The following is a 72089-nucleotide window of genomic DNA, read 5'->3' as shown; positions in this document are numbered from 1 at the left end:
TCTCTGTCAAGTTCACCTCAGCACTGCTCTATTCCTGTTCTGCTCTCAGGTTTGGAATGCTTGGCCAGTAGTGGTTCTCCACATGGTTCTCAACTGCCAGTGCTTTCCTGATCCACTGCCTGCCAGAAATGCAATTGTAGCAGAGGAGGCTGGATAGGGGCCAGAAGACAGAGATGGTAACAGGCCACTGCCTGGCAGGAGAAGAGGGCAGTGGGCTCTCAATCCTAGCTCACATGCCAAGTGCCATTCCCATCCCAGCACCCAGTGGTGTCCCCCATAATGTGCACTGCCGGGCCAGACGTAAATGGAGAGCTCAACTAAGGCATAAAGTTGAAAAGGGGCTTTCCAGATTCCCAAGTGTGCTGGACATCTCACTAGCCATGGAAAGAGTGTTTGTCCTTGTGGCCACGGATAGAAAATAATGGGAGCCTGCCCACATTTCAGGGCCTTCTGGAGTCTTCACTTGAGAGTTCAGCTGTAGCAACAGAGGACACTTCTGGTGTCCAGAGATTCTCAGTGCCTGGCGGATGTAAAACCGATTGATGGCATCTGCTGGTTTCTGGGAGCACTGCTTGGCCATCCTTATCTGTGGGCCCCAGCCAAGGCACTGCAGAAAGGTTGGTCTCTGGCTAGCATTCTGGACTGCGAGACAGCGTGGCTGCAGCTAGCACTGTATGGATAGTGTACAGTGTGTTGAAGTGGGGCTAGTGGGCATTCTGCCACATGGCCTAGAGTTTCTCGTGATTCTGGGCTGCCCAGGTGCGGTGAACAGAATGGAATCAGGGAGTGGAGACCATTTCTAGGCCACAGCTCAGGGATGGAGAACCCAGGCTGAGCCTGGTGATTGTCCTGAGTTGAGCAGATGAAGCTAGAGTCTGGGGAGACCAAAGAAGCTCAGATAAACTCTGCACAGCAGAGTATTCAGGGCATGAAAAGGACAAAGCCACAAAACAAAAATTCTCCAGTCTTCAGTTAAATACTGATCAGCATATGTATGTGTGTAAACTACAAGTCTGGGGGAAAAAATACCTGAAGGAAACACAAAGAACAATGCTTGAACCTCCCACAGAACCAGGCATATTTGGTGTTCCCACCAGCAACAGTGGACAAATCTTATACTTTCCAGACAATTGGATGGAACACTCAGAAAAGAATTGCCTCAGCAGTGTGGAAGATTAGATCTAGGCCGAGGCTGCTAAGGACCTAATTAACAAGACCTCAAAGAAAACCCTCAAAGAACCAAAATCTTTCCAGATAATTTAACTGCATCCTAGAACATAGCTTAATAATATTATAGGAACCCAACAATATCCAACAAACAGTAAGATATATTTCATGTTGTCTGCCATCCAGCTGAAAATTACCAGGCATGTGAAGAAAAAGGAATGTCTCAATAATGAGAAGAAAACTTGATCAATAGATGCAGAAATGGCAAATAACATGGAATTAGTAAGCAATGATATTAAAACAGTTATTGTAATGATAACATTCCACAAGAAGAAAGTAAAGGGAAGCTAGAACATGGAAGTAGAGACATGGAAGACCCAGCTTGAACTTTTAGAGATGAAAAATACAATGTCTGAGATGAAAAATATATAAATGACATTTAAAATAGAATAGATGTTATACAAAAGAGGATTAGTCAACTGGAAGATGTAGCACTAGAAACTATCAAAAATGGAACATGGAGAAAATAATGGAAAAAATTGAACAGAAAATCAGCACCAACAGGACTAATATATGTGTAATTGGAGTTCCTGAAGAAGGTGGGGAGGAGTAGAAGAAAAAGTATTTCAAAAAACTGTGGCTGAAAAAATTTAAATTTGAGAAAAACTGTAATCCCAGAGATCTAAAAACCAAGGAACCCTTAGCACAAGAGTCATAAGGATGACACACTGAAGCACATCATAATCCAATTGCCCAAACCAGTGACAAAGAGAAAATCTGAAAAGTTACCAAAGGGAAAAGGACATTATACAGAGAGGAACAAAGATGAAAATGGGCTGAGCGTGGTGGCTCACACCTGTAATCCCAGCACTTTGGGAGGCTGAGGCAGGATGATCACTTGAGCCCAGGAGTTCAAGACCAGCATGGGCAACATGGCAAAACCCCGTCTCTACTAAAAACACAAAAATTAGCAGGGCATGGTGACACGCATCTGTAACCCCAGCTACTCAGGAGGCTGAGGCAGGGAGAATCGCTTGACCCCGGGAGGCGGAGGTTGCAGTGAGCTGAGATGGTGCCATTGCACTCTAGCCTGGGCAACAGACCAAGATTCTGTCTCAAAAATAAAGATGGCAGACATCTGGTTAGAAACAACACAAGGGCGGATGTGATGGCACATGCCTGTTATCCCAGCACTTTGGGAGGCTAAGGCAGGATGATCAATTGAGCCCAGGAGTTCTAGACCAGCCTGGGCAATATGGCAAAACCTGGCCTCTACATAAAATGCAAAAATTAGCTGGGTGTGGTGGCACATGCCTGTAGTCCCAGCTACTTGGGAGGCTGGAGCGAGAGGATTTCTTGAACCCAGCAAGTAAAGGTTTCAGTGAGCTGAAATCATGCCACTGCACTGCAGCCTGGGTGACAGAGCAAGACCCTGTCTAAAAAAAAAAAAAAAAAAAAAAAAAAAAAAAAAACAAAACAGAAACAATGCAAACCAGAGGATAGTAAGAGTGACTTCTATAAAATACTTAAGGATGAAAGGATTGTCAGTCTAGAATTCTACACCCAGCAAAAATATCTTTCAAAGATGATAGTGCAGTAAAGACTTTCAGACATTGAAAACTTGAGGAATACATTACCAGCAAGTCCTCACTACAAGGAATATTAAAGGAAATCCTTCAGGCAGAGGGAAAGTGAAACCAGATGGAAGTCCAGATGTACACAAAAGAATGTAGAGCACCAGAGGTGGCAAAAGTGTGAGCAAAAATACAACATTAAAAAGAATTTTTAAAAGATATTTGATGGTCTAAGGCAAAAGATGATAACAAATTAATGTGAGTTTACAGCACTTATAGAAATAAAAGGCATGAAAACAATAACACAAAACCCAAAAGGAGGGAAATGAACGGACACTGTTTTAAGGTTCTTATCCTCTATGTGAAGTGGTATAATGTTGATGACAGCCAATGCTAAGTTAAATACATATACTGTATTAGTCTGTTCTTGCACTGTTATAAAGAAATGTCTGACACTTCTCAAAATAAGACATTTATGCAGCCAAAAAACACATGAAAAAATGCTCATCATCACTGGCCATCAGAGAAATGTGAATCAAAACGACAATATCATCACTGGCCATCAGAGAAATGCAAATCAAAACCACAATGAGATACCATCTCACACCAGTTAGAATGGTGATCATTAAAAAGTCAGGAAACAACAGGTGCTGGAGAGGATGCAGAGAAATAGGAACACTTTTACACTGTTGGTGGGACTGTAAACTAGCTCAACCATTGTGGAAGTCAGTGTGGTGATTCTTCTAGAAATACCATTTGACCCAGCCATCCCATTACTGGGTATATACCCAAAGGATTATAAATCATGCTGCTATAAAGACACATGCACACATATGTTTATTGCGGCACTATTCACAATAGCAAAGACTTAGAGTGAACACAACTGTCCAACAATGATAGAGTGGATTAAGAAAATGTGGCACATATACACCATGCAATAGTATGCAACCATAAAAAATGATCAGTTCATGTCCTTTGTAGAGACATGGATGAAGCTGGAAACCATCATTCTCAGCAAACTACCACAACGACAAAAAACGAAACTCCTCCTGTTCTCACTCATAGGTGGGAATTGAACAATGAGAACACATGGACACAGGAAGGGGGACATCACACACCAGGGACTGTTGTGGGTTGGGGGGAGGGGGTAGTGATAGTATTAGGAGACATGCCTAATGCTAAATGACGAGTTAATGGGTGCAGCACAGCAACATGACACATGTATTCATATTTAACAAACTTGCGCGTTGTGCACATGTATCCTAAAACTTAAAGTATAATAATAATTTAAAAATAATAATAAATAAATTAAAAAAAAGAAATGTCTGAGACTGGGGCTGGGCATGGTGGCTTACGCCTGTAACCCCAGGACTTTGGGAGGCTGTAGCGGGTGTATTATGAGTTCAAGAGATTGAGACCATCCTGGCCAATATGGTGAAACACTGTCTCTACTAAAAATAAAAAAAAAAAATTAGGCGGGCTTGGTGGCATATGCCTGTAGTCCCAGCTAAGCTACTTGGGAGGCTGAGGCAGCAGAATCACTTGAACCAGGGAGGCGGAGGTTGCAGTGAGCCGAGATCGCACCACTGCCCTGCAGCCTGGGAGACAGAGTGAGACTACGTCTCAAAAAAAAAAAAGTCTGAGACTGGGGAATTTATGATGAAAAGAGGTTTAATTGGCTCACAGATCTGCAGGCTGCACAGGAAACGTGATTCTGTCATCTGCTCGGCTTCTGGGGAGGCCTCAGGGAGCTTACAATCATAACAGAAGGCAAAGGGGAAGCAGGGGCATCTTATGTGACTGGAGCAGGAGGAAGAGAGAGAGGGGGTGTTGCCACACACTATTAAACAACCAGATCTTGTGAGAACTCACTGGCTATGTGGTACCAAGGGGGGATGGTGTTAAACCATGAGAAACTGGCTCCATGATCCAATCACATCCCTCCAGGCCCCACGTTTGGCATTGGGGATTACACTTCCACATGAGATTTGGGTAGGGACACAGATCCAAACCATATGATATACCATAAACCATAGAGCAATGATTAAAACTGAAAACCAAATGAAGCAAAAATAGTTAGATGTAAAAGGCCGAAAAAGAAGATTAAATGAAATAAAAATACTCAACAAATTCAAAAGAAGTCACAGAAAGAAGAAAAGGAGAAGAAACTACAGATGGGACAAATAGAAAGCAAACAGGAAGATGACCAATTAAAACCAAACTCTCCGGCATTCCACCAGTTGTGTGTGATTATTTAGCAACTCTCTGCCTCTGACAACAATACCTGTCACACAGGTTTGTCATCAGAGCTTGTCACATGTGATATGGAAAGCCTGCTGTTTGCAGACCTGCAATCATTATACATTAGCTTGTATTGTTGATAGCAGAGACCCAGGTCTCTGTGTTGGTCATGCTGAGAGCTCCCTTCTCATTGCTCTGTTTTCCTCCTTCTTTGATCCCTTTCTGTACTTCCACGCACCAGACCATCTGGTTGGAGAAGATTCTCAGCCTCTCGGTCTGCAATTGTTCAAAGTCCGTGTATCAAATAGCCAACAAATGTATTTCAGTACGTTTATCTGCTACCCAGGGATCCAGGAGAAATGCTTTCCTTTCTGCAAGAAGTCCGTGGCTGCTGATGCCAACAATGTGTTCTGTCTGTCCTCTTCTCTTTTCTGATCTGCATGTTTTCAACAGCCCTGCACTTCTGGGAAGACTTTACACAGGGACAACTATGAGTTTTTGTAAGAAGATGAGAAGTCACCACTTTGGTAACCATCCATTAGACGTTCCAATATTGCTGCAGACATGGACTCTAGCATGTTCTCTTCTTCTCTGACACCCACCCCTTCCCCCATTGGCCACAGCAACTTGGGTTTGCTCTTCAGCTACTGCAGGGCCTACCTCTGGGGAACTGTGACTTGCTTTATACCCTATCCAATAACACAGTGTGTCCTTATACACAGTAGGTGTTCAATATACATCTGTTGAAGGGATTTCATCACAATTAAATCTGTGGAGAGTTCAGCAGATAAGTGAGTTGCTCAAGATGGTCAGAGTCTGTCTTATTCCATTTGGGCTACCGTAACAAAATACCTTAGCCTAGGGGGCTTATAAGCAGCAGAAATTTATGTCTCATAGGTCTGGATGCTGGCAAGTGGAAGGTCAAGGTAGTGTCTGTTGAGGGCCTGATCCTTATAGAAGGCACCTCCTAGCTGTGTCCTCACATGGTGGAAGGAGAGAACAACCTCCCTTGGCTCCCTTTTACAAAGCCACTTATCCCATTCATGGGGTCTTTGCTTTCATGATGAAATCACTTCCTAAAGTCTTTGCCTCCTAATTCAAACCTAACCTATCGGGGTTAGCTTTCAACACACGGATTTTAGGGGCACAAAAACATTGACTATAGCAGAGACATAGCTGTACCTGGGTCTGGGAGCTTCTGGGTCCAGCTCCATTATGACAACCACACTGCCCATGGTCTCCCACATGATGTAATTCTGTTCTGTGATATTGTGCCCACGAGGCAGGGATGCAGTAGAGGGCTCTGCAGACATGGCTTGTCCTTGGGACGTCCACATGGTTTTGTGATGCAGGCCTGGAAGAATCCACCAGCTGCCCACTCTCATGCCTGACTCAGGTTCGTGGGTCCCTCCAGGCACATGTCAGCCCCTCAAAGTTTTCCTTGCCTCACCTCCCTGGGTTCCCTTCTGAACTCAGGGAACATGGAGGGAGCCGGGAGTCTCTGTTTTTAGTTCATGCTCTTGTCTCCTATTTGGGAACAATGCCAAGGCCAGGGAATCTCTTTCCTACTGTTTTCTAAGAACATCAGGGACTTCCTTCAAACTCTTCACCTACTCCCTCCACTAATCCCTTCTCCCTCAGGGACACAGGGCACAAGCCCACTTCCTGTGTGAAGATCCTGCCACAGTGTGGCTCTTTGGGTTTCTGCAGGTATCCAGAAAAGAAGCTAAAGGTGAATGCACTCCGGAATCCAGAAGCACTGGCGATTTTCTCACCTTAGCTCAGAGAGCATCCCCACAGATACCCCTCGCCCCACCCCGGGCCCCCTGAATCCATACCATAAAATGTATGTGAGTTTGTTCAACTAGGGACCCTGCTGAGTATTTAATTCCTATTTAAAGATGATGTTTATTTTATTTTTGAGTTTAAATTAGTCAGCCTCAGGATACAGAATTAGATAAGGCCGGGATTTAGCTCCCCTGGAATGATTCATTTCACATCAAGCCTTCTTAACTCTTTGGCTGCAGAGGGGAAGTGCCTGTGTCTTTCTCTGCAGAGTTGCCTAGGGCTGGCCAGTGAATACACATGCTCCCTCTTTCCCGTCCTGCCAGCCAGGGCACGGTTTATGCTTAAGATGCATGGAGTTAGAATACTAGCCTTTTCAACACAACATTCTTAAATCCTCACACAGGGAAATAGAGATAATATACAAGCAGGAAAAAAAGAAAAAGAAGCAGTCTTGAATTCTGCTACCTAAAGATAACCATTGTTACCATGTAGGCAAGCTTCCTTTCATGCTGTGTCAAGTGTTTAAAAAGTATGGCTCAATATTACAAACACACAGGACTATGTAGGGGATAATGACATCAAACTTTCATGTACCTCCCAGTTAAAATTCAAACGTGGTAGCTTTTGGATGCATTTGCTCCAGAGTTTAAGGGAAGAAAACTACGGATTCAGCCATAATGCTCACGCTGACACTCGAGTTGAGTTATATATCCCTTTTCTAGTCCAGCTACCGCCTCCCTCCCCACCATTCTGAAGTCAATATGTGTCTTCCCATCCATGATTAATACCTAGTGTGCCTGTCCATGAAGAATGGATAGTGCTCTTTGGTCTGTTTTTGCAATTTTATACAAATATCAGTCTGTACATACTCTCCTGAAAGTTGCTTTTTCCTTCAACAATATCTTCCAGATGAATCTAGAATCCTGCATTTCTGGTGATCAGAGGATTCGCAACGCCCCCTTCAACCCCCACCCCAAGGTGATGCTGATGTTCTGGTCCAAGGCCTGCACATAGCCTGGCGAGGCTTGAGGTCTTGGGACAGGTCTGTTTTCAGCCCTTCCTTCCTAGAAAGCGCAGCCAGATGACCTTGGGGCTGGAGACTTCACTATGCCCCTCGCCAGCAGTGACCACATCTGTCTTCACTCATCTTCAACAATATTTGTTATCGCACTTTCTGATATTGTTACTAGATTTTGCTGTGCAGCTGAATGTGTGCCTTGTGTTTTCCAGCCCTTCGGGTCTCCTCCTCTGTGAATAGCTCCTGGCCCATATGTCTGTTGGGTCTTTGGTTTCTCCTTGCTGACTTGTAAGTGTTTTTTTTTTTTTTTTAGATGGAGTTTTGCACTTGATGCCTACGTGGGAGTGCAATGGCATGATCGCGGCTCACCACAACTTCTGGCTCCCGGGTTCAAGTGATTCTCCTGCCTCAGCCTCCTGAGTAGATGGGATTACAGGTAAGTGCCACGACGTCCGGCTAATTTTATATTTTTAGTAGAGACAGGGTTTCTCCATGTTGGTCAGACTGGTCTCGAACTCCCGACCTCAGGTGATCCACCCATCTCAGCTTCCCAAAGTGCTGGGATTACAGGCATGAGCCACCACGTCCGGCCAATTTTGATTTTAATGATCTGGATATCAATGCTTTTTTGGCCAAATACCTTACAAATATGTTTTCCCTATTGGTGCACTGTATTAGTCCATTTTCACACTGCCAATAAAGACATACCCCAGACTGGGAAGAAAAAGAGGTTTAATTGGACTTGCAGTTCCACATGACTGAAGATGCCTCAGAATCATAGAGGGAGGTGAAAGGCACTTCTTACATGGCAGTAGCCAGAGAAAAATGAGGATGATGCAAAAGTGGAACCCCCTGATAAAACCGTCAGATCTCGTGAGACTTATTCACTACCAGGAGAACAGTATGGGGGAACTGCACCCATGATTTCAATTATCTCCCACCAGGTCCCTCTCACGACACAGGAGAATTCTAGATGAGATTTGGGTGGGGACACACAGCCAAACAATATCATGCACTGTCTTTGTCTTTTAACTTTATTCCTTGCCTTTTTCGTCAGATCAAAGCTTCTGCATTTAATACAATTGAATTTATCAGTAATTTCTTTTATGGTGTCTGTGTTTTGTGTCATATTAAAAAAAGTTTTTCTTTGCTTAGTGTCATAAAATCTGTCCTCTGTTTTCTTCTAAAAATTGGTAATCTGTCTCTCACATTCTGTTTTATTTCCTTTGTTCTTTGATTCGTAGGGATGTGAGGTAGAAATCTCTCAGTTAACTCTTGCTTGGTAACAAGTAACCCCACACCTCAGAGGCCTACGACCATAGGCCACCATTTCTAACTCCTGAGCATGGGTTGCTTGGGAGGTTTCAGCTCGAACTGTGGTGGCTGAGCTGGATCTACTCCAAGTGTCTCTGATCCTCCTGGGTTTGGGGCCTGCCAGGGTGCCTTCTTCTCAAGGCAATGGCAGGAGTGCAAAGAACAAACGGAAATGTGAAGGTCTCTTATCTCACCACCCAGGCTGGGAATGGGCAGACTACCACTTTACCACAGCCACTGGCCAAAGTGAGTCACGTGGCCAAACCAGAAGTCAAGGGCAGGAAGTTTAAGTATGAATCCCATCTCCACGTGCTATGATTTCCTGGGCTTTCAACTTCTTAAGGCTGAATTGTTTTATTCTCACCTCCCCAGACTGCAGAAAACACATTTTCTCCAGGACTCGTTGAGCCATAGGGAAGAATGATTGTAGTTGACAAGGACTAGACGGAACTCAAGTCTCCAGCCTCCGTGCAGTGGACAGGTGCCATTTGGTCACTGAGGCCACTTCCTTCCCCTTGTCCCCATATACGGCCTCTTTTCTGCTCCAATCTCCCTGTCATTCTGCCCAGGCCTTCCAGGCATCAGCCTCTTAATAGTTCCTGGCTTCGTTCCCTCTCTTCACTTCTATTATGTGAGGGTTTCCATCATTATTTGGTGTAGGAGGACTGGACAGTCAACTCAGCCTGTCACATCCCCACTCTCAGCACCTGGGTACCCCTGAGTGCTCAGCATGAGTGAGATCCCCCAGTGTCTCCCTCCATGGCACGTTCTGAAGGCATAGGAGCTGGACTGACATTCGGGACACCTAAACCTTTGTTCCACTTCTGCCAGGACAACTTCCTTGGTCCAGGCAAATCATGGCAGCTCTTCATGCCTCATTTTTTATTCCTCAAACAATGGAATAACATAACCCTCACTACTTACCTAAGGGAGGAGAAATGATTCCCCTGCCTTCTCCCCATTTCTGCATTTGCCGGAGCATCAGAATTTTATGTCTGGCCAAGAATATAGGGAAGGAAGAGCAGGTAAGCTTCGGGCCCAAAGAGGGCGTTTAGGGTTTTCACTTAAGGAAAGAAAGCCATGGGGCAGAGAGAGGTGGTGGAGCATGATCTTGGGCCAATGGTGAGGAACTAATGAAGTGCAATGTGCATGGGTTAAGTTGCGTAGCAGCCTGGGTCCCATCAAGAGATAGAAACCACATAGTGGGTCTAACGGGGAAGTGTAGTATAAAGGATTGCAACTATGATAAAAGAGTCACTGTAAGACATAAAGCAATTCTGCCTGGTGCCCTAGTGCAGAGGGAGGTACCCAAGGAAGTACAGATTTGAAAGGTGTTCGGATGTCATAAAATGTGGTTCAGCCACCACATAAGATACGTTTGTGGATTTGAGCAGGCTGGAGCTCGTCAGCAGCTTTTACACAAGCACTAGGCCACCCACTGGAGTGCAGATGAGGGAGCCAGTCGTGAGCCACTGGAATGCAGGGGAGGGAGCCGGCCATGAGCCGCTGGTGTGCAGGGGAGGGAGCAGGCCCTGAGCTGTTGGGGCAGGTGAGGGAGATGGCCATGAGCCACTGGAGTGCAGGTGAGGGAGCTGGCCGTAAGCCGCTGGTGCAGGGATGCATGGCGGGAGTCTGGCTGCCTTTGTAGGGCAGGAAGTCTCCAGAATGCCTGAGTCCCGCAGGGTCTGGCAGAAGGAATGGCAGCTCTGTGCGGACCCTCTAGAATACAGGTCACTGTGTGCAGGTTGTACAAGGGGTACAAGAGGGGTTCTGGGAAACTTTTCAGGAACTTTCAGACCACAAGAGCCCTGGTACGTTTTGGTTTCCATGTCAAGATGTTGCAAGCCAAGGCTACAAGATGGCTGAGGGACCAGTCCTAGGTCTGTGGTTGGGGATTGAACATGATCAAGGCCCAGCCAGAGAGCTCCTGCCCCCTGCAGTCTCTCCAACCTCTACCTAGATGCCTGCAGAATGTTCACTTCCAGAGGGTATATTGAACAGTATTTCCCAGTTTATCACAGTGCACGTATTGAAAGGTGCACTAGGAGTTGGGAGGCAACAGACTGAAAACTGACACTGGAGACGCTGGTTCATAGCAACGAAGAGAAGCTGAAAAGGAGTGGAAAGGAACTAACTATAATTTTACATCAAGGATCTGCATCTTTGTTTCGATGGTTTGTGGCAACCAAAATGACTATTTTTTTCTACCCTCCTAGTTCAGACGTAGACTGAGACTTTTTTTTTTTTTTTTTAGATGAAGTCTCACTGTGTCACTCTGGCTGGGGTGCAGTGGGCTGGTCTCGGCTCATTGCAATCTCCGCCTCCCGGGTTCAAGTGATTCTTCTGCCTCAGCTTCCAGAGTAGCTGGGGCTAACAGGCACTCGCCACTGCGACTGGAAAATTTTCGTATTATTAATAGAGATAGGGTTTCTCCATGTTGGTCCGACTGGTCTTGAACTCCTGACCTCAGGTTATCTGTCCACCTCTGCCACCCAAAGTGCTGAGATTACAGATGTGAGCCACTGAGCCCGGCCGCCTGAGACATTTTGGGCAACAGCTGTGACAGAAGAAATGTGTATCCCTTCCGGGCAGGGGATTTAAGAAGTGGCTCGTGGCTGATTGTGTTTTCTTTGTTCTGTTTCTGGAACAGTGGGAGCATCTTCTGGGATAAGGGTCTATCTTTTTGAGTCTCTGAATGACTACGACCACCAGAGGCCTCTTGTTGACCCGTGATGGATGTGAAATCATTTGAGAAGTCAAGGCTGGGTGCAGTGGCTCACGGCTGTAATCCCAGCACTTTGGGAGACTGAGGCAAGCAGATCGTGAGGTCAGGTAATCAAGACCATCCTGACTAATACGGTGAAATCCAGTCTCTACTAAAAATACAAAAAATTAGCCGGGCGTGTTGGCAGGCGCCTGTACTCCCAGCTACTCAGGAGGCTGAGGCAGGAGAATCTCTTGAACTCAGGAGGCGGAGGTTGCAGTGAGCTGAGATTGCACCACTGCACTCCAGCCTGGGCGACAGAGCAAGACTCCATCCACCGCACCCCACGCCCTGAAAAAAAAAAGAAAAGAAAGGAAAAGAAGTCAACATTGCTGTTGAAGCCACTGAGGTTTGGGGACTTTTTTGTCACACTGCATCACCTGTCCTGACCAATGCATGACTCATCTCATCCTTGGCACAGCTCCTGAGACAAGGGGCTTTATCCTCATTTCACAAATGAAGAGTCAAGTCTCAGAGAGGTTAGCAGCATGAGCAAGGTCACACAGGGAGGGGTGGAGCTTGGATTTGAATCCAGGTCTGTCTAACCTCAAAGACTGAAGTGGGGATGAAAATAAGTTGCTGTTGTTGTTTGCCTGTCACCCAGTTGATGTAACTCTTGTCTAGACTCTGTCTACGGGGGCTTTGTGACATATCTCTGCACTGATCACCCAGGTGATGAGACTCTTGTCTAGGTTCTCCTATCCTTGGATTGTAACATAGCAGGATCTTGGACTCATATCCTTTTAGGGATCATAGAAGTGAACACATCAAAGCTGCCACGATAAAGTGGAAAAGTGGGCAATATTGCCAAATGCAAAATATCTGGGCTATATTTTGGTCTGAGATCACCATTTGAGATTCCTGGAAGTTAGGGAATATGGAGGCCAACTCCCGTAGGGATGTTGTATAAGACTCCAATTTCTAAGTCAATGATCTCCACCCTGTGGATCAGCACTCTTCATGTAATGGGACATCTTAACCCATTTTGTGCTGCTATAACAGAAGACCAAAGACTAGGGAATCTATAAATAAAGGAAATTTATTTCTTAGAGTTCTGGAAGCTAGGAAGTCCAAGGATTAGGGGTCTGCATTTAGTGAGGGCCTTCTTGCTGTGTTATCTCATGGCTGAAGGCAGCAGAGCAAGACTTTGAGAAAGAAAGAGAGCAAAAGGGGCTGAACTTTCTTTTAATACAAGCCCACTCCTAAGATAACTAACCCACCCCCAAGATAACTAGCCTATTCCTGAGATAGTGACATTAATCCATGCATGGGGGCAGAATCTCATAACCCAATCACTCCTATTAGGCCCCATCTCTCAACACTGTCACATAGAGGATTAAGTTTCCAACACTTGAGCTCCGGGGGATACATGCAGACCATACATGGGGATTGATGAGTATATGGGAGTGACCAGTCATGAATATTTTAGCTGAGAGTTGTGTTTGGGAGCTGAAGCCATGCACCATCATGGCAGGGCACACATAAACCTTTGAATGCTCTGAGGAATGAATATTGAACATTGTAACTCATGGCAGAAGGTGGAATATTTAAAAGGCAGAACTGCCTGGGTAAACCAAAAGAGTGAACAAACAGCTTGTAGCCTGTGGCTGGCTCCTCTTCTCTTCCCATCCCTACCTTTCACCTTTCTCTCTTTCTTTCCCTCCCTCTCTCTCCTTTCCATCCCTCCCTCCTTCCTTCATTTCTTCCTTCCTTCCTCTACTTTATTCTTTCTCTCCCTCCCTGCTTCCTTGTTTCTTTCCTTCTTTCTCTTTCCATTTTTCTCTCTCTCCTTCCTTCTTTCTCCCTCTCATCTCCTTCTCTCTTTCTCTCTCTCTCCATCTTTCTCTACCTCCATCCTTCTTTCTCTCATTCTTTCCTTTCTTCTCTCTTTCCTTCTTTGTCCCCTTCCTTCCTTCCTCCCTCCCTCCATCCTGCCTTCCTTTCTTCTCTCTTTCTTTGACTGATGTGTTCTGAGCCCAAGCACCCTGTGGGGTACTAAGTGGTACCAAAATTGACTCAAGAATCAAGAAGAAATAGAAAACCTAAGAAGTACCATAACATGAATAACATAAAACCTCTAGTAAAATAAAATCTTTCACAAAGGAAGGACTAGGCCCACATGGTTGTATGAGCAAATTTTACAGACTTTCAAAGAATGGATCATTCTAGTTATGTCCCAAACAGCTATAGCTAGGAATATTAATGCTTGATTTTTCAAGAGCTTCATTTCCTAAAATCTGCAGGGTCAAAGGTAGATTGAAATGTGTTGGAAATCCTCAAATGTTGTGCAGTTCCTTGGAGTTTTAGCATTAAAAAAGAAAGGCCTTGCTTGCATTAACTTTGAATTTTGTAAGAGTTACCAGTTAATAGATATACTCTATGCATTTTTATACACTCTGATTTTATAGGAATGGAGGCATATTAGACAATTGGCTCTGCACCCAGGTTTTTTACTTTGTAACATATTTTGGACATCATTTCTGAGCATCCTTTTAAAATTTATTTTTTTAATTAGCTGCATAGTATTCTATCATATGAATAACGATAATTTCAATAAACGGTAAGGTGATAATCATTAATGTGATTGATAAACATTAAGGTGATTTCTAGACTTTTTTTAATTAAAAAGATGGTATAATACTTTCTCCCATTCATACATAATTCCAGGCATCATGCGTATGTCTGTAGGGTAAATTTCTGAAAATGAAATTGCTGAATTGGAGAGTATTTTCATTTATAATTTTGGTATATATTGTTTAATCACAATTGATATAGTTTGTACTAATTTATAATCCCAGTAACAAGATGTCAGTAACACTTCAAACTCCACAACTTCACTGGCAGTGCTTGAAGTCATGATGCATATTGCCAGCCTCCCTTCAAGTAAAGTTCTATTAACTCTAGAAAAATTTTATAAATGGCAGACGTTACATTTCCAGATAGCTTTGTGGTAACCAAAAAATAATTGATTTATAAGCAATTTGTATATCACATTGAGACAAAATATATTTGTGATAAATATCATTATTGTTACGTATTTAAAACATCTCATGTATCAAGAAATCATACTTTAGATGGGGCCAAACTGGCCGATTAGAAGCAGCTGTGGCCTTTGGCTCTCACAGAGAGCAATGAAAACCGTGAGTGAATTCAGCAACCTTAAATGGATGTATTCAGGTTCTTGCATTGGGACTGAGTAGGCAGACAGCTCGACCCACAGAGAGTCAGGAAAAGCAAGTGGGTCATTGACCCACCCAGGTGTGGCATGGAGCTAGCCGAGTCCCCACTTGCAGACAAGGGAGGCCATGAGTGATTTTGCGACCATGCCAGGAAACCATGCTTCTCTAATGGATCTTTGCAACCTGCAAATCAGGAGGTACCTTCATGAGCTCAGCAACCACGGCCTCAGGTTTGAAGCACAGAGCTGTGTGGAGTCTCAGCAGAGTGCTTGCTGGCTTAATGCGGCATGCATGGAAACCCAGGAATTTTGCATACTCTGCCCTGAGAATTCCAGCAAACCGGGAGATACATCTGTGCATTCCCTTAGGAAGGGGGCTGAATCCAGGGAGCCAAGTGACATCATTCTGAGGCCCCACTCCCACAGCACCTCACAAGACCCATTGGCTTGGAATTCCAGCTGGCCAGTGGCAGCAGGCTGGAGAAAGCTGGAGGTGGACCGAGTTCCCTGGGGGAGGGGCAGCCGCTCTATCTGTGGTTTGAGTTAGCTGCTCTAGGCTGCTGGCACCAGGGATCAGGAGGAGTCCCCTATAACACAGTACAGCTGTTGTGACTGATCGTGGCCAGGCTGCTTCTTTAAGAGAGACTGAAATCCATCCTTCTTCACTGGACAGGGCCTCCCCATCAGAATTTTAGCAACTCCAGCCAGAGCTCTATGGACAGAACTCTGATTTCTCCCTGGGATGAAGTCCCCAGGGAGAGAAGTAGCTACTGTCTCCCCAGTTCAGCCAACTGAACCTTTCCAGCCTACTGGCTCTGAAGACTCCTGGGGGTCCAAACAACACAACTGCTCTGCCAAAGGGCAGCCAGACTGCTTCTTTAAGCAGTCCCTGATCCTGTTCCTCCTGACTCGGTGTGACCTCCCAAAAGGGGTCTCCAGACACCTCCTACAGGAGTGTTCCAGCCGGCATCAAGTCTGTACCCCCTTGGACTTGTGCTCCCAGAGGAAGGATCAGGTTGCCATCTTTGCTGTTTTGCAGCCTTCACTGGTGATACCTCCAGGTGCAGGGGAGACTTATGTGACTAGGGTCTAGAGGGGACCCCCAAAAACCACAGCAGCCCTAGCCCTAGGGAAGAGTGGTCTGACTGTTAAAAACAAACAGAAAGCAACAACAACAACATCAACAAAAAGACCCAATGAACAACTCCGTTCAAAAGTCAGCAACGTCAAAGGTAGATAAGCCCACAAAGATGAGAAAGTATCAACACAAAAACGCTGAAAACTCAAAAAGGCAGAATGCCTCTTCTTCTCTAAATGACAACAACACCTCCCAAGCAAAGGCACAGAACTGACCCGAGGCTGAGATGGCTGAATTGACAAAAGTAGGCTTTAGGAGGTGGGTAATAACAAACTTCTCTGAGCTGAAGGAGCACGTTCTAACTTAATGCAAGAAGCTAAAAATAATAAAAGAACACAGTAGCTGATAACCAGAATATTCAGTTTTGAGAGGAACATAACTGACAAGATGGAGCTGAAAAACACAACATGAGAACTTCACAACTCAACAACAACTATCACCACAGAATAGGCTATGTGGAGGAAAGAATCTCAGAGCTTCAAAACTATCTGTCTGATATAAGACAGGAAGAGAAGAATAGAGAAAGAAGAATAAAAAAGAAAGAAAAACAAAACCTTCAAGAAATATGGGATTATGTAAAAAGACTGAACTTAAGACTGATAAGGGTACCTTGACCCACCACGATCAAGATGGCTTCATCCCTGGGATACAAGGTTGGTTCAACACAGGCAAATCTATAACTGTAATTCATCACATAAACAGAACTAAACACAAAAACAACACGATTATCTCAATAGATGCAGAAAAGGCCTTCAATAAAATCCAACATCCCTTCATGTTAAAAACTCTCAATAAACTAGGTATTGAAAGATCACACCTCAAAATAATACGAGCCGTATATGACAAACCCACAGTCAATATCATACTGAGTGAGAAAAAGCTGGAAGCATTCCCCTTGAAAACTGGCATAAGAAAAAGATGGCCTCTCTCACCTCTCCTATTCAACGTCGTACCGGAATTTCTGGCCAGGGCAATCAGGTAGAAAAAAGAAATAAAGATATTTAAATAGGAAGAGGTGAAGTCAAATGATCTTTGTTTGCAGATGACATAATCCTGTATCTAGAAAACCCCATCATCTCAGCCCAAGAGCTTCTTAAGCTGATAAACCACATCAACAGGATCTCAGGATTCAAAATCAGTGTGCAAAAATTGCTAGTATTCCTATACACAAACAACAGGCAAGTAGAGAGCCAAATCGTGAATGAACTTCATTCACAATTGCTACAAAGAGAACAAAATACATAGGAATACAGCTAACAAGAGAAGTGAAGAACCTCTTCAAGGAGGACTACAAACCACTGCTCAGAGAAATCAGATAGGACACAAACAAATGTAGAAGCACTCCATGCTCACAGATAGGGAAGAATTCATTCCTGAAAATGTACATACTGCCCAAAGTAATTTATAAAAGAATTCAATGTTATTCCCATTAAACTACCAATGACATTCTTCACAGAATTAGAAGAAAGTATTTTAAAATTCTCATGAACCAAAAAAGAGCCCAAATAGCCAAGGCAATTCTAAACAAAAAGAAGAAAGCTGGAGGCATCACACTACCCAACTTCTAACTACACTATAATGCTACAGTAACCAAAACAGCATGGTACAGTTACAAAAACAACCAACGAAACATAACAGAGAACTCTAAAATAAGACCATACACATACAACCATCTGATCTTTGACAAACCTGACAAACACAAGCAATGGGGAAATGATTCCTTATTTAATAAATCATGTTGGGAAAACTGGCTAGCCATACACAGAAACTGAAACTGGACATTTTCCTTATACCTTATACAAAAAATAACTCAAGATGGAATAAAGACTTAAACATAAGACCTAAAACCATAAAAACCATTGAAGAAAACCTAGGCAATACAATTCAGGACATAGGCATGGGCAAAGACTTTGTGACTAAAACACCAAAAGCAATGACAACACAAGCCCAAATTGACAAATGGGATCAGACTAAACTAAAGAGCTTTTGCACAGCAAAATAAACTACCATCAGAGTGAACAGACAACCTACAGATTGGGAGAAAATTTTTGCAATCTATCTGTCTGACAGAGGGTTAATATCCATAATCTACGAAGAACTTAAACAAATTTACAAGAAAAAAACAGCCCCATCAAAAAGTGGGCAAAGGAAACGAGCAGATACTTCTCAAAAGAAGACATTTACGTGGCCAACAAACATGAAGAAAAGCTCATCATCACTGGTCATTAGATGAATGCAAATCAAAACCACAATGAGATACGATCTCACGCCAGTTAGAATGGCGATTATTAAAAAATCAGGAAACAGCAGATGCTGATGAGGCTGTGGAGAAATAGGCTTGCTTTTACACTGTTGGTAGGAGTGTAAATTAGTTCAGCCATTGTGGAAGACAGTATGAAAATTCCTCAAAGATTTAGAACCAGAAATACCATTTGACCCAGCAATCCCATTATAGGGTATATACCCAAAGCATTATAAATTATTATACTATAAAGACACATGCACTGTATGTTTATTTCAGCACTGCATGTTTATTTCAGCACTGTTCACAATAGCAAAGACTTGGAACCAACACAAATGCCCATTAATGATAAACTGGTTAAAGAGAATGTGGCACATATACACCATGGAATACTATGCATTTATGTCCTTTCCAGGGACACGGATGAAGCTGGAAATCATCATTCTCAGCAAACTAACACAAGAAAAGAAAACCAGGCCAGGAGCAGTGACTCATGCCTGTAGTCTCAGAACTTTGGGAGGTTGAGGTGGGGAGTTTGAGATCAGCCTGACCAACATGGAGAAACCCCGTCTCTACTAAAAATACAAACAATTAACAAGGAATGTTGGCACATACCTGTAATCATAGCTACTTGGGAGGCTGAGGCAGGAGAATCGCTTGAACCCAGGAGGCAGAGGTTGTGTTGAGCCAAGATCACGCCATTACACTCCAACCTGGACAACAAGAGTGAAATTTTGTCTCAAAAGAAAAAGAGACAGAAAGAAAAAGAAAAAAGAAAAGAAAACCAAACACTGCATGTTCCTACTCATAAGTGGGAGTTGAACAATGAGGACACATGGACACAGGGAGGGGAACATCACACACTGAGGCCTGTCATGGGGTGGGAGGCTAGGGGAGGAATAGCGTTAGGAGAAATACCTATGTAGATGATGGGTTGATGGGTGCAGCAAACCACCATCATACGTGTATAACTATGTAACAAACCTGCATGCTCTGCCCATTTATCACAGAACTTAAAGTACAACAAAGAAAACTTTACATAAATGCATAAAGTCTAGAACAGCTAATATATTATAGTGAAAAGTCAACTATTATCTCAGCTCAAAGAGAACACCATGAAATTATGAAGAGCTCTCCACAAATCTCTAAATTTATGTCCTCATAATATTACATTTCTTTTTCTTCTTGAATAATTTCCTCATTTTATCTATGACTTAGTGACAGTAAGAAGGTAATTATGAGGAGAAAATTCTCCTAACACTCCATTGAGAAAATTCTGCCTCATTTCACCATACATCTGAGTCTTAAGCAGTCACTTCTAATGTAGCTGAATAATAGATCCTCACCCAGCTGAGTCTATGAGTTGAATCCATGTATGTGAGATAAGGCCCCCAAGGAGAGGTAATAAGCTGGGAATGCCATCAGCTCATCTTTCTTCAGGCCTATATTTGTCATTGTCACTTGTAGAAGCAGGACAGCCCTGGCATTGGGATAGGCAGTAACAGAGTATCAAAGGGAAAACTAAACTTCCCTAATTTTTGGAAAAAAGCAGATTGGAAACAGATGGGCTCCAGCGTTTTCCATGTGTGAGGTCATTGCCCCAGGAAGTCTTGCTCAGGACATTTCTTGTCAGCAAAGCAGAAGTCAAACGATATTCCTACCTTCCAAGAGAATAGAACATAATGTCAGATTTTCTCATGGATTCCCACAAGTTCAAGAAAGTTTCATGGCCTTATTTAACTGCTTAAGCATTTCAACTAAAAAATTATTTGTCTTTCAAATACACAGGAATCTGGTTGGAAAAATTTTAACCAGAAAAGTTGGCATTCTAAAGTAAAAAATGCATAAGGCCATAAAAATTTTTTACATCTTTTAATTTATATGTCAACTGGGGAAAGAGAAACATTCTCTTAAGTTTCCTTTTATACCATTAAAGACTTATTCTTTATTACCAGCAATACAGGGTGACTTATTCAGGTTGAATCTTGAAGGTAAACTTTAACTTAATTTTAAGTTTTGGCTAATTTTTAAGCGTTTCTGAGTCACCTACCATGATTTCATCTCAGAAACCAAAATCTCAGTTTCATTTAGATTTTTGAAATATTAAAACAGAAGTTTAAATGCTTCAAAATATTACCCATGTAGAGACTTACATATGTGGACCAGAAATCTCCAGGTATTACAAAGTTTATGAGAACATAATAAATGTTGATACACACATTTAATTCTGAAATAAAAACTTACAACAAATAAAACTAACAAATCAAGAAAATTTTGTAGGTTACACATTTTATGTCTAAAAATATAGGTATGAAACACTCAAGGATGGAAAAAAGAAGAAATCACAAGAGAAAATAGAAAATATGTAGAGACAAATTAAAAACATGAAATACCAAAAGTTAAGAGATACATCAAAAACAGTACCATAAGGGAAAAATTTATAGCTATAAGTGATTATAAAAAATAAGATACCGAATCAACAACTTTACTCCTAAGGAACTAAAAACAGAGGGAAAAAGAGGGACTACTAAAGAGGGACAACTAAAACTAGCAAAATTGAAAAAATGATAAAGATAGCAGTGGAAATAACTGAAATAGAGAATAGAAAAACAATATCAAAAATCAACAAAGCCTAGTTTGTTCCCTGAAAAAGACCAAAACTGACAAAATTTTATCTAGATTGACTAAGAAAAAAAGTGAATATTCAAATTACTAAACTCAAAAATAAAATGGGTACATTACTAACAAATAATTGGAGTAAAAAGGATGTAGGAGAGTAACATAAGGAAGTATACAGTAAAAAATTGAATAGCCTAAATAAAATGAACAAATTCCTAGAAAGAAAAAACCTACTAAGACTGAATCAGAAAAGTTGAATAAACCTATTCAGCAAGGAGATTCAGCAGGAAGATTGCATCAGTAATCAAAAACCCAGCAACAAAGAAAAGCCTGGACCAGATGGCTTCACTGTTGAATTCTGTCCAATGTTTAAAGCAGAATTAAAACCACTTTTTCTCATAATTTTTCAAAACATTGAAGAGGTGGTAATTTTTTCTAACTCATTCTATGAGTCCAGTATTACCCTGACACCAAGCCAGACAAAGCCACCATAAGAAAACTACAAAAATTCCGTTATAAATGCTGATGCAAAAATCCTCAACAAAATACCAATAACTCAAACTTAGCAGTACTTTAAAAGGATTATACACTATGAATGAGTATAATTGACTCCTGAAATAAAAGTATGTTCCGTAGGAGCCAAGATGGCCGAATAGGAACAGCTCCCGTCTACAGCTCCCAGCGCGAGCGACGCAGAAGACGGGTGATTTCTGCATTTCCATCTGAGGTACCGTGTTCATCTCACTAGGGAGTGCCAGAAAGTGGGTGCAGGTCAGTAGGTGAGCGCACTGTGCGCCAGCCGAAGCAGGGGCGAGGCATTGCCTCACTCGGGAAGCGCAAGCGGTCAGGGAGTTCCCCTTCCAGGGGTGACAGACGGCACCTGGAAAATCGGGCCACTCCCACCCGAACACTGTGCTTTTCCGACGGGCTTAGGAAACGGTGCCCCAGGAGAGTATAGCCTGCACCTGGCTCAGAGGGTCCTATGCCCACGGAGTCTCGCTGATTGCTAGCACAGCAGTCTGAGATCAAACAGCAAGTCGGCAGCGAGGCTGGGGGAGGGGCGCCCGCCATTGCCCAGGCTCGCTTAGGTAAACAAAGCAGCCAGGAAGCTTGAACTGGGTGGAGCCCACCACAGCTCAAGGAGGCCTGCCTGCCTCTGTAGGCTCCACCTCTGGGGGCAGGACACAGACAAACAAAAAGACAGCAGTAACCTCTGCAGACTTAAATGTCCCTGTCTGACAGCTGTGAGGAGAGCAGTGGTTCTCCCAGCACGTAGCTGGAGATCTGAGAACGGGCTGACTGCCTCCTTAAGTGGGTCCCTGACCCCTGACCCCCGAGCAGCCTAACTGGGAGGCACCCCCCAGCAGGGGCAGACTGACACCTCACACGGCCGGCCAGGTACTCCAACAGACCTGCAGCTGAGGGTTCTGTCTGTTAGAAGGAAAACTAACAGAAAGGACATCCACACCAAAAACCCATCTGTACATCACCATCATCAAAGACCAAAAGTAGATAAAACCACAAAGATGGGGAAAAAACAAAGCAGAAAAACTGGAAACTCTAAAAACCAGAGTACCTCTCCTCCTCCAAAGGAACGCAGTTCCTCACCAGCAACGGAACAAAGCTGGACGGAGAATGACTTTGATGAGCTGAGAGAAGAAGGCTTCAGACGATCAAATTACTCCGAGCTATGGGAGGATATTCAAACCAAAGGCAAAGAAGTTGAAAACTTTGAAAAAAATTTAGAAGAATGTATAACTAGAATAACCAATACAGAGAAGTGCTTAAAGGAGCTGATGGAGCTGAAAACCAAGGCTCGAGAACTACGTGAAGAATGCAGAAGCCTCAGGAGCCGATGCGATCAAATGGAAGAAAGGGTATCAGCCCTGGAAGATGAGATGAATGAAATGAAGCGAGAAGGGAAGTTTAGAGAAAAAAGAATAAAAAGAAACGAGCAAAGCCTCCAAGAAATGTGGGACTATGTGAAAAGACCAAATCTACGTCTGATTGGTGTACCTGAAAGTGACGGGGAGAATGGAAACAAGTTGGAAAACACTCTGCAGGATATTATCCAGGAGAACTTCCCCAACCTAGCAAGGCAGGCCAACATTCAGATTCAGGAAATACAGAGAACGCCACAAAGATACTCCTCGAGAAGAGCAACTCCAAGACACATAATTGTCAGATTCACCAAAGTTGAAATGAAGGAAAAAATATTAAGGGCAGCCAGAGAGAAAGGTCGGGTTACCATCAAAGGGAAGCCCATCAGACTAACAGTGGATCTCTCGGCAGAAACCCTACAAGCCAGAAGAGAGTGGGGGCCAATATTCAACATTCTTAAAGAAAAGAATTTTCAACCCAGAATTTCATATCCTGCCAAACTAAGCTTCATAAGTGAAGGAGAAATAAAATACTTTACAGACAAGCAAATGCTGAGAGATTTTGTCACCACCAGGCCTGCCCTAAAAGAGCTCCTGAAGGAAGCGCTAAACATGGAAAGGCACAACCGGTACCAGCCACTGCAAAATCATACCGAAATGTAAAGAACATCGAGACTAGGAAGAGACTGCAGCAACTAATGAGCAAAATATCCAGCTAACATCATAATGACAGGATCAGATTCACACATAACAATATTAACTTTAAATGTAAATGGACTAAATGCTCCAATTAAAAGACACAGACTGGCAAACTGGATAAAGACTCATGACCCATCAGTGTGCTGTATTCAGGAAACCCATCTCACGTGCAGAGACACACATAGGCTCAAAATAAAAGGATGGAGGAAGATCTACCAAGCAAATGGAAAACAAAAAAAGGCAGGGGTTGCAATCCTAGTCTCTGATAAAACAGACTTTAAACCAACAAAGATCAAAAGAGACAAAGAAGGCCATTACATAATGGTAAAGGGATTAATTCAACAAGAAGAGCTAACTATCCTAAATATATATGCACCCAATACAGGAGCACCCAGATTCATAAAGCAAGTCCTGAGTGACCTACAAAGAGACTTAGACTCCCACACATTAATAATGGGAGACTTTAACACCCCACTATCAACATTAGACAGATCAACGAGACAGAAAGTCAACAAGGATACCCAGGAATTGAACTCAGCTCTGCACCAAGTGGACCTAATAGACATCTACAGAACTCTCCACCCCAAATCAACAGAATATACATTTTTTTCAGCACCACACCACACCTATTCCAAAATTGACCACATACTTGGAAGTAAAGCTCTCCTCAATAAATGTAAAAGAACAGAAATTGTAACAAACTGTCTCTCAGATCACAGTGCAATCAAGCTAGAACTCAGGATTAAGAATCTCACTCAAAACCGCTCAACTACGTGGAAACTGAACAACCTGCTCCTGAATGACTACTGGGTACATAACGAAATGAAGGCAGAAATAAAGATGTTCTTTGAAACCAACGAGAACCAAGACACAACATACCAGAATCTCTGGGATGCATTCAAAGCAGTGTGTAGAGGGAAATTTATAGCACTAAATGCCCACAAGAGAAAGCAGGAAAGATCCAAAATTGACACCCTAACATCACAATTAAAAGAACTAGAAAAGCAAGAGCAAACACATTCAAAAGCTAGCAGAAGGCAAGAAATAACTAAAATCAGAGCAGAACTGAAGGAAATAGAGACACAAAAAACCATTCAAAAAATTAATGAATCCAGGAGCTGGTTTTTTGACAGGATCAACAAAATTGATAGACCACTAGCAAGATTAATAAAGAAAAAAAGAGAGAAGAATCAAATAGATGCAATAAAAAATGATAAAGGAAATATCACCACCGATCCCACAGAAATACAAACTACCATCAGAGAATATTACAAACACCTCTATGCAAATAAACTAGAAAATCTAGAAGAAATGGATAAATTCCTCAACACATACACCCTCCCAAGACTAAACCAGGAAGAAGTTGAATCTCTGAATAGACCAATAACAGGAGCTGACATTGTGGCAATAATCAATAGCTTACCAACCAAAAAAAGTCCAGGTCCAGATGGATTCACAGCCGAATTCTACCAGAGGTACAAGGAGGAGCTCGTACCATTCCTTCTGAAACTATTCCAATCAATAGAAAAAGAGGGAATCCTCCCTAACTCATTTTATGAGGCCAGCATCATCCTGATACCAAAGCCTGGCAGAGACACAACAAAAAAAGAGAATTTTAGACCAATATCCTTGATGAACATTGATGCAAAAATCCTCAATAAAATACTGGCAAACAGAATCCAGCAGCACATCAAAAAGCTTATCCACCATGATCAAGTGGGCTTCATCCCTGGGATGCAAGGCTGGTTCAATATACACAAATCAATAAATGTAATCCAGCATATAAACAGAACGAAAGACAAAAACCACATGGTTATCTCAATAGATGCAGAAAAGGCCTTTGACAAAATTCAACAACCCTTCATGCTAAAAACTCTCAATAAATTAGGAATTGATGGGACGTATCTCAAAATAATAAGAGCTATTTATGACAAACCCACAGCCAATATCATACTGAATGGGCAAAAACTGGAAGCATTCCCTTTGAAAACTGGCACAAGACAGGGATGCCCTCTCTCACCACTTCTATTCAACATAGTGTTGGAAGTTCTGGCCAGGGCAATTAGGCAGGAGAAGGAAATCAAGGGTATTCAATTAGGAAAAGAGGAAGTCAAATTGTCCCTGTTCGCAGATGACATGATAGTATATCTAGAAAACCCCATTGTCTCAGCCCAAAAGCTCCTTAAGCTGATAAGCAACTTCAGCAAAGTCTCAGGATACAAAATCAATGTGCAAAAATCACAAGCATTCTTATACATCAATAACAGACAAACAGAGAGCCAAATCATGAGTGAACTCCCATTCACAATTGCTTCAAAGAGAATAAAATACCTAGGAATCCAACTTACAAGGGATGTGAAAGACCTCTTCAAGGAGAACTACAAACCACTGCTCAAGGAAATAAAAGAGGATACAAACAAATGGAAGAACATTCCATGCTCATGGGTAGGAAGAATCAATATCATGAAAATGGCCATCCTTCCCAAGGTAATTTACAGATTCAATGCCATCCCCATCAAGCTACCAATGACTTTCTTCACAGAATTGGAAGAAACTACTTTAAAGTTCATAAGGAACCAAAAAAGAGCCCGCATCGCCAAGTCAATCCTAAGCCAAAAGAACAAAGCTGGAGGCATCACACTACCTGACTTCAAACTATACTACAAGGCTACAGTAACCAAAACAGCATGGTACTGGTACCAAAACAGAGATATAGATCAATGGAACGGAACAGAGCCGTCAGAAATAATGCCACATATCTACAAGTATCTGATCTTTGACAAACCTGACAAAAACAAGAAATGGGGAAAGGATTCCCTATTTAATAAATGGTGCTGGGAAAACTGGCTAGCCATATGTAGAAAGCTGAAACTGGATCCCTTCCTTACACCTTATACAAAAATCAATTCAAGATGGATTAAAGACTTAAATGTTAGACCTAAAACCATAAAAACCCTAGAAGAAAACCTAGGCATTACCATTCAGGACATAGGCATGGGCAAGGACTTCATGTCTAAAACACAAAAAGCAATGGCAACAAAAGCCAAAATTGACAAATGGGATCTAATTAAACTAAAGAGCTTATGCACAGCAAAAGAAACTACCATCAGAGTGAACAGGCAACCTACAAAATGGGAGAAAATTTTCGCAACCTACTCATCTGACAAAGGGCTAATATCCAGAATCTACAATGAACTCCAACAAATTTACAAGAAAAAAAAAACAAACAACCCCATCAAAAAGTGGGCGAAGGACATGAACAGACACTTCTCAAAAGAAGACATTTATGCAGCCAAAAAACACATGAAAAAATGCTCACCATCACTGGCCATCAGAGAAATGCAAATCAAAACCACAATGAGATACCATCTCACACCAGTTAGAATGGTGATCATTAAAAAGTCAGGAAACAACAGGTGCTGGAGAGGATGTGGAGAAATAGGAACACTTTTACACTGTTGGTGGGACTGTAAACTAGTTCAACCCTTGTGGAAGTCCGTGTGGTGATTCCTCAGGGATCTAGAACTAGAAATTCCATTCGACCCAGCCATCCCATTACTGGGTATATACCCAAAGGACTATAAATCATGCTGCTATAAAGACACATGCACACGTATGTTTATTGCAGCATTATTCACAATAGCAAAGACTTGGAACCAACCCAAATGTCCAACAATGATAGACTAGATTAAGAAAATGTGGCACATATACACCATGGAATATTATGCAGCCATAAAAAATGATGAGTTCACGTCCTTTGTAGGGACATGGATGAAATTGGAAATCATCATTCTCAGTAAACTATCGCAAGAACAAAAAACCAAACACCGCATATTCTCACTCATAGGTGGGAATTGAACAATGAGAACACATGGACACAGGAAGGGGAACATCACACTCTGGGGACTATTGTGGGGGGGGGAGGGGGGAGGGATAGCATTGGGAGATATACCTAATGCTAGACGACGAGTTGGTGGGTGCAGCGCACCAGCATGGCACATGTATACATATGTAACTTACCTGCACATTGCGCACATGTACCATAAAACCTAAAGTATAATAATAATAATAATAATAATAAAAGAAAAAAATAAAAAAATAAAAAAAATAAAGAAAAAAAATAAAATAAAATAAAAGTATGTTCCAACACATGAAAATCAGCGTAATATCACATTAACATAAAGAAGGAAAAAACTCTCATGTGATCATATTAATCAAAGAAGAAAAAGCATTTGTCCAAATTTAACCCACATTCATGATAAAATATAGTTAGTAAACTATAAAAAGAAAGAAAACACCTTAACATAATGGTATACAAAAAAACAAAACAAAACAAAAAACACAGCTAACATGGTGAAAGACTGAAAACTTTTACCCTAAGAGCAAAAACAAGGATGCTTGCTTTTACTACTTCTATTAAATATAGTACTGAAGGTTCTGGTTAGTTAAAACAATAAGATGAGTAAAAGAATTAAAGATATTCCAATTTTTTAAAAAGTAAAATTATCTGTTTGCAGATGACATAACCTTATATATTAAAAATATTTTAGTTTCTGTAAAAAAAACTGTCAGATGCAATGAATAAAATTCATCAAAGCTGCATGAAACAAAATAATACACAAAAATCGTTGTATTTCTACAATAACAATAAACTATCTGAAGAAGAAATCAAGACAACAGGGTCGTGTATGATAGCATCAAAATAATAAAATACTTACGAACCCATTTAACCAAGGATATGAAAAACCTGTAGAGGAAAAACTATAAACATGGCATGAAAGTATTAAAGATGACACAAATAAATGAAAAGACATCATGTGTTTATGGACTGGAAGACAAAATCTTGTCAAGGTGCCATTGTTATCTATAGTGTTCTACAGATTCAATAAAATCACTACAAAAATTCCAATATTTGCAAAAATAGAAAAACCTATTCTAAAATTCAGATGAAATCTCAAAAAACCCCAAGCACCCAAATCAATCTTAAAAACTAACAAAGTTAGAGGACTAACACCTCCTGGTTTCAAACTTCAGTATGCAAAACAATGCTGTACCAGCATAGAGACCGACGCAAAGACCAATGCAACAGAAATAAAGAACCAAAAAATATGGTCATGATTTTTAACAAGGGCGTCAACACTGTTCAATGGGGAAAGGACGATATTTTTTAAAATGGTGTTAAAAACGGATATTTACATCTATCTATCTATCTATCTATCTATCTATCTATCTATCTATCTATCTCTTTATATATATATATCCCAAATTAGCTTTTTGTCTGTCATGTATGTTGCAGATCTATTTCCCCAGTCCTTTGAATTTTGACTTTTGACTTTGAGGCATTTTTCTCTCATACAAAATTTTAATTTTTATGGAGTCAAATACAACCCTGGCGCCGATCTGTTTCCCATACTGCTCGGCCTGCGTGAGCACGATTTCCTTCATGGCCAAGGCGTGATTACAGCGGCAGGAGAAAAGCGAGAAGGAGAAGCAGACGCATAGCTACCCAGCCCGCCTTCCACCGACGATGAAATCGCCACGCGCCCACCTCCCTCAGCCTCGGATTCGGCTCCCAGAATAAGCAACAGCTTTACTTCCACACAGGTGTACCCACCTGTGAATCCCTTGCCGTTGAACGTCTGTTGGAAAACTCACGTGTCCTTGCTGTGGTCCTTTCCACGTTGGGGAATGCTGGTCAGCTGGAGAATTTCCTCTCATATCTTTAGTAAGACTAAATCCCTAGCTGAGCTGAAACTGAACTTTCCTCCCATGTGGGAGGGGAAGACTCTTGTTTCCATATTCACAGAGTGCCTTTGCACCTGTCCTAGATTGATAACATATTGTTGTAATTGATGAGTCTCTTCATCTATTAGGAGACCTGTGCTTAGGAAAGGTCTTCCGAATGTTAACTCAACAGGATTTAATTACAAGTTTTACTTTGGAACAGTTCAAACCCACAGTAAGCTATGGGTGTTAGAGATAGTCAGGCGTCTGATTTAGCTACAGTCTTCTTTAGAGTAGGATTAGCCCTTTCACCTTTCCAGAGGACTGCAGTCTGCACACACAGTGAAGGTAATATTGGATTCTTAAAGCTGAGGATAGGTGTTGGGATACACCTGCTGTGAAAGACGGGCCATGGCCACTTTACAGGCTTTTAGATTACCCAAACTGAGGAGATATTTCTTCTGGTAACGGTTTTTCAGATGGTGTGGGGAATACCTCGATCTAACCAGTGAAGGAATCAGTAAGCATTAGCAAATATTTGAATCTCCTGCAAAAAGTTATCTGAGTAAATTAGAGTTGCCAGTTCTCACCTGGATACGGTCCTCAATTTTGGACAGGTTTAACTGGAGAAGGAGAAAATTGCTGGCCATTTAGGTCATGTCAGGCAAAGAGCTCATAGGGCTGAGTCACCTGTTTTGGTGTCTTGAAAAGATTTACCCATATAAACAAATGAGACATTAACAGAAACCAAGAATTCCTTCTAGGCTGAAAAGAATAGTGAAAGTGCTGAATTATATTCCTATGATTGGTACTTGGCATTAGTAATTTATTACCATCATTCAGCCAGCCAGAGGGGCCCTGGACTGAAATGCAAACCCTGGCCCATTTTTGTTCTTCTTCAGAGTGTTCTGGCCCAGTTCTATGTATGCTGTCCAGCACGCCCATAAGCTTCATTGGCCCTTTCAGTGCGGGGGCCTTGGCTGTGGCATCTACAAGGGCATTTCCTTTTACATGGTCAGTCTCTCTTTTGATGTCCTCTGAAATTAATTATAGTCACTTTTTGGCAGCAAAGCAGCATTCTAACAAGCTCAAAATTTGAATGATGTTGTATGGAAAAGCCCTTGGGGGTCAGGAGTCCCTACCCATTCCAAATTACAGCATAAGCATGAAGCACTAAAAAGTCATACTTGGAATCAGTGTAAATGTTAACTTTTAAATCCTTTCCCAATTGCAGGGGCTGAGTAAGTTCAATTAACTCAGGTTTTTGAGCTGAGGTCGAGGCCAGCAAGACTTGTGCCTACTACTAATAGTATACCTACCCTTCTTGTTTTCCTGATGCATAAAACAACTTACATCTGTTAACCAATCTTTCTTGGGATGGTCCAGGGGCTCATCCTTCTTAAGTCTGGCCTGCTAGAATAAATTTGTTTCATAACCTGTGACATGCTTTGGCTGTGTCCCCAGTCAAATCTTATCTTGAATTGTAGCTCCCATAATTCCTATATTTCGTGGGAGGGACCCAGTGGGAGGCAATCAAATCGGGGGATGAGTCTTTCCCATGCTGTTCTCGTGACAGTGAATAAGCCTCATGAGATCTGATGGTTTATTTATCAATTTATTTTTGAGACATACTCTTGCTCTGTTGCTCAGGCTGGAGTGCATTATCATGACCTTGGCTCACTGCAACCTCTGACTCTTGGGTTCAAGCGATTCTCCTGTCTCTGCCTCCCGAGTAGCTGGGATTACAGGTGCCTACAACCATGCCTGTCTAATTTTTGTACTTTTAGTATAGACGGGGTTTCACCGTGTTGGCCAGGCTGGCCTCAATCCCCTCACCTCAGGTCATCCACTGCCTTGGCCTCCCAAAGTGCTGGGATTACAGCTGATGGGTTTATAGAGGGGAGTTTCCTTACACAAGCTCTTTTGCCTGCTGCCATGTAAGAGATGTGACTTTGCTCGTCATTTGCCTTCTGCCATGAGTGTGAGGCTTCCCTGACCATGTGGAACTGTAAGTCAATTAAACCTGTTTCCTTTATATAATTCCCAGCCTCAGATATGTCTTTGTTAGCAGCATGAGAACAGACTAATACAATCTGTATGCCAGAAAGGCTAGAAGCACCTGTGGACTCTGGCAGATAAGTAGCTGGGTTTATGGTTTGGCAGGCTTTAAGGGTTATGTCTGGAGTGTCTAGCAATAAGCCCTGATACTTTCATAAATGTTCTCTTATTATTCACTGCTGCCCTTTAGCTTCTAGGACCACCTTCTCTTGGTGTGGGGTCAAAAACCTGTAGGTGCTGTTCTAATGTTAGTTTATTAGCTTTGCCTGCTAGAAAAGTGGTAGCGGCAATAGCTTTAAGACATCAAGGCCACCCTGAGGCCACCTGGTCTATCTGCTTAGAAAATTAGGCTGCTGGCCTTGGAATGTCCCCCAGTTTTGGGACAAGATTACCCAAGGCCTATGCCTTGCTTTTTGGTCACATAAATAAAAAATGATTCATCCAACTTGGGGACTCCCATGGCTGCAGCAGAGCCCAATTTCTCCTTGAGAGTATTGAAGGTTTGCTTGCATTTGTCATTACATTCTAGGAGCTCTACGTCTTTCCCTTTAGTGTATCACATAAAGGCTTGGCTACATGCGCAAATCTGGGCATCCATAAGCAGCAGTACCCAGCCATCTCTTAAAAAAGCCCACATTCATTTTTTGGACAGGGACTGTTGGCTGACTAAAAAAACTTTTTTATCTTCTAGGGAGGTTGATCAGTTCCAGAGATTAAAACAGATTCCAAATATTTAAGTCTTTCATTCAAAATCTGAGCTCTGTGTGGTGATGCCCTATATCTGCAAGTTCCCAGGAATTTTAACAAATTAACATTATTATTATGAGTCTTCTTTAGTTGGGTTAGCAATGAGCAAGTCACCTACATACTGAATAATTGTGTCCCTTTCCAATTATAGATTTGTTAAGTCCTTAGCTAGAGTATTTTCAAATAAGTGGAGGCTATCCCAGAACCCTTCAGAGATGACTGTCCAGGTTACTTTTGTGGCTGAATGCATATCTGGATCAGTCCATTCAAAGGCAAACATATTATGAATCTGGATGCATTGGGATCCAGAAAAGTGCATCTTTCAGATTTAAAAATGTAAACCAGCTTGCATCCCCTGGGACAGGGTAAGTACTGGGGACAATGAGGTGTATGGAGACAAATGCATTTCTTAATGCTCTAAGGGTTCTGACAAATCTGTACTTGCCATTAGGCTTTTTATCTGGTAACATGTGAGTATTGTAAGGAGACTCTCATGGGCTTAATAACTCATATGGCAAGAATTTGGCAATAAGGGGTTGAATTTCCCCTCATGCTTCTTGCCTTAAAATATATTGTCTCTTCTGAGGTCGAGGAGTACTAGGCTGAAGTTGGATTTCAATGGGGGAGGTGTTTAGTGCGTTTCCCAGAGCCTGTGTGGCCCAAACCTCAAGATTTACATAAGACAACACCTCAGGTGGTAAATGTGACAGCTCATTCTTAACTTCTTTTTTCCCCTGATGTGTCAGGGACAAAAGTAACAGTTTCTATGCTTTATGATCTGTGAAGGTGACCATGACTTGGTCTCCTCAGTCAATAAACCTCTCCCCAGTAAGAAGTCAGGCAATCAGACAGTACTAAAAAGGCAGGCAAGAAACCTAGAGGCTCTGGAGGACAACTTAGACGATACAAAAGGGAGTGTTTTGGGGCTTGTCCATCATGAGAAGACAGGAGACCATTGTATTAAATCAGTACAGAGTAATCTGCTCCCACACCTAATACGAAGTTAATACTCCTACCTGCTACTTCAAGAGTCACCTGAGTCTCCTCCATCTCTCGATAGCTAGTAGTCCAATGGGAGTGGAGGTAGGAAGTATCAGACCCCGCCACTTTTGAGTCTGCTGGGCTCTGATGATGGCTCCCTTGGAAGCACAGTGCATTTCCTTCGGCAGAGGCTTACCTTCCTACAGAAGGCACACAGATTTATACCCAAGGCGCAGTGTGCCAGAGGCACAGACTGCGATTTTCACCTTCTCACTTCCTCTGTGAGGGCCAGGGGTTAAGGGGCTGCCTCTGAAGTGGTGGAGAGCACAAGGCTGAAGCTAGAAGCTGGACCTCTTGGAAGATTTGCTTTATTTTATGTTTTCTCTGCTCAATTCCTGTGATGGAAAACTTCAAAATCCAAGTCTAAAATCTGATCCATGGGAGGCTGGAAGCCTAAAGCTTCTTTTGGCAGCTTCCTGCAGATATAAGAAGGAGACCGTCCTATAAATTAAACTCCTAGAAATGACTGTCCATTTTTGGAGTCAGGGTCAGTGTTAGTGTATTTCCTCAAGGTCTAAATTATCCACCCTTGTAATAAGGCTAGGTTTTCATCTTTTCCCTGAGTAATTTTCCAGACTTTATAAAAATTAAAAAGCTGTATCACAATTTTTTTTTATTCCTTCACGGAGTCAATCATAATTTTTTCTCTCTATATCCTACTTTCTTCCTAATTCATTTGTTTTTTCTAGATTCTAGTTCTTTTGGGTCCTAGTCAGGCACTGCTGTGCCTCCTACTTGATAGGTGTCATGCCCCTGGTTGCAGGTTGCCACCCTATTAGCATGTGCTCTAGCCACTCCCATAATCACTGCTTTTCTACCATGCAGCAGGCGAACATAAATATATGCAAATCCTGCCTGGTCAGATCATACGTCAAGGTTAGCCTTTTAAATTTGTCTATGAATTTTCCCGGAACCTCTGAAAACTGTTTTAGTTTTTCCTTGCATATGGCTAATTCAGATATAGAAAAGTGTACATTTACCTATATAGTATGGGGAAAAGAAAGAGAGATAAGACTGTTACTATGTCTATGTAGAAAGAAGTAGACATAAGACACTCCATTTTGTTCTATACTAAGAAAAATTCTTCTGCCTTGAGATGCTGTTAATCTGTAACCCTAGCCCCAACCCTGTGCTCACAGAAACATGTGCTGTGTCGACTCTAGGTTTAATGGATTTAGGGATATGAAGGATGTGCTTTGTTAAACAAATGCTTGAAGGCAGCATACTTGTTAAAAGTCATCATCACTCCCTATTCTCAAGTACCCAGGGATGCAAAACACTGCAGAAGGCCACAGGGACAACTGCCTAGGAAAGCCAGGTATTGTCCTAGGTTTCTCCCCATGTGATAGTCTGAAATATGGCCTCATGGGAAGGGAAGGACCTGACCATCCGCCAGCCCAACACCTATAAACGGTCTGTGCTGAGGAGGATTTGTAAAAGAGGAAAGCCTCTTTGCAGTTGAGGTAAGACAAAACCATCTGTCTCCTGCTCGTCCCTGGGCAATGGAATGTCTCAGTGTAAAACCCGATTGTATATTCCATCTACTGAGATAGGAGAAAACTGCCTTAGGGCTGGAGGTGAGACATGCTGGAGGCAATACTGCTCTTTAAGTAATTGAGATATTTATGTATATACACATCAAAAGCACAGCACTTTTTTCTTTACCTTGTTATTGTTGCAGAGACATTTGTTCACATATTTTCCTGTTGGCCCTCTCTCCACTGTTACCCTATTGTCCTGCCACAACCCCCTCTCCGAGAAATGCCCGATAATGATCAATAAATACTAAGGAAACTCAGAGACTGGTGCCGGCGCTGGTCCTCCGTATGCTGAGTACTTGTCCCCTGGGCCCACTTTTTCTCTATACTTTGTCTCTGCGTCTCTTTTCACAAGCCTCTAGTTCTACCTGATGAGAAACGCTCACAGGTGTGGAGGGACAGGCCACTCCTTCAATATAGTGTCCCTATTATCATCTGTCACTTCCCAGAGAGAGCAAATATTCAACTTTGCCAGCTGATAAGAGGCCCCACTACATGTTGTTCTGGTGAAGCTCGGGTGTTTCGAGAGTGGGGTATGTACGTAAGACAGGACTCGAAGGGCAGGGAGAAGATGATGAGCGGACACTACATAACCCTGGAAAACAAGAAGAAATTAATAATATGTTGCACACCTCACTAGAACTGGAAGGAATCTGATTGTGTTCTTATGGTGTGCTCGGATTGGTAGGGGGAGTACAGCCCCAGCTAAGAAAAGCCTAATATTAAGAGTAACTAGCATTAAAAGGGTAATCAATTATGTGCCATCCCTGTTTTGTCTTTTCCTCCATCAAACATACAGAAGCCCATTTTAATTTTTATCCTGACCAAGCATCAGAGAAACCTGTATATAATGTATTTCCTCCCTCTTAGTTTCTCTTCTATAAAACAAATGAAGTTGCAAAATAGGAGTCAGATCAAACAGGGGAAATAGGAAGGCTGTAACTTGTATATTGTAATATATTAGTCCATTTTCTTTTTTTAATATATATATACTTTAATTTTTAGGGTACATGTGCACAATGTACAGGTTAGTTACATACGTATACATGTGCCATGCTGGTGTGCTTCACCCATTAACTCGTCACTTAGCATTAGGTATATTTCCTAATGCTATCCCTCCCCCCAGCCCCACCTGAAAACAGTCCCCAGAGTGTGATGTTCCCCTTCTTGTGTCCATGTGTTCTCATTGTTAAATTCCCAGCTATGAGTGAGAACATGCGGTGTTTGGTTTTTTGTCCTTGCGATACTTTACTGAGAATGATGATTTCCAATTTCATCCATGTCCCTACAAAGGACATGAACTCATCATTTTTTATGGCTGCATAGTATTCCATGGTGTATATGTGCCACATTTTCTTAATCCAGTCTATCATTGTTGGACATTTGGCTTGGTTCCAAGTCTTTGCTATTGTGAATAGTGCCACAATAAACATACATGTGCATGTGTCTGTATAGCAGCATGATTTATAGTCCTTTGGGCATATACCCAGTAATGGGATGGCTGGGTCAAATGGTATTTCTAGTTCTAGATCCCTGAGGAATCGCCACACTGACTTCCACAAGGATTGAACTAGTTTACAGTCCCACCAACAGTGTAAAAGTGTTCCTATTTCTCCACATCCTCTCCAGCACCTGTTGTCTCCTGACTTTTTAATGATCTCCATTCTAACTGGTGTGAGATGGTATCTCATTGTGGTTTTGATTTGCATTTCTCTGATGGCCAGTGATGATGAGAATTTTTTCATGTGTCTTTTGGCTGCATAAATGTCTTCTTTTGAGAAGTGTCTGTTCATATCCTTTGCCCAGTTTTTGATGGGGTTGTTTGTTTTTTTCTTGTAAATTTGTTTGAGTTCATTGTAGATTCTGGATATTAGCCATTTGTCAGATGACTAGGTTGAGAAAATTTTCTCCCATTTTGTAGGTTGCCTGTTCACTCTGATGGTATTAGTCCATTTTCACACTGCTACGACAAATCTGACAAAACTCTCTCAGGAAAAAGTGACCTGCTGGGTTAAGAAAGCAGGGTCCAGCTGCCCTATACCAGCTCATCAAAGATGGCGTTATGGTTAAGGAATGAGAGAAAACTGTTAAGAAAAAGTCTCATGTTCTCCATCTTGAGGGTAATTGTTTGCAAAGGGTTGTCATAAAAGAGGCTGTCACTAAACAGGCATATCTGATCTTATCATGTAGAGCTCTTAAATACCACATTTCAACTTCAGTCATGATGGCGAGGTTACTGCTGATCTTTTCTGATAATTAAGGTAAAAATATTCTAGGTTCCAAGACAATTCTTTTTTTCAGTGTTACTTGGACAAGTGGCAAATTAAACAAGCAGTCAGTTAAGAGTCAGAGGATCGCTAAGGAAAGTAAAAGCTAAATTGTTTGGGGCCTCTGTCCTGGGGCAGCCTCCAGGCTACTGCAAAACAGATGTGATGAGCAGAAAGGTGACAAGATGTAGAGCAATCAGTTGAGGGACTGAAAGCACAAGGTGGACAGTCCAAAAACAGAAAGTGGCAAACATCTTGTTTAGCCAAATCCTTTCTTCTCAATATTCCCCAGGGCCTCTAACTCTGTGGGCTTGGCCTCTAATCTGAGTATGATAATAGTGGATAATCATTCTTGCCCACCAGAATGGCTTCATGACTCTAAAAGACAGCCCACTTGCCGGGTGTCAGCTGATTGATTCTGTGTTGATTGTTTTCCTTGGAGTGGGGGTCTTGTCTTGTTGTCTGTTCATGGTGTTGCGGAAAGATGTTGCTGGAAAAGAGGGTCCTGATACAGACCACAAAGTAGGATTCCTAGATCTTCTGCAGGAAAAAATTTGAAGTGAGTTAGAGAGCACAGTGAAAGAAGCAAGTTTATTAGAAATTACTCCATTACAGAGTTGGACATCCTCAGAAAACAAGAGCAGGAATGCATTGTCTTTTCTTAGTGTCTCTACTTATAAGTAACTGTAAAGATAAAGAGTTATAATTAAACTTGGAAGGTGCAGATGTAGTCACTAAAGTCGTGGGTATTCCTTTTAGCAATAACCATTAACCCATTGACCTAAGCTAGCTCATTAATAATATCCTTACAAAAAATGCTGCACTCCTAGGACATTTAAACATTTTTCAGGCTTGGTGGAAGATGTCTTGTATGACCGCAAATATTCTGCAATTGTAATTTGTTGCCAGTTAAAAAATGTGACTATTTTCAGACCATGAACATTAATCTTCTAGATGCCCTGTGAGTACCTAGCTACTCATATTAAGATAGAATATTCTAGTCATGTTTATTAAACTAGAAGCTAGGTAACCACGAGTTCCTCTAACACAGCAAGTCTACTCCTCAAGGAGAAAATGTATTTCTCAATAATTTTGTGCATTTTGTTTAATGGCATTTGGTATGTTTACCAAAATGGCAGAAAAGAATGAATTTACTCCTCAAAGATTTCTCAAGATTGGATATCAAATAAACAAAATGATTACAGTTAATATGCAATTTGATACAGTTGATATTCAAAAGAAATTTTGTTTGAAACAAGATGAGATTTTTATTGTTACTTATTTATTATTATGATTATGATTATTATTATTATTATTTTGAGACAGAGTCTTGCTCTGTTGCCCAGGCTGCAATGCAGTGCACTATCTTGGCTCACTGAAACCTGTGCCTCCCTGGTTCAAGCAATTCTTCTGCTCAGCCTCCCAAGTAGCTGGGATTACAGGCATGAATCACCACACCCAGCTAATATTTGTATCTTTAGTAGAGATGGGGTTTCCCTCTGTTGGCCAGGCTGGTCTCAAACCCCTGACAACAAGCGATCTGTCCACCTTGGCCTCCCAAATAGCTGGGATTACAGGCGAGAGCCACCACTCCCAGACACAATGATGTTTTTAAATAATTCTGATTTCCTGCTGTTGAGCACGGAGGTGAGCAAATTCAACAGATCATGGGCCTATACTAGGGGAAGACTGAGGACAAACTCTAGAACAAATGTGATTAAATTAATTACAATGGAAACCAAATCAAATTTAGTAAGGCCACACCTCTTAGTTGCAAGATGTTTCCCCACATTTTGAAATGCGATGTTATTCCATGGAAAAGAAAACTAGTGTTTATCTCCAGAGTAAAGAACAGAGTACCCTGCAATGATTGATTGACTGAGAACTATGGCTCAAGATTTATAATCCTTCTGTTTTCCATTTATAAACTAAAAATAAATTTCGAATCCCCTGTTGATTAAATGGACCTCCCTTCTTGGATAAGGACTTTCCAAAGTTAACCTGAAAAGCTAGTTCAAGCCATGGGTCACACATGCCTCATTATACTCTCCTCCCTTTTAATTTTAATTTCAATTTCAATTTTTAATTTATTTCTGTGGGTACACAGTTGGTGTATATATTCGTGGGGGTACATGACACACTTTGATGCAGTCATGCAATGAGTAATACATAATAAAAAACGGGGTATCTGTCCCCTCAAGCATTTATAGCTTGTGTTATAAACAATCCAATTATACTCTTTTAGTTTTTTTAAATGTGGAATTAAATTATTTTTTACTATAATCACCGTGTTGTGCTATCAAATGCTGTCTTATTCATTCTTTCTAATAATTGTTTTTTTACCCATTTAGCATTCCCACTATCCCCTTGTTCCCTCCCTGTCCTTCCCAGCCTCTGGTAACCATCCTTATACTCTCTACCTCTATGACACCAATTGTTTTGAATTTTAGTACCCACAAATAGTGAGAACATGTGACATTTGCCTTTCTGTGCCTGACATTTCACTTAACATAAAGACTTTCAGTTCCATTTATGTTATTGCAAATGGAAGGCTCTCATTCTTTCTTACAGCTGAATAGTACTCCATTGTGTATATGTACCACATTTTCTCTATCCAGTCATCTGTTGATGGACATTTAGTTTCCTTCCAAATCTTGGCTATTATAAACCTTGCTGTAGCAAACATGAGAGTGCCAATAGGTCTTTGATTTACTAATTTTTTTTTCTTGTAGGCATATAATGAGCAGTGGGATAGCTGGACCATATAGTAGCTCTAGTTTTAGTTATATCGGGAACATCCAAACTGTCCTTAAATGTGCTCCCAACAGCAGTGTACAAGGGTTCCCTTCACTCGACTTGCTCACCAGCATTTGTTTTTTACTGACTTCTGGATAAAAGCCACCTTAACTGGGGTGAAATGATATCTCATTTTGGGTTTGATTTGCATTTCCATGATGATCAGTAATCTGGGGCACCTTTTCATTTGCCTGTTTCACATTTGTATGTCTTCTTTTCATAAATGTCTATTTAAATTTTTTGTCCACTCTTTATTTGGGTTATTATTTTTTTCTATGGAATTTTTTGAACTCAATATATTGTAGTGTATTAGCCTGTTCCTGCACTGCTATAAAAAAATACCTGAGACTGTGTTATCTATTTATTTACTGAGATGTAGTCTTGATCTGTTGCCCAGACTGAAGTGCAGTGGTTCAATTTCGGCTCACTGCAACCTCCACCTTCTGATTCAAGCAATTCTCTGCCTCAGCTCCTGAATAGCTAGGATTACTGTCACCTGCCACCATGCCTGGCTAATTTTTGTATTTTTAGTGGAGACAGGGTTTCACCATCTTGGCCAGGCTGGTCTTGAACTCCTGACTTCGTGATCCACCCTCCTCAGCCTCCCAAAGTGGTGAGATTACAGGCATGAGCCATGGCACCTGGCAAGACTGGGTAATTTATAAAGGAAATGGGTTTAATAGACTCACAGTTCCACATGGCCGGGGAGGACTCAGGCAACTTCCAATAATGGCAGATGGGGAAGCAGGCACCTCTTACATGACAGCAGGAGAGAGAGCATGTATGTGAAGCAAAGGGGGAAGAGTCCCTTATAAAACCATCAGATTTCATGAGAAATCACTCATTATCAGAAGAACAGCATGGGGGAAACCACCCCCATGATCCAATCGCCTTCTACCAACCTCTCCCTCAACATCTGGGGATTACAATTCAATATGAGATTTGGGTGGGGACACAAATCCTAACCATATCATGTAGCTGTTAATTACTTTTCAGATGGATAATTTACAAATATTTTCTCCCATTCTGTGGATTTTCTCTTCACTTTGTTTCTTGTTTCTTTCACTTTAAAAAGGCTTTCTGACTTTCTGTAATCCGATTTGTCCATGTTTGTTTTCGTTGTCTGTGCTTCTGGGGCATTATTTAAGGAATTTTTGCCCAAACCAATGCCCTAAAAAGTTTCCCCATTGTTTTTTTGTAAAAGTTTGATGGTTTGAGGCGTTAGGTTTAAGTCTTTGATTCATTTAAATTTGATTTTTGTAAGTGGCAAGAAATAGGGTTCTAGTTTTATTCTTCTGCCTATGGCTTGCCAGTTTTCCCAGCCCTATTTATTACAAAAGCTGTCTCATTTTTTATTGTATGTTCTTGGCACTTTTGTTGAAAATTAATTTAGCTGCCCCTCCCATAGGATTCCAGAACACTGCTATGAGGGTCTGAATGTTTGTCCCTCGCATAGGATTCCAGAACACTGCTGCTGGGTTCCAAACGTTTGTCACATAAGATTCCAGAACACTGCTACGAGGGTCTGAATGTTTGTTTCTCACAGGGGATTCCAGAACACTCCTGCTGTGGTCTGAATGTTTGTCCCTCACATAGGATTCCAGAACACTGCTATGAGCGTCTGAATGTTTGTCCCTCACACAGAATGCCAATTTTACCAGCCATATTTATTACAAAAACTGTCTTATTTTTTATTGTATGTTCTTGGCACTTTTGTTTAAAATTAATTTAGCTGTATGAGTTTGTTTCTCAGGTCTCTATTTCGTTCCATCTGTCTTTATGTCTGTTTTTATGCTAGTGTCATGTTGTTTTAATTACTACAACTTAGTAGTATAATTTAAAACCAGGTAATGGTATTCGTTCAGTTTTGTTTTATATACTCAGCATAGCTTTGACTACTATGGTGTTTTGTGATGTTGCTATATAAATTTCAGATTTTTTTTTTTCATATCTGTGAGGAATGTCTTCTTCTTCTTTTTTTTTTTTTTGGTGGCGTCTTGCTCTGTCACCTAGACTGGAGTGCAGTGATGTGATCTGGGCACAGTGCAACCTCCACCTCCTGGGTCCAAGCAATTCTTTGCCTCAGCCTCCTGAATAGCTGGGCTTACAGGCACCCGCCACCATAGCTGGCTAATTTTTTGTATTATTAGTAGAGGTGTGGTTTCACCAAGTTGGCCAGGCTGGTCTTGAAATCCTGACATCATGATCCACCAAATTCGGCCTCCCAAAGTGCTGGGATTACAGGCATGAGCCACTGCCCCTGGCCTGTTATTTTGATAGAGATGGCATGAAATGTATAGATTACTATGGATTCGTACGGACATTTTTTTAAAAATACTGATTCTTCCAATCTGTGAACATAAAAATATCTTTCCAATTTTTGGGTCCTTTTTCATTTCTTTTATAGTGTTTTACAGTTTTAATTGTTGAGAACTTTTATTTCTTTGGTAAATTCCCACATATTTTCTTTTATTTGTGGCTACTGCAAATAGTATTACATTTTTGAATTCTTTTTCAGTTTGTTGACTGTTGGCATATAGAAAACCTACTGATTTGTATGTGTTGATTTCGTATTCTGCAAGTTTACTCAAGTTATTACCTCTAATATATTTTGGTGGATGTATTAGGCCATTATCATATTGCTATAAAAAGTAATCAGTGACTGGTTAATTTATAAAGAAAATAGGTTTAATTGGTTCATGTTTCTACAGGCTATACAGAAAGCATAGCACTGGCTTCTGCTTCTGGGGAAGCCTATGACAACTGACAAGGTGAAAAATAAATCCAGTGCTTGCACATCACATGGTAAGTGCGAGGGCAGGGGGGAAGTGTTACACACACTTATAGATAACCAGCTCTGATAAAAACTTACTATTGTGGGAATGGCACCAAAGGAAATGATGCCAAACTGTCCTTGGAAATCTTGCCCTCATGATTCAATCACCTCCCCTCTAGGCCCACTTCCAACATTGAGGATTATATTTCAATATAAGATTTTGGTGGGAATACACATCCAAACTGTATCATTTTTCCCCTGGCCGTTCCAAATCTCAAATCCTTCTCATATTTCAAAATACAATCATGACTTCCCAATAATCCCCAAAGTCTTAACTAATTTCAGCCTTAACTCAAAAGTCAAAAGTCTCATCTAAGACACAGCTAATTTCTTCCTCCTATAAGCCTGTAACATAAAGAAACAAATTAGGTTCTTCCAAGATACAAATGAGGCAGAGACATTGGGTAAATACTTCTATTCTAAAAGGAAGAAATCAGCCAAAAGAAAGTGGTCACAGGATCTATGAAAGTCTGAAACCCAGAAGGGCAGTTATTGAATTGTAAGGCTCCAAAATAATTATTTTTGACTCTGTGTCCCATTTCCAGGGCATGCTAATGCCTTGGGAAGGTTCTACCTTGTGACTTTGCATGGCTCAGCCCCCACAGCTGCTCTCATGCGCTGGCATACTGTGCCTCTGGCTTTTCAAGGTGCAAGGTGCAGGCTGTAGCTAGATCTACCACTCTGGGGTCTGAGGTCTGGAGGACAGTGATCCTCTCCTCACAGATCTACTAGGCCATGACCCAGTGGGGAGCCTTCCTGGGGACTGTCACCCCACATTTCTTTTCTCCATTGTTTTAGTAGAGGATCTAAATGAGGGCTCCACACCTGCAACATGCTTCTGCCTGCACACCCTGTCTTTTTCATACATCCTTTGAAATAAAGGTGGAGGCTCCCAAGTCTCAACTACTCGCATTTGGTAAACCCACAGACGTAACACCACATGGACGCTACCAAGGTTATGGCTTGCACCCTCTGAAGCAGTGACTGGAGTTGTAACTGGGTCAATATGAGCTACACCTGGAGCTGAAGCAGTGGCAAGGATGCAGTGAGCCTTGTTCCAAAGCCACCCAAGGCAGCAGGTCCTAGACCTGATCCCAGAAACTATTCTCTTCTTTTAGGCCTCAGGGCCTGTGATGGGTTGCTGCCTTTCAGTTTTCTAAAATGCCTTCAATTCCTCTTTCCCATTGTCTTGGCTATCAACACTTGCTTTTTTTTTAGATTATACAAATATCCCTAACAAGTGATTGACCCATATGCTGCTTGAGTTCCTCTCTTATAAAAGCTTTTTATATTTCAGCCACATGACTAGGCTGCAAAGTTTTCAAGCTTTTACACTATGCTTCTTTTGTAAGTATAAGTTACTACTTATTTTATTTTTATTTTTTTGATAGAACATGTGAGCATAGGTTGTTAGAGGCAGCCAGGTGACATCGCAAATGATTTGCTGCTTAGACATTTTTCCAACAGAAACCCTAAATCATCAATTTCAAATTCAAACTTTTTTATATCCCCAGTGCATGACAGAAATTCAGCCAACCACTCTGCTAAGACAACATGCATGACCTTTGTTTCAGTCCCAATAAGTTTCTAGTTTTCATCTGAGACCTTCTCCGCCCTGCCTTCACTGTCCAGATCACTATCAGCATTTTGGTCACAGACATTCAACCAGTCTCCAAGAAAATCTCAACTTTCCCTCATTTTTCTGTCTTCTGAATCCCACAAATTCTTCCAACTTCTGCCTGTTTACCCAATTACAAAGCTGATTCCACATTGTGGGGTATTCTTATAACTATTTTCCATTCCTTGGTGCCAATTTTTGTATTAAGCTATTTTTGCAACACTATGAGAGTGGGACTGGATAATTAATTTTTTACAAAGTAGGTTTAAGTGGCTTATGATTCTACAGGCTGTTGAGAAAACATAGAACTGGAATATGCTTTTGCAACACTATGAGGGTAGGACTGGATAATTTATTTTTTACAAAGTAGGTTTAAGTGGCTTATGATTCTACACGCTGTAGAGAAAACATAGTACTGGAATATGCTTCTGGGGAGGTCTCTGGAAGTTTACAGTCATGGCAGAAATTGAAGCAGAATCTTGCACATCACAGGGCAAAAAGCAGAAGCAAAAAACAGAGGGGCGAGTTGTTACACAGTTTTAAATAACCAGATTTTATGGGCACTCACTCACTATCATGAGGATAGCACCAAATGTGATGGTGCTAAGCCATTTATAGTAATCTACCCCAATGGTTAAATCACCTTTCAACAGGCACATCTCCAACATTGAGAATTACATTTAAATATGAGATTTGGGAGGGAACACACATTCAAACCCTATCAGAGGAGTATTTATGCCTTTTCCAATATAACATTAAAACATTGGCAAAAAAAAAAAAAAAAAGGTAATTTGACTTCTTTTCCAATTAGGATGAGTTTTATTGCTTTCTCCTGTGTGATTGCTCCAGATAGGACTTTCAGCATTATGTTGAATAACAGTGGTAAAAGTGGACATTCTTGTCATCTTCCAGATTTTAGAGAAAAGGCTTTCCGTTTTTCCCCACTTAGTGTGATACTAGCTGTGGGTCTGTAATATATGACTTTATTATTTGAGGTATGTTCATTTCATACCCAGTTTTCAAAGGGCTTTTTATTATTAAAGAATATTAAATTTATCAAAATTTTTTAGCATAATTGAAATGATTATATGGATTTTGTCCTTTTTTTTTTTTTTTTTTTTGAGATGTAGTCTCCCTCTGTCACCCAGGCTGGAGTGTAATGGCATGATCTCAGCTCAATGCAACATCTGCCTCCCGGGTTCAAGTGATTCTCCTTCTTCAGCCTCCTGAGTAGCTAGGATTACAGGTGCTCACCACCATGCCTGTCTAATTTTTGTATTTTTAGTAGAGGCGTAGCTTCGCCATGTTGGCTAGACTGGTTTCAAACTCCTGACTTCAGGTGATCCACCCACCTCGGCTTCCCAAATTGCTGGGATTACAGGTGTGAACCACTGTTCCTGGCCCCTTCATTCTCTTTATGTGATCTATCACATTCATTGATTTGCATGTTGAACTATCCTTGCATCCCTGGAATAAATCCCACTTGGTCATTATGAATTACCTATTTATGTATTGTTTAATTCAGTTTGCTAGGCGTTTTGCAAATTTTTGCACCAATATTCTCCACTCCACTCTACTTCACTCTACTATTCCACTACATTCCAGTCCATTCCTTCCCACTCCACTCTACTCCACTCCACTCTATTCCATTAAACTCCAACCCTTTCCAATCCACTCCATTCCACTCCATTCCATTCCACTCCGTTTCATTTCATTACATTCCACTCCACTCCATTCCACTCAACTCCATTCCATTACACTCAATTCCACTCCACTCCACTCCATTCCTCTCCACTGCATTCCGTTGCACTCCACTCCATTCCATTCCACTCCACTCTACTCCATTCCATTCCACTCCAGTACATTCCACTCCACTCCACTCCATTCCCCTCCTGTACATTCCTTTTCACTCCACCCCATTCCATTCCACTCAGCTCTGCTCCATTCTCCTCCACTCCACTCCCTTCCACTCCATTCCATTTCACTCCGTTCCAATCCAATCCATTCCATTACACTCCACTCCATTCCATTACACTCCACTCCACTCCATTCCATGCGGCTCCACTCCACTCCACTCCACTCTGCTCTATTCCCTTCCATTTCATTCCACTCCACTCCTTTCCACTCCATTCAATTCCATTCCTCTACACTCCATTCCACTGCACTTCACTCTACTCCATTCTCCTCCACTCCACTCTATTCTGCTCCACTACAATTCATTCCACTCTACTCCATAACATTCCACTCCATTCCACTCCATTTCATTTTATTCCGTTCCACTCCACTCAACTTTTCTGCACTCCATTGTATTCAACTCCATTCCATTCCATTCCACTCCACTCCACTCCATTCCACTCCACTCCACTCCACTCCATTCCACTCCATTCTCTTCCATTCCACTCCACTCCACTCCATCTGACTCCACTCTGTTCCATTCCAGTCAATTCAACTCCACTCCACTCCATTCCACTCCTGTCCGTTCCATTCCACTCCGCTCCATTCCACTCCATTCTATTCCATTCCACTCCACTCCACTCCATTCAACTCCACTCCATTCCACTCCAATCTACTCAATTCCATTCCACTCTTCTTCATTCCATTCCACTCCAACCCACGCCACCACACTCCAATTCATACCAATCCTCTCCACTCCAGTCCACTCCATTCCACTTAACTCCATTCCATTCCACTCCAATCCATTCCACTCCAATCTACTCCTCTCCACCGCACTCCACTCTGTTCCATTCTATTCCATTCCTTTCCATTCCACTACACTCCATTCCCTTCCATTCTATTCCATTCCATTCCTATCCACTCCATTCCAATCCAGTCCATTCAATGCCACTCAATTCCACTGCACTCCACTCCATTCCACTGCACTCCATTCCATTCCACTCCACTGCATTCCATTCCAATAAATTTCACTACATTTTATTCAACTCCATTCCATTCCACTCCACTCCACTCCATTCCCATCTATTCCATAGCATTCCACTCCACTCCATTACATTACACTCAACTCCATTCCATGCCCTTCCACTCCGTTCCATTCCCCTCCACTCCATTCCATTCCACTCCACTCCATTCCACTCCAATCCACTCTTTTCCAATCCACTCCATTCCACTACAATGCATTCCATTCTACTCCACTCCATTCCATACAGTTCCATTCCACTGCACTCCATTCAACTCCATTCCACTCCATTCTATTCCATTTCACTCCATTCTATTCCATTCCACTCGAATTCACTCCATTCCACTCCACTCCATTCCATTCCATTCCATTCCAACATTTTCCATTCCACTCCACTCCATTCCATTCCTCTACACTCCACTCCACTCCACTCCATTCCACTCCATTCTATTCCATTGCACTCCACTGCGTTCAAATCCACTTCACTTCACTCCGTTCCACTCCGTTCTATTCCGTTCCACTCCACTTCATTCCATTCCAAACCACTCCGTTCAATTCCACTCAATTCCACTGCACTCCACTCCATACCACTCCACTGCATTCCATTCCAAACCACTCCGGTCAATTCCACTCAATTCCACTGCACTCCACTCCATACCACTCCACTGCATTCCATTCCACTCCACTCCGATCCATTCCAAAACACTTCACTCCATTCCCTTCCCCTCCATTACACTGCACTCCACTCCACTCCTCTCCATTCCACTCCATTCCCTATCATTCCACTCAACTCCATTCCATTCCACTCCACTTCACTCCACTCCTTTCCACTATATTCTATTCAGTTCCACTCAACTCCAATCCATTCCACTGCACTCCATTCCATTACACTTAATTCCACTATGCTCCACTCCATTTCACTAGGCTCCAGTCCATTCCACTATGCTCCACTCCATTCCCCTCCACTCCTTTCCATTCCCCTCCTCTCCATTCCATTTCTCTCCACTCTAATTCCATTCCTTTCCAATCCATTCCATTCCACTCCACTCCATTCCACTCCTGTCCATTCCATTCCACTCCACTCCATTCCTTTCCACTCCAATCCATTCCAATCCACACCACTCTGTTCCATTCCTTTCCACTCCTTTCCATTACACTCCACTCCACTCCAATTCATTTCACTGCTGTCCACTCCTTTCCACTCCACTCCATTACATTCCACTCAACTCCACTCAATTACACTGCACTCCACTACACTCCATTCCATTCCACTCCAATCCATTCCACTCCAATCCACTCCTCTCCACTGCACTCCACTCTGTTCCATTCTATTCCATTCCTTTCCATTCCACTACACTCCATTCCACTCCATTCTATTCCATTCAATTCCACTCCACTCCCTTCCAATCCAGTCCATTCGATGCCACTCAATTCCACTGCACTCCATTCCATTCCACTCCACTCCATTCCATTCCAATAAATTTCACTACATTTTATTCAACTCCATTCCATTCCACTGCACTCCACTCCATTCCCCTCCATTCCATAGCATTCCACTCCACTCCATTACATTACACTCAGCTCCATTCCATGCCCCTCCACTCCATTCCATTCCACTCCACTCCATTCCATTCCACTCCACTCCTTTCCACTCCAATCCACTCTGTTCCACTTCACTCCATTCCACTACAATCCATTCCATTCTACTCCACTCCATTCCATACAGTTCCATTCCACTGCACTCCACTCAACTCCATTCCACTACATTCTATTCCATTCCACTCGAATCCACTCCATTCCACTCCACTCCATTTGATTCCACCCAATTCCACTCTGCTCCACTCCATTCCACTCCACTCCATTCCATTCCATCATTTTCCATTTCACTCCACTCCATTCCATTCCTCTGCACTCCACTCCACTCCTTTCCACTCCACTCCATTCCACTACACTCCCTTCCATTCCACTACACTCCACTCCATTCCACTACACTCATTCCATTCCACTCCATTCCATTCCACTCCACTCCACTCCACTTCCATTCCACTCCACTCCACTTCATTACACTCCACTCCATTCCATTCCAATCCACTCCATTCCATTCTACTGCATTCCATTCCATTACACTCCATTCCATTCCACTCCAATCCGTTCCACTCCATTCCATTCCACTCCATTCCATTCCATTTCACTCCACTCCTTTCCAGTCCACTCTACTCCACTCCACTCAATTCCACTCCATTGCACACCATTCCTCTTGACCTCATCCCATTCCACTCAACTTCCCTTTATTCTTCTCCACTCCATTCCACTCCACTCCACTCCATTCCACTCTATTCTATTCCATTCCACTCCACTCCACTCCATTCAATTCCAGTCAATTCCACTCTGCTCCTCTTCATTACACTCCACTCCATTCCGTTCCAGTCCACTCCACCACACTCCACTCCATTCCACTCCTCTGCCCTCCACTCCACTCCATTCCATTCCATTCAATTCCATTCCACTCCACTACATTCCACTCCATTCTCTTCCATTCCACTTCACTGCATTCCACTCCACTGCATTCCACTCCACTTCACTCCACTCCATTCCCCTCCACTCCACTCAACTCCACTCCACTCCATTCAATTCCACTCCCCTCCATTCAACTCCATTCTATTCCATTGCACTCCACTCCATTCAACTCCACTTCACTTCACTGCATTCTACTCTATTCTATTCCGTTCCACTCCACTTCATTCCATTCCAATCCACTCCATTCAATTCCACTCAATTCCACTGCACTCCACTCCAATCCACTTAATTCCATTTCACCCAAATCCATTCCATGCCATTCCATTCCAAATCCCTTCCATTCCACTCCATTCTTTCTACATCATCTCCCTCTGTCACACAGGCTGTAGAGCAGTGGCACAATATCAGCAAACATTTCTTCATTCCACTGCATTGCATTCCATTCCATTCCATTCCACTTCACTCCTTTCCACTCCACTCCACTCACTTCCACTTCACTCCACTGAATTCCACTCCATTTCATTCTACTCCACTCCACTGCACTCCATTCCATTTCACTATGCTCCATTCCATTCCACTCCACTCCACTCCTTTCCATAAAGCTCCATTCCATTCCATTCCAGTCCACTTCATTCCATTCCTTTCCACTACACTCCATTCCATTCCCTCCACTCCACTCCATTCCATTCCATTCCAGTCCATTCCACTCCATTCCATTCCAGTCCACTCCATTCCATTCCACTCCATTCCATTCCAGTCCACTCCATTCCATTCCACTCCATTCCACTCCATTCCATTCCATTCCACTCCACTCCAGCCCACTCCACTCCATTCCACTGCAGTCCAATCCACTCCACTCCACTTCACTCCATTCCATTCCACTCCCCTGCATTTCACTCCACTCCACTCCATTCCATTCCACTATACTCCATTCCATTCCACTCCGCTCAATTCCATTCCACTCCACTCCACTCAATTCCATTCCATTCCAATCCATTCCAGTCTTTTCCATTTCAGCCTACTCCATTCCATTCCAATCCAGTTGGCACCATTCCATTCTACTCTACTCCCTTCCTTCCCACTCCACTCCACTCCTCTCCACTTCATTCCATTCCTTTCCATTCCATTCCACCCCATTCCATTCCATTCCTTTCTTTGCACAGGATCTCTTTCTGGCACAAAGGCAGCAGTGCAGTGGCATAATCTCATCCCACATTTCTTTTCACCATTCCATTGCAATCCATTCCATCCCATTCCATTCCATTCTATTTCACTCCACTCCATTCCATTCCACTCCATTCCATTCCATTCCAATCCATTGAATTCCATTCCACTCCATTCCATTCCATTCCTCTCCACTCTATTACTTTCCACTCCATTCCATTCTACTGCACTCCTTTCCATTCCACTCCACTCCACTCCATTCCACTCTACTCCACTCAATTCTATTCCACTCCACTCCACTCAACTCCATTCCACTCCACTCTATTCCATTCCATTCCATTCCATTCCACTCCACTCCATTCCAATCCACTCCCCTCCATTCCACTCCACTCCCCTCCATTCCATTCAACTCCACTTCACTCCACTGCATTCTACACCTTTCCATTCCACTCCACTCCTGTCCATTTCATTCCACTGCAGTCCAAACCATGCAACTACACTCCTTTGCACTCCACTCCACTCCTCTCCATTTCACTCCATTCCACTCAATTGCGTTCCATTCCTTTCTTTGGACAGGATCTCAGTCTGTAACCAATCCTGGTGTGCAGTGGCACAGTCTCAGCTTACATTTCATTTCACCATTCCATTCCATTCTATTCGATTCCATTCCACTGCAAACCACTCCACTCCACTTAATTCCAATGCACTCCACACTCATCCATTCCATGCCATTCCATTTTAATCCCTTCCATTCGACTCCTTTCTTTCAACAGGATCTTCCTCTGTCACAAAGGCTGAAAAGCAGCGTCAAAATCTCAGCACACATTTCTTCATTCCGTTCCATTCCATTCCATTCCATTCTACTCCACTACACTCCACCCAACTCCACACCATTCCATTCCACTCGACTCCATTCCACTCCACTTCATTTCATTCCATTCCATTCCATTCCATTCCACTCCACTCCACTCCATTCCATTCCACTCCACTCCTTTCCATTCCACTCCACTCCTTTCAATTCCACTCCACTCCACTCCATTCAATTCCTTTCAACTCCACTGTATTCCATTTAATTCCAATCCACTCCACTCCACTCCATTCCCTTCCACTCCACTCCGTTCCATTCCACTCCTCTCCACTCCATTCCATTCCTTTCCACTCCACTGCATTCCATTGCACTCCACTCCTCTCCATTCGATTCCATTCCAGTCCATTCCACTCCATTCCATTCCACTACACTGCATTCCATTCCACTCCACTCCACTCCTTTCCATAAAGCCCCATTCCATTCCATTACAATCCACTCCATTCCATTCCTTTCCACTGCATTCCATTCCATTCCCTCCACTCCATTCCATTCCATTCCATTGCAGTCTATTCCACTCCATTCCATTCCACTCCACTCCATTACATTCCACTGCATTCCACTCCTTTCCATTCCATTCCACTCCACTCCAGCCCACTCCACTCCATTCCACTTCAGTCCAATCCACTCCACTCCACTTCACTCCATTCCATTCCACTCCACTGCATTTCACTCCACTCCATTGCATTACATTCCACTAAACTCCATTCCATTCCATTCCACTCAATTCCATTCCACTCCACTCCGTTCCATTCAACTCCACTCCACTGCATTCCATTCCATACCAATCCACTCCACTCCTTTCCATTCTACTCCACCCCTTCCACTCCACTCCATTCCATTCCACTCCACTTCACTCGACTCCATTCCACTCACCTTCATTCCTCTCCATTCCATTCCACTCCATTCTATTCCACTCCACTCAACTCCACTCCTCTACAATCCACTCCCCTCCTTTTCAATCCACTTCATTCCACTCCACTCAACTCCATTCCAATCCACTCCACTCTGCTCAATTCCATTCCACTCCACTCCATTCCATTCCATTCCATTCCACTCCATTCCATTCCACTCCTCACCATTTCATTGCACTCCACTAAATTCCACTCCTTTCCTTTCCAATCTGCTCCATTCCATTCCACTCAACTCCAATCCATTCCACTCCACTACACTCCATTCCACTCCACTCCATTCCACTGCACCACAATCCACTCCACTCCACTCCATTCCAATCCATTCCACTGTACTCCATTTCATTCCATTCCACTCCATTCCATTACATTCCTTTCTTTCCACAGGTCCTCAGTCTGTCACAAATGCTGGAGTGCAGTGCACAGTCTCAGCCCACATTTGTATTCACTATTCTATTGCAATCCATTCCATTCCATTCCATTCCATTCTATTTCTCTCCACTCCATTCCCTTCAAGTTCATTCCATTCCATTCCACTCCATTGAATTCCACTCCACTCCATTCCATTCCACTCCACTTCACTCCATTCCATTCCATGCCACTCCACTCCATTCCATTCCATTCCAGTCTATTCCACTCCATTCCATTCCACTGCACTCCATTCCATTCCATTCCATTCCATTCCACTCCAGTCCAATCCACTCCACTCCACTTCACTCCTTTCCATTCCACTCCATGGCATTCCAATCCATTCCACTCTACTCCATTCCATTCCACTCCACTCCACTCCATTCCATGGCATTCCACTCCTCTGCACTCCATTCCATTCCATTCCTGTCCAGTCCATTCCACTCCATTCCATTCCACTGCACTCCATTCGATTCCACTCCATTCCACTCCAGTCCAATCCACTCCACTCCACTTCACTCCTTTCCATTCCACTCCATGGCATTCCAATCCATTCCACTCCACTCCATTCCATTCCACTCCGTTCCACTCCATTCCTTTCCATTCCACTCCACTCCTCTCCATTCCTTTCCACTCCATTCGATTCTACTCCATTCCATTCCACTCAACTCCACTCCACTCCACTCCACTACTCTCCAATCCTTTCCAGTCCACTCCATTCCACTGCTCTCCACTACATGGCAATCCACTCCTCTCCACACAATTCCAGTCGCCTCCAATTCATTCCATTCCATTCCATTCCTTTCCACTCCTCTCCATTTCATTCCACTACACTCCATTCCACTCCATTCCATTCCAATCCACTCCATTTCCTTCCACTCCCCTCCATTCCATTCCACCCCACTACACTTCTTTCCATTCCAGTACATTCCACTCCACTCCTCTTCACTCCAATCCACTCCACTCCACTCCATTGCACTGCACTCCACTCCAGTCCATTCCACTCCACTCCATTCCTTTCCATTCCACTGCATTACATTCCATTCCTCTCTTTCCACAAGATCTCACTCTGTCAGAATTTCTGAGGTGCAGTGGCACAATCTCAGCCCACATTTCTTTTCCCCATTCCGTTGCATTCCATTCCATCCCATTCCATTACATTCTATTTCACTCCACTCCACTCCACTCCATTCCATTCCACTCCTTTCCAGTCCAAATCGACTCCATTCCACTCCACTCCACTCCACTCCATTCCATTCCATTCTATTCCATTCCACACCATTGCATTCCATTCCTTTCTTTCGACAGGTTATCACTGTGAAACTCAGGCTGGAGAGCAGTGGTCCAATTTCAGGTCACATTACATGTCAACTTTTCATTGCATTGCATTCTGTTCCATTGCATTCCATTGCATTCCATGCCATTCCATGCCATTACTTTCCATTCCAATCCATTCCATTCCATTCCTCTCCGTTTCACTCCACTCCACTTCACCCCACTACATTCCATTACATTCGATTCTATTCCACTCCAGTCCACTTCTCTCCACTCCACTGCACTCAACTCCACTCCATTCCACTCCATCCCATTCCATTCCACTCCATTCCACTGCACTCGACTGCACCCCACTCCACTCCAATTCACTCGATTCCATTCCTTCCCATTCCATTCCTCTCTATTCCACTCCACCCCACTTCAGTCCACTCCACTCCAGTCCACTCCATTCTATTCCATTCCTTTCCACTTCATTCCATTCCATTCCTTTCTTTCGAGAGTATCTCACTCTGTCATCAAGCCTGTAGTGCAGTGGCACAATCTCAGCTCACATTTCATTCCGTTCCATTCTGTACCGTTCTGTTCCGTTCCATTCCACTTCTCTGTAATCTGCTCCATTACATTCCAATCCATTCCATCCCATTCCAATCCATTCCATTCCATTCCACTCGATTCCACTTTGATCCCCTCTAATATATTCTATTCCATTCCATTCCATTTCATTCCCTTCCACTCCTTTCTTTCAAGAGGTCACCCTCTGTCATACAAGCTGTAGAGCAGTAGCACAATCTCAGCACATGATTCTTCATTCCGTTCCATTATGTTGCATTCTATTCCATTCCGTTCCGTTCCATTCCACTCCACTCCACTACATTCCATTACATCCGATTCCATTCTTCTCTATTCCACTCCTCTCCACTCCACTGTACTCTATTCCACTGCCTTCCATTCTATCCCCTTCCATTCCACTCCATTCTTCCGCACTCCACTCCAACCCACTCCACTCCACTTCATTCCACTCCATTCCATCCCTCTGCTTTCCACTCCTCTCTACTTCACTCCACTCCAGTCCAGTCCACTCCATTCCATTCCATTCCATTCCATTCCATTCCATTCCATTCCATTCCATTCCATTCCATTCCACAGAATTCCATTCCATTCCTTACATTCGAGAATATCTCACTCTTTAACCCAGTCTGGAGTTCAGTGGCACAATCTCAGCTCATATTTCGTTATTCCATTCAATTCAATTCCATTCCATTCCTTTTCATTCCATTCTATTGCATTCCATTGCATTGCATTCCGTTCCATTCCATTCCAATCCATTGCATTCAATTCCACTCCTTTCCATTACATTCCACTCCATTCCATTACATTCCACTCCATTCCACTTCATTCCAATCCACTCCATTCCTTTCCACTCCACTCCATTCCTCTCCACTCCACTCCAATGCACTCCACTCCTTTCCACTCCACTCTACTCCATTCCACTCCACTCCACTCCTTTCCACTCCACTCCATTCTATTCCACTCCACTTCATTCCATTCCACTCCACTCCATTCCATTCTACTCCATTCCATTAAACTCCATTCCACTCCATTCCATTCCACTCCACTCCATTCCATTTCATTCCACTCCACTCCACTCCATTCCGTTGCACTGCATTCCATTCCATTTCATTCTTCTCCATTCCATTCCCCTCCACTTCACTCCATTCCATTCCAGCCCATTTCATTCCATTCCATTCCACTCCACTCCATTCCATTCCTTTCCATTCCACTCCATTCCATTCCACTCCACTCTATTCCATTCCATTCCATTCCACTCCACTCCATTCCATTCCATTCCTCTCCACTCCATTCAATTCCATTCCAGTCCATTCCACTCCATTCCATTCCACTGGACTCCATTTGATTCCAGTCCATTGCACTCCGGTCCAATCCACTCCACTCCACTTCACTCCACTCCATTCCTCTCCACGGCATTCAAATCCACTCCACTCCATTCCATTCCACTCCACTCCGTTCCATTCCATTCCATTCCACTCCACTCCATTCCATTTCAATCCAATCCATTCCATTCCATTCCCTTCCACTCCACTCCATTTCATTCCGCTTCTTTCCACTGCATTCCATTCCATTCCACTCCACTCCACTCCATTCCATTTCACTCAACTCCACTCCACTCTTTTCCATTCCATTCCATTCCATTCCACTCCACTCCATTCCATTTCAATCCAATCCATTCCACTCCATTCCCTTCCACCCCACTCCATTTCATTCCGCTTCTTTCCACTGCATTCCATTCCATTCCCCTCCACTCCACTCCATTCCATTCCACTCCATTCCATTCCACTCCACTCCACTCCACTCCTCTCCAATGCTTTCCAGTCTCTTGCATTCCACTGCACTCCACTGCAAGACGCTCCACTCCACTCCACTCAATTCCATTCCCCTCCACTGCATTCCATTCCATTCCATTTCACTTCTCTCCATTTCATTCCACTCTACTCCATTCCATTCCATTCCAATCCACTCCATTCCCTTCCACTCCACTCCATTCCATTCCCCTCCACTCCACTACTTTCCATTCCAATACATTCCACTGCACTCCACTCCTGTCCACTCCACTCCATTCCGTTCCATTCCACTCCGTTCCATTCCATTCCTTTCTTTCCACAGGATCTCACTCTGTCACAAATTCTGGAGTGCAGTGGCCCAATCTCAGCCCACATTTCTTTGCCCCATTCCATTGCATTGTGTTCCATCCCATTCCTTTCCATTCTATTTAACTCCCTTCCACTCCACTCCATTCTATTCCACTCCATTCCAATGACTCGACTCCATTCCACTCCAATCTTCTCTACTCCACTCCACTCCACTCCTCTCTACTCCACTCCACTCCACTCCACTCTACTCCACTCCATTCCATTCCATTCTATTCCATTTCACTCCATTGCATTCCATTTCTTTCTTTCGATAGGTTATCACTGTGAAACTCAGGCTGGAGTGTAGTGGCCGAATTTCAGGTCACATTACATGTCAACTTTTCATTGCATTGCATTCTGTTCCATTGCATTCCATTGCATTGCATTCCATTCCATTCCATGCCATTCCTTTCTATTCCAATCCATTCCATTCCACTCCGTTCAACTCCACTCCACTCCACTAAATTCCATTAAATCCGATTCTCTTCCCCTCCATCCCACTCCTTTCCACTCCACTGCACTCAACTCCACTCCATTCCACTCCATCCCATTCCATTCCACTCCATTCCACTGCACTTGACTCCACTCCACTCCACTCCACTTCATTCAATTCCATTCCTTCCCATTGCATTCCTCTCTATTCCACTCCACTCCACTTCACTCCACTCCACTCCACTCCAGTCCACTCCATTCTATTCCATTCCTTTCCACTTCATTCCATTCCATGCCTTTCTTTCGAGAGTATCTCACTCTGTCACCAAGCCTGAAGCGCAGTGGCACAATCTCAGCTCACATTCCATTCCGTTCCATTCTGTTCCATTCTGGTCCGTTCCATTATGCTTCTCTCTAGTCTGCTCCATTCCATTCCAATCCATTCCATTCCATTCCATTCCATCCCATTCCATTCCATCCCATCCCATCCCATTCCATTCCATTCCATTCCATTCCATTCCAATCGATTCCACTTTGATCCCCTCTAATACATTCCATTCCATTCCATTCCCATCCACTCCTTTCTTTCGACAGGTCACCCCGTGTCATACAAGCTGTAGTGCAGTGGCACAATCTCAGCATATATTTCTCCATTCCGTTTCGTTATGTTGCATTCTATTCCATTCCGTTCCATTATGTTCCGCTGCACTCCACTGCACTACATTCCATTACATCCGATTCCATTCTCCTCCATTCCACTCCTCTCCACTTCACTGCACTCTACTCCACTCCGTTCCACTCCAACCCCTTCCATTCCACTCCATTCTTCCTCACTCCGCTCTACCCCACTTCACTCCACTTCATTCCACTCCATTCCATCCGATTCCATTCCTCTCCTTTCCACTCCACCCCACTTCACTCCACTCCACTCCAGTCCACTCCATTCCATCCGATTCCATTCCTCTCCTTTCCACTCCACCCCACTTCACTCCACTCCACTCCAGTCCACTCCATTCCATTCCATTCCATTCCACTCCACTGAATTTCATTCCATTCCTTACATTCGGGAACATCTCACTCTGTAATCAAGCCTGGAGTTCAGTTTCACAATCTCAGCTCACATTTCGTTATTCCATTCAATTCCATTACATTTCATTTCTTTTCATTCGATTCCATTGCAATCCATTGCATTCCATTCCATTCCATTCCATTCCATTGCATTGCATTCAATTCCATTCCATTCCACTCCGTACCATTCCATTCCATTCCATTCCATTCCAATCCATTGCATTCCATTCCACTCCTTTCCATTAATTTCCACTCCACTCCACTCCATTCCAATCCACTCCTATCTACTCCACTCCATTCCTCTTCACTCCACTCCAATCCACTCCACTCCATTCCACTCCACTCCACTCATTTCCACTCCGCTCCACTCATTTCCACTCCACTCCATTCCATTCCACTACACTCCATTCCATTCCATTCCACTCCACATCATTCCTTTCCACTCCACTCTATTCAATTCCATTCCATTCCATTCCATTCCATTCCATTCCATTCCACTCAATCCCACTCCACTCCACACCAATCCATTCCATTCCATTCCTTTGCATTCCATTCCACTCGTTTCTTTCCCCAGTATCTCCCTCTGTCACAGAGCTGTAGCACAGTGGCACAATAGCAACACACATTTCTCCGTTCCATTCCATTCCGTCCTCTTCCTTTCTATTCTTTTCCATTCCACTCCATTCCACTCCACTCTACTCCACTGCACTATATTCCATTACATTCGATTCCTTTCCACTACATTCCACTCACCTCCACTCCACTGTACTCCACTCCACTCCATTCCATTCCACTCCACTCCATTCCATTCCACTCCATTCCATTCCATTCCATGTCATTCCACTCCTCTCCATTCCATTCCACTCCATTCCATTCCATTCCGTTCCATCCCATTATACTCATCTCCATTCCATTCCACTCCACTCCAATCCATTCTACTCCACTGCATTCCATTCCACTCCACTTCATTCCTTTCCCCTCCACTCCATTCCACTCCATTCCACACCACTCCACTCCAATCCACTCCACTCCTTCCCATTCCACTCAAGTCCACTCCTTTCCACTCCATTCCATTCCGTTCCACTCCACTCCATTCCATTACACTCCAATCCTCTCCATTCGACTCCACTCCAATCCATTCCACTCCACTTTATTCCACTCCACTCCATTCCATTGCACTCAACTCCACTCCATTCCACTCCACTCCATTTGATTCTACTCCATTCAATTGCATTCCACTCCATTCCAGTTCATTACTTTCTTTCCACAGGATCCCACTGTGTCACAAATACTTGAGTGCATTGATACAGTCTCAGCTCACCTTTCTTTTCACCATTCCATTGCATTCCATTCAATCCTATTCCATTCCATTCTATTTCACTCCACTACACTCCACTCCATTCCATTCCACTCCATCCCATTCCATTCAACTCCATTCTACTTTATTCCAATTCACTCCAATCCTATCCACTCCAATTCATTCCATTCCATTCCTATCCATTCCACGCCATTCCATTCCACTCTATTGCATTCCATTCCACTGCATTCCATTCCACACTATTCCACTCCGTTCCATTCCGTTCCACTCTATTCCACTCCGGTCCATTCCATTCCACTGAACTCTACTCCAATCCACTCCACTCCACTCCATTCCATTTCACTGCCTTCCATTCCTCTCAACCCCACTCAACTTCACTCCATTCCACTCCACTCCATTCCATTCCACTAGATTCCATTCCATTCCTTTCCACACCACTCCATTCCACTGAAGTCCATTCCAATCCATTTCACTGCACTCCACTCCACTCCATTCCAGTCCACTCCACTCCTTTCTATTCCATCTGATTCCATTCCATTTCACTCCACTCTTTTCCACTCCACTCCACTCAATTCTACTCCACTCCACTCCTCTCCACTTCATTCCATTCCATTGCACTCAATTCCACTCCATTCCACTCCACTTCATTCGATTCTACTCCATTTCATTGCATTCCTCTCTATTGCAGTTAATTACTTTCTTTCCACAGGATCTCACTCTGTCACAAATGCTGGAATGCAATGAAACTGTCTCAGCTCTCATTTCTTTTCACCATTCCATTGCATTCCTTTCCATCCCATTCTATTCTATTCTATTGCACTCCACTCCACTCCATTCCATTCCACTCCATCCCATTCCATTCGACTCCATTCCAGTTCACTCCAATTCACTCCACTCCAATCCACCCCAATCATCCCATTCTATTCCTATCCATTTCACTCCATTCCATTCCACTGTACTGCATTCCATTCCACTTCATTCCATTCCACTCTATTCCACTCAGTTCCATTCCTTTCCACTCTGTTACATTCCATTCCACTGCACTCCACTCCAATCCACTCCACTCCACTTCATTCCACTCCATTCCATTGCACTCCATTCCATTCCACTCCACCCCATTCAACTCCACTCCATTCCACTGCACTCCATTCCATTCCACTAGACTCCATTCCATTCCTTTCCACTCCACTCCATTCCATTGAACTCCATTCCAATCCATTTCAGTCTTCTCCACTCCATTCCAGTCCACTCCACTCCTTTCCATTCCATCTCATTCCATTCCATTTCACTCCACTCTTTTCCACTCCATGCCAATCAATTCCACTCCACTCCATTCCACTCCATTCCACTCCATTCCACTCCATTCCATTGCACTCCACTCCTGTCCATTCCGTTCCACTCCACTCCATTCTATTCCACTCCACTCTTTTCCACTCCACTCCACTCCACTCCACTCCATTTCAATCCATTCCACTACATTCCATTCCATTCCGTACTTTTTACAGGATCTCCCTCTTTCACCCAGGATTGTGTGAAGTGGCAGAATCTCAGGTCACATTTCTTTTCACCATTGCATTCTATTCCATTCCTTTCCATTCCATTCCATTCCATTCCATTTTATTCCACTGCACTCCACTCCACTCCACTCTACTCCTATCCATTTTTTGCCATGCTTTTCCAATCCCTTCTATTCTACTCCTTTCTTTCAACAGGATGTCCATCTGTCACACAAGCTGCAGCGCAGTGGAAAAATCTAAGCACACATTTCTTCATTCCATTCCATTCAATTCCATTTCACTCCGCTCCACTACACTCCAATCCATTCCACTCAACTCCACTCCACTCTATTCCATTCCACTCCATTCCTTTCCACTCCACTCCACTTCATTTCTTTCTGCTTCAAACCATTCCAGTTCACTCCACTCCACTGCATTCCGTTCCACTCCATTCCATTCCAATCCATTCCACACCACTCCATTCCATTCCTTTTCACTCCACTCCATTCCCTTCCACTCCACTCCATTCCATTCTACTCCAGTCCATTTCACTCCATTCCATTCCACTCCACTCCATTCCATTCCACTTCATTCGACTACATTCCATTCCACTCCACTCCAATCCATTCCACTCCACTCCATTCCAATGAACTCCATTCCACTCCACTCAACTATATTCCGTTCCATTCCACTCCACTCCATTCCACTAAAATCCACTCCATTCCATTCTGCTCCATTCTATACCATTCTACTCCACACCACTCCATTTCATTCCTTTCCACTCCACTGCACTCCACTCCACTCCTCTCCTACCCATTCCTTTCCATTCCAGCCCAATCCATTCCTTTCCACTCCACTCCATTCCCTTCCAGTCCACTCCTATCCATTCCACGCCATACCATTCCATTTCAGTCCTCTCCACTCCACTCCATTACACTCCATTCCATTCCACTCCACTCGATTCCACTCCACTACTCTCTACTCCACTCCACTCCACTCCTCTCCACTCCACTCCATTCCACTCCATTCCATTCCACTCCTCTCTAGTGCATTCCATTCCACTCCACTCTATTCCATTCCATTCCTCTCCATTCCACTCGACTGCACTCCATTCCATTTCACCCCACTCCACTCCATTTCCTTCCACGCCACTCCACTCTATTCAATTCTGCTCTCTTCTGTTACATTCCATTCCACACCACTCCATTCCATTCCTTTCCTCTCCACTCCATTTCATTGACGTTCACTCCATTCCATTCCACTTCACTATATTCCATTCTATTCCAGTCCATTGCACTACACTCCATCCCACTCCACTCCATTCCATTCCAGTCCATTCCACTCCATTACATTCCACTCCATTCCATTCCACTCCAATCCATTCCATTCCACTCCACTCCACTCCATAGATCTCCACTCCATTCCATTGCACTCCATTCCATTTAACTCCAATCCCCTCCATTACACTCCACTCCATTCCATTCCACTCCAACCCATTCCAATCCACTCCACTCCCGTCTATACCTCTCCACTCCACTCCATTCCACTCCAAACCATTCCATTCTACTCCACTACAGTCCATTCCACTCCACTCCATTCCATTCCACTCTATTCCACTCCATTCCAATCCGTTAGTTTCCACTCCACTCCATTCCATTCCACTCGGTTCCATTCCACTCCACTCCTTTCCACTGCACTGCATTCCATTCCACTCAACTGCTTTCCACTCCACTACACTCCACTACACTCCACTACACTCCATCCCACTCCACTCTATTCCATTCCACTCCATTCCATTCCATTCCACTCCCTCCACTGCATTTCTCTCCACTCCACTGCGTTCCACTTCACTTCATTCCATTCCACTCCATTGCATTCCACTCCACCCCATTCCATTCCACTCCACTCCATTTCACTCCAATCCACTCGGTTCAACTCCACTCAATTCCATTCCACTCCATTCCATTCCACTGCACTCCATTGCATTCCAATCCACTCCATTCCTTTCCATTACACTCCACTCCATTCCACTCCACTCCTTTCCACTCCCCTCAACTCCACACCACTCACTTCATTCCACTCTACTCCACTCCACTTCGTTCCATTCCATTACAATCCATTCCTTTCCATTCCTTTTTTTCACAGCGTCTCACTCTGTAACAATGGCTGGAGTGCAGTGTCACAATCTCAGCTCACAGTTCTTTTCACCATTCCATTCCATACCATTCCATTCCATTCTATTTCACTCCACTTCACTCCACTCCACTCCATTCCATTCCACCCCATTGCATTCCATTCGACTCCATTCCACTCCATCCCACTCCATTCCACTCCACTCTACTCAACTCCACTCCACTCCACTGCAATCCATTCCATTCCATTCCATTTCACTCCATTGCGTTCCATTCGTTTCTTTCAACAGGATATCACTGTGTCACCCAGGCTGGAGTTTAGTGGCACAAACTCAGCTAACATTGGATGTCATCTTTCCATTGCATTGCATTATATTCTATTGCCAGCCATTGCATTTCATTCCAATAAATTACATTTCATTTCATTCCATTCCACTCCGTTCTATTCCATTATATTTCATTCGATTCCATTCCATTGAAACCCATTCTGTTCCACGCCACTCCCCTCCACTGCACTATATTCCATTACATCCGATTCCACTCCACTCCATTCCACTCCTCCAGACTCCACCGCACTCCACTCCTCTCCATTCAACTCCAACCCATTCCATTACGCTCCATTACACGGCACTCCACTGCACCCCACTCCACTTCACTTCATTCCATTCCGTTCCATCCCATTCCATTCCTCTCCACTCCACTCTACTCTACTTCACTCCAGTCCACTCAACACCAGTCCACTCCATTCTATTCCATTCCATTCCACTACATTCCATTCCATTCCTTTCCTTGGAGAGTATCTCACTCTCTCACACAGCATGGAGCGCAGTGGCACAATCTTAGCTCACATTCCATTCCGTTCCATTCCATTCTGCTTCACTCCACGCCCCTCCAATCCTCTCCATTCCATTCCTTTCCATTCCATTCCTTTCCATTCCATTCCATTCCTTTCCATTCCATTCCATTCCATTCCATTCCATTCCATTCCACTCCTTTCCATTCCATTCCATTCCATTCCACTGAATTTCACTTCACTCCACACCAATGCATTCCATTCCAAACCTCTCTTTTCTTTCGACAAATCTCCTTCTGTCACACAGCTTATAGTGCAGTGGCACAATCTGCACACATATTTCGCCTTTCCATTCCATTCCGTTCCATTCTGTTCCATTCTATTTGATTCCGTTCCATTCCGTTATGCTCCATACCAGTCCACTAAAATGCATTCCATTACATCTGATTCCACTCCAGTCCATTCCATTCCTCTAGACTCCACTGAACCCCACTGCACTCAATACAACTCCATACCATTCCATTCCACTCCATTCCACTGCACTCCACCCCACCCCACTCTACTCCACTTCATTCCCTTCCATTGCATTCCATTCCATTCCTCTCCATTCCACTTCACTCCTCCCCAATCCACTGCAGTCCACTCCATTCCATTCCATTCCATTCTACTGCATTCCATTCCATTCTTTTCTTTCGAGAGTGTCTCACTCTTTCACCCAGCCTGGAGTACAGTGGCACAATCTCAGCTCACATTTCATTATTCCACTCCATTCCCCTCAATTCCACTTCATTTAACTCCACTCCACTCCACTCCATTCCACTCTATATAATTCCATTCCATTCCATTCCTCTGAATTCCACTCCTCTCCACTCCATTCCACTCCACTCCATTCCATTCCATTCCACTCCACATCTTTCCATTCCACTCCACTCCATTCCATTCCATTCCACGCAATTGAATTCCAATCCACTCCACTCCACTCCATTCCACTCCACTCCATTCCACTACTCTCCACTCCATTCCGCTCCACTCCACTCCATTCCGCTCCACTCCACTCCTTTCTGCTCCACTCCAATTCATTCCACTCCACTCCATTCCATTCCACTCCACTCCATTCCATTCCTTTCCACTCCATTCCATTCCACTCCACACGATTGCATTCCATTCCACTCCATTCCATTCCACTACACTCCATTCCATTCCACTCCATTCCATTCCACTGCACTCCATTCCACTTCATTCCACTCTATTCCACTCCACTAAATTCTACTCGACCCCACCCACTCCATTCCACTCCACTCCATTCAATTCCACAACACCCATTCCATTCCACTCCACTCCATTCCATTCCACTACACTTCACTCCACTCCAATCCTTTCCATTCCACTCCACAACATTCCATTCGTTTCCACTCCATTCCATTGCCCACCATTCCACTCCTTTCCAATCCACTCCACTCTACTTCATTCCATTCCATTCCACTCCACTACAATCTACTCCACTCCAGTCCAATCAATTCCACTCCCTCTACTCCACTCCATTCCTGTACACGCCACTCCTTTCCATTCATCCCATTCCATTCCATTCCACTCCACTCCATTCCATTCCAATCCACTGCATTCCATTACACTCCACTCAATTCCATTGTAATCCACTCCACTAGACTCCATTCCATCCTTTCCTTTCCACTCCACTCCAGTCCATTCCGTTACACTCCAGTCTATTCTTTTCAACTCCACTCCTTTGCACTCCACTCTACTCCACTCCACTCCATTTCACTCCGTTCGACTCCATTCCATTCCATTCCATTCCTTTTTCTGACAGGATCACACTCTGATACCCCTCCTGGTGTGCAGTGGCACAATCTCAGCTCAGGTTTGATTTCAACATTCCATTCCATTCCATTGCATTCCATTCCATTCCACTTCACTTCACTCCATTCCACTCAATTCCACTCCACTCCTCTCCAATACATTGCATGCCATTCCATTCCGATCCCTTCCATTCAACACCTTTCTTTTGACAGAATCTCCCTCTGTCATACAGGCTCAAGAGAAGTGTCACAATCTCAGCACACATTTCTTCATTCCATTCCATTCAATACTGTTCCACTCCACTCCACTCCACTCCACACCACACCACACCACTAAATTCCATTTCTCTCCACTCCAATCCATTCCATACTGCTCCGTTCCACTCCACTCCACTCCTTTCCACTCCATTCCATTCCATTCCACTAAACTCCATTCCATTCCACTCCTCTCCACTCCATTCCATTCCTCTCCAGTCCATTTGATTCCACTCCATTCCACTGAATTCCACTCCACTGCACTCCACTCCATTCCATTCCACTCTACTGCAAATCATTCCATTCCATTTCACTCCACTCCATTCCATTCCACTTTATTCCATTCCATTCCACTCCATTGCATTCCACTCCACATTATTCCATTCCATTCCACTCCATTCCATTCTACTCCACTCCATTCCATTCCACTCCACTCAGTTCCACTACACTACACTCCATTCCACTGCACTCCATTTCACTGCACTCCATTCCATTCCTCTCCACTCCATTCCATTCCATTCCACTAAATTCCTTTCCACTCCATTCCACTCCATTCCACTCCACTCCACTCCACACCATTCCCTTCCATTCTATTCCATTCCACTCCACTCTACTCCAATCAATTCCACTCCCTCAACTCCACTCCATTCCAGTCCACTCCAGTCCTTTCCATTCCATCCCATTCCATTCAATTACACTGCACTCCATTCCATTCCACTCCACTCCACTCCATTCCATTGCACTCCACTACACTCAACTCCATTCCAATCCACTCTGTTCCACTCCACTCCTCTCCACTCCATTACATCCCATTCTATTCCACTCCACTCCAACCCACTCCACTCCATTTCATTCGATTACATTCCATCCCATTCCATTCCTCTCCATTCCACTCCATTTCACTCCCCTCCACTACACTACACTCCATTATATTCCATTCCTTTCCACTGCATTACATTCCATTCCCTTTTTTCGAGAGTATCTCACTCTGTCACCAAGTATGTAGCACAGTGGCAAAATCTCATCTCACATTCCATCCCGTTACATAACGTTCCATTTCTTTCTGATCTGCTCTCCTCCAATCCACTCCATTCCCTTCCATTCCATTCCATTCCATTCCACTCAATTCCACTCCACTACTTTCCAATCCATTCCATTCCACTTCTTTCTTTCGACAGGATCACCCCATGTCATACAACCTGTAGCTCAGTGGCACAATCTCAGCACACATTTCTCTGTTCCGTCCCGTTCCATGGCTTTCTGTCTCATTCCGTTCCGTTCCATTCCACTCCACTCCACTACATTCCATTACATCCAATTCCATTCTTCTCCATAACACTTCTCTCCACTCCACACCACTCCACTTCACTCCATCTTATTCCATTCCGCACCATTTCACTGCAGTCCACTCCACCCAAATCCACTCCACTTCTTTCCGTTCCATTCCATCCCATTTCTTTCCTCTGCATTACACTCCATTCCACTTCACTCTACTTCACTCCATTGCACTCCATTCCATTCCATTCCATTTCATTCCACTGCATTCCATTCCATTCCTTACTTTCGAGAGTATCTCACTCTGACACCCAGCCTGGAGCGCAGTTGCACAATTTCAGCTCACATTTCTTTATTCCATTCCATTCCATTCCATTCCATTGCATTCCATTCCATTGCATTCCATTCCTTTCCATTGCCTTCCATTGCATACCATTCCATTCCATTCCACTCCTTTCCATTCCATTCCACTCCTCTCCATTACGTTTCACTCCACTTAATTACATTCCTAGCCACCACACTCCGTTCCTCTACACTCCACTCCATTCCACTCCACTCCATTCCACTCCACCCCACTCCGTTTCACTCCACTCCACTCCATTCCAATCCGATCCATTCGATTCTGATCCATTTCATTCCACACCACTCCACTCCACTCCATTACACCCCATTATACTCCATTCCATACCATTCCACTCCACTCCATTGCATTCCATTCCACTCCACTCTTTTCCACTCCACTCCATTCCATTCCACTCCATTCCATTCCACGACACTCCATTCCAAACCATTCCATTCCACTCCGTTAGGTTCCACTTCACTCCGTTCCATTCCACTGCACTCCAATTCCTTCCAATCCACTCCAATCCATTCCACTACACTCCATTCTCTTCCACTCCATTCCACTCCACTCCACTGCACTGCATTCCATTCCACTCCTCTCCACTCCTTTAAACACCACGCCATTCCATTTCACTCCAGTACATTCCATTCCACTCCACTCCGTTCCATTCCATTCCACTCCATTCCATTCCACTCCACTCCCTTCCATTGTTCTGCATTTCACTGCATTCCATTTCATTTCACTCCACTCCACTCCACTGCATTCCACTCCATTCTATTCAACCCCATTCCATTCCAATCCACTCCACTCCTCTCCACTCCACTGCATTCCACTCCACTCCTCTCCACTCCACTCTACTCCACCCCATTCCATTGCATTCCATTCCATTTCCATGCAGTCCATTACATTCCACTCCATTCTACCCCATTCCATTCCTTTCCATTCCACTCCACGCCAGTGTATTCCACTCCACTCCATTCCAACCCATTCCATTCCACTCTCCTCCACTCCATTCCACTCCATTCCATTCCACTTCATTGCATTCCACTCATCTCCACTATACTCCACTCCATTCCATTCCACTTCATTGCATTCCACTCATCTCCACTCTACTCCACTCCATTCCAGTCCACTACATTCCATTCCACTACGTTCCATTTCACTCCATTTCATTCCACTCCTCTCCTTTCCATTCCACTCCACTCCCTTCCCTTCCATTCCATTCCACTCCACACCATTCCATTCCATTCCACTCTACTTCATTCCACTCCACTCCATTCCACTCGACTCCATTACATTCCAATCCATTCCACTCCACCCGTTTCCACTCCATTCCATTCCATTCAACTCCCCTCCATTCCACTCCACTCCATTCCATTAAACCCCACTCCATTCCATTCAACTCTACTCCATTCCACTCCACACCACTACACTCCATTCCACTCCACTCGAATCCACTCCTCTCCAATCCACTCCACTCCATTCCATTCCATTCCATTCCTTTCCACTCCACATCATTCCACTCCATTTCATTCCATTCCATTCCACTCCTCTCCATTTCATTCCATTCTATTCCATCTCACTCCATTTCATTCCACTCCACTCCTTTCCTCTCCATTCTATTCCTTTCAACTCCACTCCACGCCATTCCACTCCACTCCACGCCATTCCACTCCACTCCATTCTACTCCATTCCATTCAACTCCATTCCACTCCATTCCACTCCATTCCACTCCACTCTACTCCGCTTCATGCCATTCCACTCCACTCCATTACATTCCACTTCATTCCATTCCGTTCCACTCCTCTCCAATCCATTATTCTCCATTCCATCCCATTCCACTCCTTTCGTATCCATTCCACTAAACTCCATTACATTCCACTGCACTCCACTCTACTCCATTCCATTCCATTCCAATCCATTCCATTCCACTCCACTCTATTCCATTCTACTCCATTCCACTTCATTCCATTCCATTCCTCTCGACTCTACTCTATTCCACTCCACTCCATACCACTCTATTGCATTCCATTCCATTCCATTTCACTAAAATCCACTCCACTCCACTCCATTTCGCTCGCCTCCTTTCCACTCCAGTCCAATCCCCTCCACTCCACTCCCTTCCGCTCACCTCGATTACACTGCACTCCACTAAACTCCATTCCATTCCAAACCACTCCAATCCATTCCACTCCATTCCTTTCAATTCCATACCACTCCTCTCCATTCCATTCCATTCTCTTCCGTTCCACTCCTAGCCATTCCATTCCACACCAATCCACTCCATGCCATTCCATTCCACTCCACTCCACCCCATTCCACTCAACTCCATTCCACTGCATTCCATTCCACTCCGTTCCATTAGACTCCATTCAAATCCACTCCACTCCACTCCACTCTACTGCACTCCACTCCACTCCATTCCATTCCCCTCCACTTCACTCCACTGATTCCATTCCATCCCATTGCTCTCCATTCCATTCCACTCCATTTCACTCCACTCCTTACTTTCAGTTGTACTCCACTCCATTGCATTCCACTGCAATCAACTCCATTCCATCCCATTGCTCTCCATTCCATTCCACTCCATTTCACTCCACTCCTTACTTTCAGTTGTACTCCACTCCATTGCATTCCACTGCACTCAACTCCATTCCATTTCATTACATGCCATTTCACTCCTCTCCACTCCATTCCACTCCGCTCCACTTCACTCCCCTCCATTCCATTGCGTTCCACTCCACTCCATTCCCCTGCATTCCATTCCTTTCCACTCCACTTTACGTCACTCCCCTCCACTCCATTGCATAACATTCCATTCCATTTCACTCCATTGCATTCCATTCCTTTCTTTCGACAGGATATCACTGTCACCCAAGCTGGAGTTCAGTGACACAATCTTAGCGCACATTACATGTAAACTTTCCATTGCATTGCATTCTATTCCCTTGCATTCCATTGCATTCCATTCCATTCCATTCCATTCCATTCCATTCCATTCCTTTCCTCTCCATTCCACTCCTCTCCACTACATTTCATTCCATTCCACTCCATTCCATTACACTCCTTTCTTTCAACAGGCTCTCCCTGTGTCACACAAGTTGTAGCGCAGTGGCACAATCTCAACACACATTTCTCCTTTCCGTTCCGTTCTGTTCCGTTCTGTTCCTTTCCATTCCGTTCCGTTACACTCCACTGCAGTCCACTACAGTACATTCCATTAGATCTGAATCTATTCCACTCCTTTCCACTCCTCTCCACTCCACTGCGCTCCACTCCTCTACATTACATTCCATCACATTCCATTCTTCTCCATTCCACTGCACTCCACTCAACCGCACTATACTAAACTTCATTCCACTCCATCTCGTTCCTTTCCATTCCTCTCCATTCTACTACACTCCACTTCACTCCACTGCACTTCAGTCCATTCCATTCCATTCCATTCCATTCCATTGCACTGCATTCCATTCCATTCCTTTCCTACAAGAGTATCCCACTCTGTCACCAAGCCTGGAGTGCAGTGGCATAATGTCAGCTCACATTTCATTATTCCACTCCATTTCATACCATTCCATTCCATTGCATTGCACTGTATTCCATTCCATTCCATTCCATTCCACTCCACTCTACTACACTCATCTCCACTCCACTCCACTGCACTCCACTCCCATCTACTCCACTCCATGCCACTCCTATACATTCCATTCCATTCCACTCCATTACACTCCAATCCATTCCATTCCACACCACTCTATTCCACTCCATTCCCCTCCACTCCATTCCACTCCACTCCACTCCACTCCACTCCATTCCATTCTTGTCAATTTCACTCCATTCCATTCCAATCCACTCCATACCATTCCACTGTAGTCCACTCTATTCCATACCATTCCACTCCACTCCATTCCATTCCATTCTACCCCACTCCAATACATTCCACTCCACTCCATTGCATGCCACTCCACTTCATTCTCTTCCACTCCATTCCACTCACATTAAACTCCATTTCACTTCACTCCACTCCACTCCGTCTCACTACATTCCAATCCACTCCACGCCATGCCACTCCATTCCATTCCACTCCTCTCCAGTCCAATACTCTCCACTCCATTCCAATCCATTCCACTCCACTCCATTACATTGCTTTCCA

Source organism: Pongo abelii, chromosome 15 (genome assembly GCF_028885655.2).
Source record: "Pongo abelii isolate AG06213 chromosome 15, NHGRI_mPonAbe1-v2.0_pri, whole genome shotgun sequence".
Lineage (NCBI taxonomy): Eukaryota > Metazoa > Chordata > Mammalia > Primates > Hominidae > Pongo > Pongo abelii.
Note: the sequence above shows the minus strand (reverse complement) of the source record.